The sequence below is a fragment of the Balaenoptera physalus genome, assembly GCF_965194825.1.
Source record: "Balaenoptera physalus genome assembly, chromosome: X".
In the NCBI taxonomy this organism is placed as follows: domain Eukaryota; kingdom Metazoa; phylum Chordata; class Mammalia; order Artiodactyla; family Balaenopteridae; genus Balaenoptera; species Balaenoptera physalus.
This window is the reverse complement of record NC_138903.1, coordinates 20,053,702-20,125,790: the sequence shown is the minus strand read 5'-3', so window position 1 is coordinate 20,125,790 and position 72,089 is coordinate 20,053,702.

Below are 72,089 nucleotides of genomic sequence, written 5' to 3'. Positions count from 1 at the left end.
CATAAGAAAAAAAAGATAAAACTATAAAATCAAAGGAGTTAAATAAATACAACCCCTATAATCTTATATGTGAATTTGAAACATACTATGAACTAAGGATTTAGTTTTCTTGTTCTAAAAATTACAAATTTCCTACCTCAATTCTCTGAAGAGAAGCATAGAAGTAATGATTACCCCTAGCAGCTAAGTTGTCATCTTTAAATATAAGGTCCTGTTAAAAAACCAGAGTTCCTTAGAGAAATGGGTGACTTCAGGTCTGAGGTAGGAAATGTACAAGATGAACTTTGGGGCATCTAGTGCCAGAAATCTAAAAAGCAATGTCTGTTATGGTCCTGTTAAAGGAACACAGGGAAATCCAACTGTCAAAACTGGAATAATTTAAATATCATAGGACTAATGAGTGCGACAGACACGTGAACATAAGAGGATTAATAATAGTACTAAAATCAATCTGGCTCCTTTGGAGTTTATTAAAGAATCAGCTTATTTTTCTGTAAATTGGTAAATAATGTGAATGAATGCAGCATTTAACCTGCCACTTGTGTTTGAACAGTATTTTAGAGTAACTGAATAGCTTGTAAGGGAACATTCTTTTTTAGAACTCCAACTAATGGATTCATAAGGGATGATAATATTAGAAAAATCACGATTGTGCAATTCCTAATAAAATGCTATATCCAGGCAGCAGTCATCTAAGGCTGCTAAACCTGTTATGTGAAAGGTAGATGAGGAAATTTAAAATTAATGAATGAGGCTGAAAGCACCTAAACGCCCTGATCCATCTTAGCATGACTAAAAGTGGGGCAGCCCTTCTTCATGTGCCACCTGAAGGGATGCAATGGGAAGTAATACAGCACTCCTGAAATATCCTTGGCCAAAAAGAAGGTGGAGGAAGGGGTCAAAATTTAATCATGCCTCTGCATCTAACTTAAGAGTTTGCACGAAATACAAAGGATGGAGAAACATGTTAAATGATACCAAGATGATACAATCAGCCAAATCCAGAACATAGTTAAATCTACAGGGAAGGGCTTCCCTGGTGGCGCAGTGTTTGGGAGTCCGCCTGCCAATGCAGGGGACACGGGTTCGAGCCCTGGTCTGGGAGGATCCCACATGCCACGGAGCAGGTAGGCCCGTGAGCCACAATTGCTGAGCCTGCGCGTCTGGAGCCTGTGCTCCGCAACAAGAGAGGCCGCGATGGTGAGAGGCCCGCGCACCGCGATGAAGAGTGGCCCCCGCTTGCCGCAACTGGAGAAAGCCCTTGCACAGAAACGAAGACCCAACACAGCCATGGATAAACAAATAAATAAATAAATAATTAAAAAAAAAATCTACAGGGAAAATGGCCTGCATTCTTTAGCAAATTCATTTCATGAAAATAAAAAAAGGAGTGCAGGAACTGTTATAAAACAAAAGAGGCTTAAGAGACAAAAACCAAATAAAATGTGTGGACCGTATTGAGATCCTCATGTGAACAAATCAACTGAAAAAGACAGGTTGGAGCCAATTATGGGAATTTGAATGTGGATCAAGTATTAGATGGCATAGTAATTACTGTTAATTTTAGTTGGGTTATAATTATACTGAGGATATGTTAAAAACATTCTTGCTAAAATGGATGAATTTTCCTGTATGTAAATTATATCTTAATAATTTTTAAAAACCTAAATTTAAAAAGTGTTGTCTATTAGGGAAACATACATCTGATGTTTTCAGCTTGCTTCACAATATTCAAGTAGAAGGGAAAATAGGGTGTATATATGAGACAAGATTGGCAAATAGTTTCTAAATATTGAAGCTGGATCATGGTACTTTTGCATATGTTTTTAAATTGTCAGAATAAAAAATAGTAGAAAAATAAGTTAAAAATAAGAAAAGAAGGCACATCTTATGAGTAGAATACCAACCCAGCACTTCTGAGCCTAATGCTCTTTATAGTATTGGGTTGGCCAAAACTTCGTTCGAATTTTTCTGTAAGATGTTACAGAAAAACCCGAACGAACTTTTGGCCAACCCAATAACTGTCTTTAAGAACTTGAATGAACAGCAGGCAGGCTTATTAAATGTATAATACAACATCCTGACTTGCAGGACCTTACAAATGGTTTGGGAAGATAAGAATCATCCTCACATAACTCATGCAAGGTAACATGCCAGGAACCCAGAGATTTAGATTTAGATCTGTTTCAGATGTAAGTTCTCTGGTTATCAGCACATGCCTAGGGACCCTGGGACTACAGGACATGAAAGACTGTAGGTGGCAAGGACATTTCCCACCCTGCTGAAATGCTGAGCAGTTTGGGTGAATAGAAGAATAGGCCCACCTACCTAAGGAGACAAAAGACCTGCATGCAGAAAATTATAAGACACTGATGAAAGAAATTAAAGATGATACAGATAGATGGAGAGATATACCATGTTCTTGGATTGGAAGAATCAACATTGTGAAAATGACTCTACTACCCAAAGCAATCTGCAGATTCAGTGCAATCCCTATCAAACTACCACTGGTATTTTTCACAGAATTAGAACAAAAAACTTCACAATTTGTATGGAAACACAAAAGACCCCGAATAGCCAAAGCAATCTTGGGAAAGAAAAACGGAGCTGGAGGAATCAGGCTCCCTGACTTCAGCCTATACGACAAAGCTACAGTAATGAAGACAGTATGGTACTGGCAGAAGAACAGAAATATAGATCAATGGAACAGGATAGAAAGCCCAGAGATAAACCCATGCACAGATGGTCACCTTATCTTTGATAAAGGAGGCAAGAATATACACTGGAGAAAAGACAGCCTCTTCAATAAGTGGTGCTGGGAAAACTGGACAGCCACATGTAAAAGAATGAAATTAGAGCACTTCCTAACACCATACACAAAAATAAACTCAAAATGGATTAAAGACCTAAATGTAAGGCCAGACACTCTAAAACTCCCAGAGGAAAACATAGGAAGAACACTCTATGACATAAATCACAGCAAGATCCTTTTTGACCCACCTCCTAGAGAAATGGAAATAAAAACAAAAATAAACAAATGGGACCTAATGAAACTTAAAAGCTTTTGCACAGCAAAGGAAACCATAAACAAGACGAAAAGACAACCCTCAGAATGGGAGAAAATATTTGCAAATGAAGCAACTGGCAAAGGATTAATCTGCAAAATATACAAGCAGCTCATGCAGCTCAATATCAAAAAAAAAAAAACAACCCAATCCAAAAATGGGCAGAAGACCTAAAAAGACATTTCTCCAAAGGATATACAGATTGCCAACAAACACACGAACGGATGCTCAACATCACTAATCATTAGAGAAATGCAAATCAAAACTGCAGTGAGGTATCACCTCACACCAGTCAGAATGGCCATCATCAAAAAATCTACAAACAATAAATGCTGGAGAGTGTGTGGAGAAAAGGGAACCCTCTTGCACTGTTGGTGGGAATGTAAATTGATACAGCCACTATGGAGAACAGTATGGAGGTTCCTTATAAAACTAAAAATAGAACTACCATATGACCCAGCAATCTCACTACTGGGCATATACCCTAAGAAAACCATAATTCAAAAAGAATCATGTACCACAGTGTTCACTGCAGCACTATTTACAATAGCCAGGACATGGAAACAACCCTAGTGTCCATTGACAGATGAATGGATAAAGAAGAAGTGGCACATATGTACAATGGAATATTACTCAGCCATAACAAGAAATGAAATTGAGTTATTTGTAGTGAGGTAGATGGACCTAGAGTCTGTCATACAGAGTGAAGTCAGAAAGAGAAAAAGAAATACCATATGCTAACACATATATATGGAATCTAAAAAAAAAAAATGGTTCTGAAGAACCTTGGGGCAGGACAGGAATAAAGACACAGACGTAGAACATGGACTTGAAGACATGAGGTGGGGGAAGGGTAAGCTGGGACGAAGTGAGAGAGTGGCATGGACATATATACACTACCAAACGTAAAATAGATAGCTAGTGGGAAGCAGCCGCATAGCACAGGGAGATCAGCTTGGTGCTTTGTGACCACCTAGAGGGGTGGGATGGGGAGGTTAGGAGGGAGATGCAAGAGGGAGGGGATATGGGGATATATGTATATGTATAGCTGATTCACTTTGTTATACAGCAGAAACTAACACAACATTGTAAAGCAGTTATACTCCAGTATAGATGTTATAAAATAAAAAAAGCCTAAACGTTTGAGAGAAACATTTACTTTGCCTTTTCTGTGCTGAGAGTGGACCTGCTTGTGTTAGTCTCCCTCCTCCATAGGGTCAGCAGAAATTTTACAACATAAGGGATACCTTTACCAACAGCCTGAGGGGCTGAGTAAGGATAGTACTCCAGTGTATGTCTTGGAACTGTTGGTTTGGCTTGGGGTGCTGGTGAAACTGATGGTGATGAGATATGTATGTGTTTGTTTGTTTTCTGCTCTTCTGGAATAAAAAATGAGTAGACACGATGTTTTATCATGTCTGGGAGAGAATAGGAGCAGTAGTGGTGCTGATGGTGAAAATATCAGCAGTGGCATTGGAAAGGAGAAGGCAGAAAACTTCGAGAAGTTTCAGAGTTAGCTGGACATAGGGGGAGGGGATGAGAAGAAGCTGGGCCCCTTCAGTGGATTGTAGTAGACACCTTTCCTAAAGGAATCAAACTAGACAGTTGATCTACTGAGGCAGTACCAGAATATGAAAATAAATTACCACACTGAGAAAAAAAGTCAACCAAACCCTGATGAGGGACTGGGGCTAGGTGGGCATAGAGACACTCAAAGTGAGTCACTCTTCTTAGTGGCGTAGAGAAACCAGTGAGAAGAGAGCAGAAAGAGGTTGGAAGAGCTTGATTCTTTGCCCGTGAAGGACTTTTAAATGGGGTGATGAGAGCTAAGCTCTGAGAAGCAGCTGTGTTCCTGGAATAGGGACCTATTTAGATATTAAATTAACAGAAGGAAAGGAGGACCAGTCTTTCCCTTGTCATATCTCCAAGATTTCATTTTATTGCAATGATATGTTTTACATTTTAAGTGTAAAAATGGCTCATGAAGTATAGCTTGAGCATCAGAGAAGTTTTTTTTAAAATTTATTTATTTTTTTATTTTTGGCTGTGTTGGGTCTTTGTTGCTGTGCACGGGCTTACTCTAGTTGTGGCGAGCGGGGGCTACTCTTCGTTGAGGTGCATGGGCTTCTCATTGCAGTGGCTTCTCTTGTTGCGGAGCACGGGCTCTAGGCATGCGGACTTCAGTAGTTGTGGCACGTGGGCTCAGTGTTTGTGGCACGCGAGCTCTAGAGCGCAGCCTCAGTAGTTGTGGTGCACGGGCTTAGTTTCTCTGTGGCATGTGGGATCTTCCTGGGCCAGGGCTCGAACCCGTGTCCCCTGCATTGGCAGGCAGATTCTTAACCACTGTGCCACCAGGGAAGCCCCATCAGAGGAGTTTAAAGCAAGAAGAAATCACTTCTTTGGGGAAAGAACAGAAAGGATTCATGGCTCACAAAGAATTAAAATTGAAACTCAAAGCACAGTATGGTAGTGTGATAGCTGGAACCAAGAGAATGGATAGTTTCTGTGAAATAGAGAGTGTATAAAAAGGTTGCGGGTAGAGGGTTGTATTTTGATGAATGTCCATTGAGGACAAGAAGGTGAATAGGAGAATAAGAGTGAGAGAGAGAAGGAGTGGTATAGGTCATCATATAGCATCATGGAAGCCCAAAATTAAAGAGATCCATGGATGGTTGGTAAATGATGCCTTATGCCACGAAAAGGTTAAGAGCAGTGAGCAGGGAGGGCTTCTCAGTGACTGGCCAGCCTTTGACTTTGGAGGAGCATGCCCATGGTTCTTTTATTTGGTCGATTATTGTTATTGTTCTGGCATCTCCGGCAGTGTTGGTTAATTGTCATTGGAAGACCAAAGCTAGAGTACTTACAAGTGGAGAGGGATAAGATGTTGAGTTGGATTTCTTTTTAGGTCTAGGAACAGAAACGTGAGCCTAAAGTGTGAGGCACCCTCAGAGAGCATGAGAGACCGACCATTGGACGAAAAGTGGCTCCTGGAAAAAGAATTAAACAGATAATGTGTATGTGTTCTCTTTTGCATCTCCTAAGTGCTCAGAATGGCACTTTAGTTTTAATCCACCAGAATAAGCATTTAAAAACTACTAGAACTTGTGTGCTGTATATGGACTGCCAGGTAAAATTTCCTGGTTAAAGAAAATGTTCTTCCTCTGAAGTTATCCTTCTTCTTACAGAGCCTGCCTGCAATGCAAAGACTGCAGAGAGCCAGGCTCTATGTCAGGCTCTAAAGGAGCACGTTGTTAACAGCAGAATGCCTTTGTGTGACAGAGTGAGGGAGGGATGCAGACTAAAAGGGTAGCTGGAGAATGTGCCAGATCTCTGGAGTTTTTCCATGATGCAATCATCCCCAGGCTGTAATCACCCTCACTGACCCCCACATCCCACTGTGTTTCTTCTCACTCACGCCACTTTTCGTCAGCACCTTCCTATTTAGCAGAGATCCCCATTTCTGATACTTTGTAGGGGCTAATTATCTTCCATTTATCTGCACAGCCCTGCATTTGCCATCTATTAGTCCAGAAACATAAATGCTGTAAATCCTTTTATATCTGGCTGCACCACCTAATTATTCCTCATTTGTTTTTATTCTCTCTCAATTTAGCATCATCTGCAAAGTTGGAAATCATGTTTTCATATCATAATTAGGGCTCTAAGAACCTCAGAGAAACTGCCTGGCAAATACGCATGCCTTTGCTTTTCATTTTAATGGTGAATTTAAAAGTGAGAAAATAAATTAGGGCTGAAGGAAATAATAGACTGAAGTGAAAGTTTCTGGAATACAGATGAGGAAATGTGGTAGAGTAACATGGGGAGGGAAACTTCCAGCATTAGGGTGCGAAAGCCAGCCTGCACAGTAAAACCATCAAGTAGATGAACAGTATTGCTTCTTTCCTTTGCTGATGAAAATCACCTTTAGTTGTTCCACTCTGTGGTTTGGGGTATGCCAAGGGATGCACAGTTTTGTTAATTGGATGAACACCTTTCCTTAAGTCTGCAAAAGATTTACTCTTTTATAGGATAGCAATCTGGATTAAATTTAATGAAGGTATGTGATTTGAACTGACATGGCCACTAGTGAGAGAGAACAGAAAGAATCCATAGATGATCTAAAGGTCCGGGGGAAGAAGGAATGGGAACACAGCAACCTGGTGAGGAAGTTCTTGAAATTATTACTGTCATTCCCACAAACTGTCACCTCCTTAGAGCAGCCTCCCCCATGAATCACTTACCTCTTCATCTTCAGAACTTTCTTCAAGGTTCATTTCTAGGATTTTCTGAAGTAGCTTCACCTGGCTCTAGGTCATCTAGAAATTTTTCCCTATGTGCATGTTCCCTTCTTTATCCTTTAAAAATTTCATCTGCATCCCTGTAGTGTAAGATTTGAATTTGTACCTTTGTAGCATTTTTGTATGTATTATTTATGCAAGCATGAGTATGTGTATTAGTTAGAAGTCTCAAGGGCAGGGATGATGTATCAGTCACAAGAAACAAGGTTATGGTTTAGTAACAAACATCCACCGAATAGCAACAGCTTAAAGGAGTGATGTTTATTTATCACTCATATTTCATGTCTATTGCAGGTCAGCACAGGGGGTGGGGGGATAGGTAGGCGGGACTCTGCTTATCTTTTCTCACTGATCCAGGTTGATGGAGGTTTCCAGATACTTGTTTCCGTAATTCCAGAGGGAGGGAAAAAAGAAACTGGAGAACCATGTTCTGGCTTTTAAAGTTTCTTTATAAGAGATACATGTCACTTCTGACATTACGCTGGCCAAAGAAACTCACACAGCCATGCCTGAGTTCAACAGGGTGGGAATGTGTAATTGTCCTATTTAGGGGTTCGGATTATTTGTGAACAGTAATACAGTGTATTCCAAATGGTGCTTTTTGTCTTTATTATATCTTTTCATAGAACTACTAAGAGTAGTTCTTTGCATACGATGACAACCAGCGTGTTAAAAAAATACAGGTAATTGGCTAAAGGAATAATTTGGATATTTTTTCTTTAAGGCATTACTACCTACTTGACCCAGAAGTCTGCCTTCCAATTCTTTCTGCCCACTAACATCACTCTATGAGATTGTCCTAAACTAAATTACATTTCTGTGCAACTGGTAATAGACATAGAGAAGCAAAGTAAAAAGTCTAAGTGTACATTTGACCAGAAGTGATGATGATTCAATGAACTTTGTTATCATTCTTCCCTCTTTTTGAAGAATCAAAGTAATTTTAATAAATTCAGACCATTGAATAAGTTGACCTTTGAACATTAATATAGTTATTATCTTCTTTAAATTTTTATTTTATATTGGAGTATAGTTGACTTACAGTGTTGCATTAGTTTCAGGCATACAGCAAAGTGATTCAGTTATACATATACATACATTTATTCTTTTTCAAATTCTTTTCCCATTTAGGTTATTACAGAATATTGAGCAGAGTTCCCTGTGCTGTACAGTAGGTCCTTGTTGGTTATTTTAAATATAGTAGTGTGTATATGTCAATCCCAACCTCCTAATTTATCCCTCCCCACCTTTCTCCTTTGGAAACCATAAGTTTGTTTTCTATGTCTGCCAGTCTGTTTCTATTTTGTAAATAAGTTCATTTGTATTATTTTTTTTAGATTCTGCATATAAGCGATATCATGTGATATTTGTCTTTCTCTGTCTGACTTAAAATAGTGATTATCTTGATTCTGTATTTTAAAACTATCAAATGTTTAGATTTTCTTACCTGTAACTCTATATCCCTGAATGTTTTGTGCCTTGCTCTAGAAGGCCGAGAAATTGAATTCAGCAGGCTCGCCAACATCCTACCAGAGCTGCTGTCATCAGGAATTATTTTCACCAAGGGAGAGCTTGTTAGGAGAGGGAAAAGGAATAATACTAAGAATTTAGTGGAATATCTTAGAAAGCCACAGACCAGGTAGAGTACTGAAGACAGTCTGAGGGGCAACATGAACAGGCCAGACCTGTTTTATTTTGTTTTATTTGGAAATGACTTTAATCAAAATTGGAAAGAATGGGAGATGGAGAGATTAAAAAGAAAGGAGTAGAACATCCTACGATTTTAGTTTGGCTTGTTTTAGGATTACTTTCCATTCTTTGACAGTGCTCCATTACTTAATCCTCTGAACATTATGAGCTCAATTTCAGAATCAAATGCACTTTTTTTTGCTTAAAATGTTTAAAAACTCTGGCAAGGAAAGCATGGAAATCTTATTTTGGAAGTGTCAAAACCATTCAAAATACTAAGCCCTCCAGCAAAAATGTCAAAAAAGGCCTCTCATTTACACCCCTTGTTCCCTACAAAATTTCCATCTCCAGCCTTGTCCTAGCCCCACTACCTCCGTGTCCTCAGAGGGGGCTTGAAAACACAAACTGCTTCTGAGAGTTCAGCTTCTGCCTTCATAACCAAGGGCACCTGCGAGGCTTGCGTCAGCCAGTACAAGCTCTGGGCACCACGCAGGCCCATGTGTCAGAACTGACATCTCCTGCGGTTTCTGCAGCCTTGGCTCTCAGCGGCCTGTGATCACAAACTATGGGACTGGCCATCCGAGATCAGCACTGCTGAGCTGGCTGCCGCCTCCTGTCTTTTGGAGGGAAGGCATGAGAAACACAGCTTGGTTTAAAAGTCCTTGCCATTAGGTGAAAAGCAAATGGATGCTTTCTGGAGAGGTGCCAGAGCTTTCATGATTAAAATCAAGAATACACCAGCAATCCCACTACTGGGCATATACCCTGAGAAAACCATAATTCAAAAAGAGTCATGTACCCCAGTGTTCATTGCAGCTCTATTTACAACAGCCAGGACATGGAAGCAACCTAAGTGTCCATCATCGGATGAACGGATAAAGAAGATGTGGCACATATATACAATGGAATATTACTCAGCCATAAAAACGAATGAAACTGAGTTATTTGTAGTGAGGTGGATGGACCTAGAGACTGTCATACAGAGTGAAGTAAGTCAGAAAGAGAAAAACAAATACCTTATGCTAGCAGATATATATGGACTCTAAAAAAAAATGGTCAGAAGAACCTAGGGACAGGACAGGAATAAAGACGCAGACCTACTAGAGAATGGACTTGAGGACACGGGGAGGGGGAAGGGTAAGCTGGGACAAAGTGAGAGAGTGGCATGGACATATATACACTACTAAACGTAAAATAGATAGCTAGTGGGAAGCAGCTGCATAGCACAGGGAGGTCAGCTCGGTGCTTTGTGACCACCTACAGGAGTGGGATAGGGAGGGGGGGAGGGAGGGAGACGCAAGAGGGAAGAGATATGGGAACATATGTATATGTATAACTGATTCACTTTGTTATAAAGCAGAAACTAACACACGATTGTAAAGCAATTATACTCCAATAAAGATGTTAAAAAAAGAAAAACCAAGAATACACACACACACACACACACACACACTTATTTTACTATTCCCACACCCCCCACATTTGTGTTTAATCATATTATGTTTTAGGCATTTTACTTACTGAGATGTGTGAGGTTATTGAAGACTTGAAAATAAGATCTAAACTTTTCAAAAATATTTTCTTTAGAAAGAACTTAGTAGTGATGCTCTAGAAGGTTAATCTAACTTACAAAAATAGTCAAATACTTGACCAGGTATATAGAATCACAGAGCTTTAAAGCTGAAAGCAACCTTGGCAGTCGTGTGGTCTGATCCACCCATTTTACAGATAGAAAATCAAGGCCCAAGGGGTGAGATGACTTGCTACAGTTCACACAAATTGGGAGTAGGAGGGTCAGTAGAGGAACTTAGAACCCCTGAGTTCTTGTCCTTGCTCTTTTCACAACAGTAAATATACCTACAAATATCTATTTACTTTGGAAATATCCTCGGATTCTCTGAAAAGCCATTCTTCTTTTAGGCTAATATTAAGAACTTTAGAAACAGAGAAGTTCGTAAGGACCATTATGCCAACCTCAGTGTGTATTCTTGAAGTTTACAACAGCATCAAGAAGTGAATAAGAAATATGTTGATTCATCATAAAAAAATAATGCCACAGATATTTTTCTACAGTTTTATTGATATGTATTTCCTATACCATACCATTCACCCATTTAAAGTGTACAATTAGGTGGGTTCTGGTATATTCACAGAGTTGTGCAATCATCACCACAATTTAATTTAAAAATTTTCATCACCGCCCCCGACAAGAAACCCCACACCCATGAGGAGCTATTCCCTAATCTATACTTCTCCAGCCCCTGGCAACCACTAATCTATTTTCTGTTTCTATGCATTTGCCTGTTCTGCCACAGATAATTGAATGATGTGTGTGTGTGTGTGTCTGTTTACAAAGACACTTCCCTCCAGGCCTTGAGCTAGAGCTGCTGTAGAACAAAAAGAGACTTTATCAAGGCCAATGTCATCCTAAACAGGCAGCGCCAGTGCCTGCCGACAGAGGGGAAGCCCGAAGCCTCAAGGACAGTTAAGCTGAAGGACTAAGTGCATGCAGAACCAAAGTTGTAACTGTAAGAGCTGGCTGGGAGACAAGACAGGCTGAACACAAGAGAAATTTATGTCGAAAAAGAAGTGGATCCCAATATCTACTGGGCCACCTGCAGGGGCCGGGGACCTAAAGGAGTATCAAATAAGAGAAAAAGGTAAAGGGTGATTGCACTGAGATCTAGAAAAACACGATCAAAGAAATATTATTAAACAGTTTCTTATATCCTCCTTCCCTTGTAGCATACCTTCCAGACTTATTTTATTTAAAACTAATTTTCATCATTACAAAAGCAGTATATGTGCCCTGTAGAAAATTAGAGAATACAGATAAGCAAAAATAAGAAAACAAAGATATTTTATTTCTATAACCTAGATGATCACTATTAACCTTTTATTGCATCTCTTTTCCATAATAGGTTCTACCTATATCTACTTATATCTATAGCTACTCTTTACCACAATTAGATCACAATGGACATGTGTGGCATTTTGCTTTCTTCTTTTAATGATCTCTGCCTGGACATGTCAATAAGTTGCTCTCCTATTATTAAATCAGACCTTGACACCCACACCCCCATGGAAGGAAAGTACCCAGATAAACAGCATTGTTGAAAAAAATAGTATTCAGGCCATCCACACTGGGAGTGAATTTTTGAAACACTTTTAAAATACTGTCATGTTTACCACCATGAAACAATAAGTATATCAAGGATAATATACATCCAATCCCATGCTTGGGAGACTGTGACTCTGGCTGGATCTCTCCCTTGCATCAGGCTGAAGGGTGGACTAAGGCAATCCTTTTGAACAAATTCGTTATCCCGAAACTGATGTTCTTCCTAAATAAAAAGAGTTAGGCTTTTGCTGCTGTTGTTGTCTTCTGGTGAGGTATTGGAGCCCCTGGGTTCTCTCACCATGTTTCTTGGGAGGAACAAAAAGGTGGACATGAATAGAAAAACTTCAGTGATTCTCCAACAATATACCAATAGAGGTGGTTTCTCTTTTGAACAAATTCTAATAAAGGATTGCAGTTTAAAAATTTTAGTGAGGTGACCATTTAACCTACAGAATCGTTCACCCTTTGATTCCCCCAAAGTAGTTTGCTTCATATTTTAAGTGGTTACAGGAGCGAAAATTTATTTGTCATTTTTTCTCAGAAACACAACTGTTAAATAAACTGAAGCATGCTGTAGAAGCTGTGGATTTTATGGAAAAAATGGGGTCATTTTAGGAAATAAGAGGAACATAGTAAGGGTACATTAGATTGTGGTATTCATCTCTTTTACCTGTGTAAATTTGATACATGACATTTTTTTGAGCCTCATTTTCCTCATCTGTATAAGGAATACACAGATGCACACCTCTCAGCCTTGTTGTGAGGAGTAAATGAGAAACTTCCGGAAAGAATATGACATAGTGACTTGACACTGGTAAATAATAATAGTACCTCACACTTCCATAATGCTTAATGTGTGCCAGGCACTCTTCTAAACATTTGATATACATTGACTCATTTAATACAACAGCCCTATAGGGCAGATATTATTATCACTGTACCATTTTACAGATAAGTAAACTGAGACCAAGAGAAGTCATATACCCAATGTGACACAACTGGTATATGGTGGAACTAAGATTTGAACCCAGGAGACATGGCTTCAGAATCAGTGCTCTTAATCCTTCCACTCCTTGTTGTAGTAGCTCTGGTTTACCTTTTTCTTTTCTTTATTTCTGTCATTTTTCTCCTGTCAAGCTATAGTCGTTTCTTTACCTGTTCAACAATTATTTATGGGACGTTTGCACTCTACCTGTGTGAGGTTATGTGAGGTCCCTGCCCTCATAAAAGTTACCATATCATTGATCTCATAAATATTTTCCTTTGATGACCTAAATTGGGTACTTTGACGTGAAGATATCATCATGGATGTGAGGGCATGCAACCTGTGTGGTCACACAAAGTCCCATACTCAGAATTGTCCCACCCATGGTTTATGCCTTGCTGTCATTGTTTTGAAATATTTAAGAATTTTATCCTCAACCTTGTGTTTTGTAAATGAACCCCAAGGAGACATGGGCAATACGTTTGTCTACTATGCCTTGCTCCCCTATTCACATATTTCCTTCAAGATTCCCCATGGACACAGAATTCCAGTGGACCTATGATGCATGGAGTTCAGTGAGACCCAAAACAAGCATAAGTGTGTTACATCTATGACTGAATAAGCAGGGGAGTAGGGGCTGCTGACAGCCTGGAGAGAGAACACTTCCTCTTCCAACAGAAACTTGCTTCTAACACACAGAAAGAAGATAAATTGTTACTTCTCCTTTTTCATTTCTAATTCTATTGATTTGAGTCTTCTCCCTTTTCTTCTTGATGAGTCTGGCTAATGGTTTATCAATTTTGTTTATCTTCTCAAAGAACCAGCTTTTAGTTTTATTGATCTTTGCAATTGTTTCCTTCATTTCTTTTTCATTTATTTCTGATCTGATCTTTATGATTTCTTTCCTTCTGCTAACTTTGGGTGTTTTTTTGTTCTTCTTTCTCTAATTGCTTTAGGTGTAAGGTTAGGTATAGAGCTACCATACGACCCAGCAATCCCACTACTGGGCATATACCCAGAGGAAACCATAATTCAAAAAGAGTCATGTACCACAGTGTTCATGGCAGCTCTATTTGCAATAGCCAGGACATGGAAGCAACCTAAATGTCCATTGACAGATGAATGGATAAAGAAGATGTGGCACATATATACAATGGAATATTACTCAGCCATAAAAAGAAATGAAATTGAGTTATTTGTAGTGAGGTGCGTGGACCTAGAGTCTGTCATACAGAGTGAAGTAAGTCAGAAAGAGAAAAACAAATACTGTATGCTAACACATATATATGGAATCTAAAAAAAAAAAAAAAGGTTCTGAAGAACCTAGGGGCAGGACAGGAAAAAAGATGCAGACGTAGAGAATGGACTTGAGGACACGGGGAGGGGGAAGGGTAAGCTGGGACGAAGTGAGAGAGTGGCATGGACATATATACACTACCAAATGTAAAACCCATAGCTAGTGGGAAGCAGCCACATAGCACAGGGAGATCAACTCGGTGCTTTGTGACCACCTAGAGGGGTGGGATAGGGAGGGTGGGAGGGAGACACAAGAGGGAGGAGATATGGGGATATATGTATATGTATAGCTGATTCACTTTGTTATAAAGCAGAAACTAACACACCATTGTAAAGCAGTTATACTCCAATGAAGATGTTTAAAAATAAATAAATGGGAATAGTAATAGTACCTACTTCACAGTGCTGTTGTGATAATTAAATGAACAAATGCCACATGAAAGCATATCTTAGCACGTGGTAAGTGCTCCATAGATTTCTGATTACTATAAGCAAGCTAAACCCATCAGGAATAGAGCAGTTTAATAAATTATTCTTTGTTTACCAGAATTCTCTCCCCATATAATTCACCTCTTCCAGAATAGCTGGTGAGTCCTTGCATGAACTAACTGCTCACATGACTACTACCAGTTGAATGCTAATAAAATATGCATTTGAAAAGGTATTATTTATTACTTTTTATAAATTTACTCTTCCCCCTCAAAACTGCTACAGATGGTTAAGATTTTTAAATTAGTCATATTTATCTAGGAATGGACTTATTTATCTAGGAATCTAAAAAAAAAAAAAAAGGTCATGAAGAACCTAGGGGCAGGACAGGAATAAAGACGCAGACCTACTACAGAATGGACTTGAGGACACAGGGAGGGGGAAGGGTAAGCTGGGACGAAGTGAGAGAGTGGCATGGACATATGTACACTACCAAATGTAAAACTGATAGCTAGTGGGAAGCAGCCGCATAGCACAGGGAGATCAGCTTGGTGCTTTGTGACCACCTAGAGGGGTGGGATAGGGAGGGTGGGAGGGAGGGAGACACAAGAGAGAAGAGTTATGGGGATATTTGTATATGTATAGCTGATTCACTTTGTTATAAAGCAGAAACTAGCACACCATTGTAAAGCAATTATACTCCAATAAAGATGTTAAAAAATTTTTTTAAATTTTAAAAAAGAAGGTAAGGATGTTCTAGGAAACACATAGAATCAAAGAACCTTATCATATCCTTTTTTATTCATTGACTTTCCTGTATCAGCCAACCAGTGACACTGAGATGATGACGTAGAAGGAAAGGGAAAGACAGGGACGACCCCTAGTTCCTGCCCCTTTTCCTTTTAGTCCTCCTTCCTTACTCATCAGTAAGCTGAAGGTACACAATACTGGTAAGCGTGCTCCTGTCAAGAAGTGAAGCAAAAACAATTGGGTTGGTTTTGTGCCGCATTTACACTCTTCTGGTAAAAGCTTGTATAAGCTATGAAAATGAATTGTGTAATTTCTGGGATTCTGTAAACAAGTTAAGTGCTCCTCTATTTGCATTTAAAAGTGGCATTGCACCATATAACGATGAACAGTTAAGTGCATGCTAATGATTAAAATTTTTAATTTTGCTTAACTTAGAATAACATTAAGTAGCTAATTAAACACACCGTGCGAAGTTGAGAGTGAGAGACCATAGAGGAAAGGAACAACTTTCTATTTTAATACCTTTCATGGCATTTTTTTCCTGCTTTGTGAATAAGATCTCCCACACTTTCATTTTCCCTGGGCCCCATATCTCCTCGCCCCCGCATCTCCCTCCCTCCCACCCTCCCCATCCCACCCCCCTCAGGCGGTCACAAAGCACCGAGCTGATCTCCCTGTGCTATGTGGCTGCTTCCCACTAGCTATCTATTTCACATATGGTAGTGTATATATGTCCATGCCACTCTCTCACTTCCTCCCAGCTTACCCTTCCCCCTCCCCGTGTCCTCAAGTCCATTCTCTACGTCTGTGTCTTTATTCCTGTCCTCCCCCGAGGTTCATCAGAAGCACTTTTTTTTTTAGATTCCATATACATGTGTTTGCATACAGTATTTGTTTTTCTCTTTCTGACTTACTTCACTCTGTATGACAGAGTCTAGGTCCACCCACCTCACTACAAATAACTCAATTTCATTTCTTTTTATGGCTGAGTAATATTCCATTGTATATATATGCCACATCTTTTTTATCCATTCATCTGTCGATGGACACTTAGGTTGCTACCATGTCCTGGCTATTGTAAATAGAGCTGCAATGAACATTGTGGTACATGACTCTTTTTGAATTACGGTTTTCTCAGGGTATATGCCCAGTAGTGGGATTGCTGGGTCGTATGGTAGTTCTATTTTTAGTTTTTCAAGGAACCTCCATACTGTTCACCATAGTGGCTGTATCAATTTACATTCCCACCAACAGTGCAAGAGAGTTCCATTTCTCGATACCCTGTCCAGCATTTATGGTTTGTAGATTTTTTGATGATGGCCATTCTGACCGGTGTGAGGTGATACCTCATTGTAGTTTTGATTTGCATTTCTCTAATGATTAGTGATGTTGTGCATCCTTTCATGTGTTTGTTGGTAATCTGTATATCTTCTTTGGAGAAATGTCTATTTAGGTCTTCTGCCCATTTTTGGATTGGGTTGTTTGTTTTTTTGATTTTGAGCTGCATGAGCTGCTAATAAATTTTGGAGACTAATCCTTTGTCAGTTGCTTCATTTGCAAATCTTTTCTCCCATTCTGAGGGTTGTCTTTTCGTCTTGTTTACGGTTTCCTTTGCTGTGCAAAAGCTTTTAAGTTTCATTAGGTCCCATTAGTGTATTTTTGTTTTTATTTCCATTACTTTAGGAGGTGGGTCAAAAAGGATCTTGCTGTGATTTATGTCTTAGAGTGTTCTGCCTATGTTTTCCTCTAAGAGTTTTATAGTGTCTGGCCTTACATTTAGGTCTTTAATCCATTTTGAGTTTATTTTTGTGTATGGTGTTAGGAAGTGCTCTAATTTCATTCTTTTACATGTGGCTGTCCAGATTTCCCAGCACCACTTATTGAAGAGGCTGTCTTTTCTCCATTGTATAATCTTGCCTCCTTTATCAAAGATAAGGTGACCATCTGTGCATGGGTTTATCTCTGGGCTTTCTATCCTGTTCCATGGATCTATATTTCTGTTCTTGTGCCAGTACCATATTGTCTTGATTACTGTAGCTTTGTAATATAGTCTAAAGTCAGGGTGCCTGATTCTTCCAGCTCCATTTTGCTTTCTCAAGATTGCTTTGGCTATTCAGGTTCTTTTGTGTTTCCATACAGATTGTGAAATTTTTTGTTCTAGTTCTTTGAAAAATGCCATTGGTAGTTTGATAGGGCTTGCACTGAATCTGTAAATTGCTTTGGGTAGTATAGTCATTTTCACAATGTTGATTCTTCCAATCCAAGAACATGGTATATCTCTTCATCTGTTGGTATCATCTTTAATTTCTTTCTTCAGTGTCTCATAGTTTTCTGCATACAGGTCTTTTTATGTCCTAAGGTAGGTTTATTCCTAGGTATTTTATTTTCTTTGTTGCAGTGGTATATGGGAGTGTTTCTTAATTTCTCTTTCAGATTTTTCATCATTAGTGTATAGGAATTGAAGAGATTTCTGTGCATTAATTTTGTATCCTGCTACTTTACCAAATTCATTGATTAGCTCTAGTAGTTTTCATGTATCATCTTTAGGATTCTCTGTGTATAGTATCATGTATCTACAAACAGTGAAATTTTTACTTTTTCTTTTCCGATTTGGAATCCTTTTATTTCTTCTTCTTCTCTGATTGCTGTGGCTAAAACTTGCAAAATTATGTTGAATAATAGTGGTGAAAGTGGGCAACCTTCTCTTGTTCCTGAGCTTAGTGAAAATGGTTTCAGTTTTTCACAATTGTGAATGATGTTGGCTGTGTGTTTGTCATATATGGCCTTTATTATGTTGAGGAAAGTTCCCTCTATGCCTACTTTCTGGAGGATTTTTATCATAAATGGGTGTTGAATTTTGTCAAAAGCCTTTTCTGATTCTGGTGAGATGGTCGTATGGTTTTTCTCCTTCAATTTGTTAGTATGGTGTATCACATTGATTGATTTGCATATACTGAAGAATCCTTGCATTCCTGGGATAAATAAACACCACTTGATCATGGTGTATGATCCTTTTAATGTGCTATTGGATTCTGTTTGCTCGTATTTTGTTGATGATTTTTGCATCTATGTTCATCAGTGATATTGGCCTGTAGTTTTCTTTTTTTGTGACATCTTTGTCTGGTTTTGGTACCAGGCTGATGGTGGCCTTGTAGAATTAGTCTGGGAGTGTTCCTCCCTCTGCTGTATTTTGGAGGAGTTTGAGAAGGATAGGTGTTAGCTCTTCTCTAAATGTTAGATAGAATTCGCCTGTGAAGCCATCTGGTCCTGAGCTTTTGTTTGTTGGAAGATTTTTAATCACAGTTTCAATTTCAGTGCTTGTAATTGGTCTGTTTATATTCTCTATTTCTTCCTGGTTCAGTCTCAGAAGGTTGTGCTTTTCTAAGAACTTGTCCATTTCTTCCAGGTTGTCCATTTTATTGGCGTATAGTTGCTTGTAGTAATCTCTCATGATCCTTCATATTTCTGCAGTGCCAGTTGTTACTTCTCCTTTTTCATTTCTAATTCTGTTGATTTGAATATTTTCCCTTTTTTTCTTGATGAGTCTGGCTAATGGTTTATCAATTTTGTTTATCTTCTCAAAGAACCAGCTTTTAATTTTATTGATCTTTGCTATTGTTTCCTTCATTTTTTCATTTATTTCTGATCTGATCTTTATGATTTCTGTCCTTCTGCTAACTTTGGGTTTCTTTGTTCTTCTTTCTCTCATTGTTTTAGATGTAAGGTTAGGTGGTTTATTTGAGATTTTTCTTGTTTCTTGAGGTAGGATTGCTCTAAACTTCCCTCTTAGAACTGCTTTTGCTGCAACCCATAGGTTTTGGGTCGTTGTGTTTTCATTGTCATTTATTTCTAGGTATTTTTTGATATCCTCTTTGATTTCTTCAGTGATCTCTTGGTTGTTCAGTAGTGTATTGTTCGGCCTCCATGTGTTCGTATTTTTTACAGTTTTTTTCCCTGTAATTGATATCTAGTCTGATAGTGTTGTGGTTGGAAAGATACTTGATATGATTCCAATTTTCTTAAATTTACCAAGGCTTGATTTGTGACCCAAGATATGATCTATCCTGGAGAATGTTCCATGAGCACTTGAGAAGAAAGTGTATTCTGTTGTTTTTGGACGGAATGTCTTTTAAACATCAATGAAGTCCATCTTGTTTAATGTATCATTTAAAACTTGTGTTTCCTTATTTATTTTCATTTTGGATGATCTGTCCACTGGTGAAAGTGGGGTGTTAAAGTCCCCTACTATGATTGTGTTACTGTTGATTTCCCCTTTTATGGCTGTTAGCATTTGCCTTATGTATTGAGGTGCTCCTATGTTGGGTGCATAAATATTTACAATTGTTATACCTTCTTCTAGGATTGATCCCTTGATCATTATGTACTGTCCTTCTTTGTCTCTTGTAACAGTCTTTATTTTAAAGTCCATTTTTTCTGATATGAGGATTGCTACTCCAGCTTTCTTTTGATTTCCATTTGCATGGAATATCTATTTCCATCCCTTCACTTTCAGTCTATATGTGTCCCTATGTCTGAAGTGGGTCTCTTGTAGACAGCATATGTACGGGTCTTCTTTTTGTATCCATTCAGCCAGCCTCTGTCTTTTGGTTTGACCATTTAATCCAGTTACATTTAAGGTAATTACCGATATGTATGTTCCTATTACCATTTTCTTAACTGTTTTGGGTTTGTTATTGTAGGTATCTTCCTTCTCTTGTGTTTCCTGCCTAGAGAAGTTCCTTTAGCATTTGTTGTAAAGCTGTTTTGGTGGTGCTGAATTCTCTTAGTTTTTGCTTGTCTGTAAAGATTTTAATTTCTCCATCGAATCTGAATGAGATCCTTGCTGGGTAGAGTAATCTTTGTTCTAATTTTTTCCCTTTCATCCCTTTAAATATGTCCTGCCACTCCCTTCTGGCTTGCAGAGTTTCTGCTGAAAGATCAGCTATTAACCTTATGGGGATTCCCTTGTATGTTATTTGTTGTTTTTCCCTTAATGCTTTTAATATTTTTTCTTTGTATTTAATGTTTGATAGTTTGATTAATATGTGTCTTGGTGTGTTTCTCCTTGGATTTATCCTGTATGGGACTCTCTGCTGTTCCTGGACTTGATTGACTATTTCCTTTCCTATATTAGGGAAGTTTTCAACTATAATCTCTTGAAATATTTTCTCAGTCCCTTTCTTTTTCTCTTCTTCTTCTGGGACCCCTGTAATTTGAATGTTCGTGCATTTAATGTTGTTCCAGAGGCCTCTGAGACTGTCTTCAAGTCTTTTCATTCTTTTTCTTTATTCTCCTCTGCGGTAGTTATTTCCACTATTTTATCTTCCAGGTCACTTATGCGTTCTTCTCCCTCAGTTATTCTGCTATTGATTCCTTCTAGAGAATTTTTAATTTCATTTATTGTGTTGTTCATCATTTTTTGTTTGTTCTTTAGTTCTTCTCGGTCCTTGTTAAACGTTTCTTGTATTTTCTCCATTCGATTTCCAAGATTTTGGATCATCTTTACTGTCATTACTCTGAATTCTTTTTCAGGTAGACTGCCTATTTCCTCTTCATTTGTTTGGTCTGGTGGGTTTTTACCTTGCTCCTTCATCTGCTGCATATTTCTCTGTCTTCTCATTTTGCTTAACTTACTGTGTTTGTGGTCTCCTTTTCACAGGCTGCAGGTCCATAGTTCCCGTTGTTTTTGACGTCTGCCCCCGGTGGGTAAGGTTGGTTCAGTGGGCTGTGTAGGCTTCCTGGTAGAGGGGACTGTTGCCTGTGTTCTGGTGGATGAGGCTGGATCTTGTCTTTGTGGTGTGCAGGACCACATGCGGTGGTGTGTTTTGGGGTGTCTGTGAACTTAGTATGATTTTAGGCAGCCTCTCTGCTAATGGGTGGAGTTGTGGTCCTGTCTTGCTAGTTGTATGGCATGGGGTATCCAGCACTGGAGCTTGCTGGTCATTGAGTGGAGCTGGGTCTTAACATTGAGACGGAGATCTCTGGGTGAGTTCTTGCCGATTGATATTACGTGAGACCGGAAGGCCTCTGGTGGTCCAGTGTTGTGAACTCAGCCCTCCCACCTCAGAGGCTTGGGCCAGACACCTGGCTGGAGCACCAAGACACTGTCAGCCACATGGCTTTTGGGAAGCCTGAGGTCTTCTGCCAGTGCTCAGTAGGTGTTCTGTAGGAGTTGTTCCACACGTAGATGTATTTTTGATGTATTTGTGGGGGGGAAGGTGATCTCCACGTCTTACTCCTCTGCCATCTTTAAGGTCCTCCTCAAGATATTTTAGACATGCCCATCTTTTGGGGCTACCAACGTAGGTGAAAGTAAAGGTGGAGTCTGACTATCTGAAATCGGGCAGGGCGTGGACATGGCGGGGCCAGGGTTGCTCAAGGCACGGGGCTATTATGTTTTAAGGGAGCACATGGAACCTTCACTGTAGCAGCCTGTGGGCTCGAAGCTTTTCTCTGAGCTCCTTCCCTTGGGCAGAGTGTGGTCAAGCCGCACTGCAGGAAGCCCTGTGGACAAAAGGTAAGCACTCAGATATCAACATAATTACTCCGGAGGCCAAACATCGTGCTGTTTGTTTTTCTGCCTTGTCTAGCCCTCTCCTCCCCTTGTTGTCATATTCATGCTTGAAGGAACAGCTGTTATTCATGCTATATGTTGCTATAAAAAGCCAAGCCTTTTGACCTCCTTACTCACCAAACAAAACTCATTTCAGGCTAGTGCTGGCTCCGTGGGTATTATGTGCATTCGATCAACTGGCCATTGCTGCAGCGTGACCGATGAGCAGTCTCCAGAGGTCAGCAGCTATGGGCCTTGCCCTGTGTTAACAGGGAAGAGACAGTGCCCATGAGGAAGAAGCATTTTGTTATGACTGTAGCCTGACTTCCAACCTCATTCCCTTCCAATTCCCCCTGGCTCTGAACATGGAAGACGCTTTCCTTCCAAAGACAGCTTTATAGAGAGTGAACTCTCTCTAATTTATTTAGCTTTTCTTGTGCCAATATCCTAATAGTTAGACAGCAACTCACAGTAAGTGGTTGATTACATTCAAGCAAATACACAGCTGAGCAATTAAGTGCATTCACTTGCACCTTAGCAGACCTGAGGTGGTAGGATTATCTGATAGAAATAATTATGGCTGCTCTCTCCTGCCTTGCTGTGGTTTGGGAAAAATTGGCTCTTGAAATTGGCTTTGGGTCAAGTGGGCTATTGCCTGGCTGTTTCTGACTGGGAACTATTGAGGTGTATGGGTTTTTTTTTAATTGGGTTTACACTAAATGCCATGCAGGTCTTTTGCAAAATGGAGTCTTTCCAGCTAAGAACAGAGATCCCCATGCCCCATATAGACTGGGTAAGTTAGGAGATTTTGTATCTATTTTGTGTATTTTCATTTTCAAAGGATTGTTTGCAAGCATTTCCTTGGGAAACATCACAGTCTAATGGGCAGAACAGTTGAGAAACAGGAAAATAGCATATCCCAACTCTTCTACTAATTGGGTGGGTGACCTTAACACGCCATTAATGTCATTGTGCCTCACTTTTCCTTAGATTATTACCTCCCTCAGAGGGTTGTTGTGAGGTGCAAATTAACAGTGTGTAAGAAAATGATGTCTGGACTGTTAAGCATTTTGGAACTTATGTAAATACAAACCTGTTTGTTTTGTGTCTTGCTCTGTTTGATGGGTGCAACCAGTTCAACAGGAATGAATTGTTCACCTAAAGAATGTTGTTCTAGAGGAGATTAGCCAGGGCCAGATACTGTAATAATAAGTATAACTTACATAACAGGAAAATGAGGGTGTGGGAGGGGAGATTAACATTTGTTAAATGCCTTAGTGTCAGTCACATGCATTGTACCTCATTGAATCTTCACAGTGACTCAACACATTATTTGTGTCATGATCACCTTCCCATGCCTATTGCAGGAAGAGACAGAAAATCAGGGTACTTCGATCATTTTTTTGATGTGAGGAAACAGAATTGGACGAGGTAAAAAAAAAAAGTGAAGAACTGCGTTAGTATCAAGGAAATAAATAGTAGAAGTGTGTGAAATCAGTGATATAGCTAACATTTCAGAAAGCAGCACAGTGTAAGCAGGAGCAATGGGGCCAAGGCTGAAGAGAAACAAACTGGCAACAAACCATGCATGGAATAAACATAAAAGATAACTAGAAAAGTGGTAATAAAACCTTTAATAACAAGGTATATTAATTATACCTAGAGGTTTTCTATTAGCTCTTATATTACTATGGATATACTCAGGTATATAAACTGAATGCAAATTAATGTATTAGTTTTGATCTAAATAAACTATACACATATGTATTAAGTGTTATATCCTCCTATCTCTCAGTTATCCACACACAGTCCTGCTGTGTCTAATTTATTTGTGTAGGATTGATTTATGCCACTTATTCGAAGTGAAATTGTAGAGCCTGTAGGAAGCGGAGTTTTGTAGGAATTGAATTGCTGCTCCCAAGTACAATGTAGTCCGTTTGCCCCACAAGGCAGGCTTGTTGTAGACCAACACGAGAGGGAGAGCAACAAGAGAGTATTTCATTAGTAATCCAGATTCCTTTCTCTTTGTAAACGTTTCTCTTATAAACCTAAGCCATCTTGTCTATGATATAATGTTTATATTAATAGATAAACTAATAAGTTTTTCTTGATCGTTAATAAACTAATGTAAATCATCTAGCACATTACAGGTGCTCAAAACAGATGGCCACATGATTGCTGTTGCCATTATTATTTTTATGATCCTTCCTTTTTCCTTTTTTCAAATGGATAATCATGAAATTAAATGCATTCTTTATCAGGTTATGTAGTGTGCAAGTACTTCCTTTAGTTTTCCCTCATTGGTAACTAGGTCAATAAATTAATGCAGGTCAAAACTCTAGAACTCAAACTGACCCAGACTTCAACATTTGCATGGTTCACTTCTTTCTTTTTTGTTTTTGTTTTTGTTTTGTTTTGTTTTTTAATTTTTATTGGAGTATAGTTGATTTACAATGTTGTGTTAGTTTCAGGTGTACAGCAAAGTGAATCAGTTATACATATACATATATCCACTCTTTTTCAGATTCTTTTCCCATATAGGTCATTACAGAGCATTGAGTAGAGTTCCCTGTGCCATACAGTAGGTCCTTATTAGTTATCTATTTTATATATAGTAATGTGTATATGCCAATCCCAATCTCCCAGTTTATCCCTCCCCCCTTTTCGCCCTGCTAACCGTAAGTTTGTTTTCTACATCTGTGACTCTATTTCTGTTCTGTAAATAAGTTCATTTGCATCATTTTTTTAGATTCCACATGTAAGTGATATCATATGATATTTGTCTTTCTCTGTCTGACTTACTTTACTTAGTATGATAATCTCTAGTTCCATCCATGTTGCTGCAAATGGCATTATTCTGTTCTTCTTTATGGCTAATATTCTGTTGTATATAAGTACCACATCTTTATCCATTCATCTGTCAGTGGACATTTAGGTTGCTTCCATGTCTTGGCTATTATAAATAGTACTGCTATGAACATTGGGGTGCATGTATTTTTTCAGATTATGATTTTCTCTGGATATATGCCCAGGAGTGGGATTGCTGGATCATATGGTAGCTCTATTTTTAGTTTTTTAAGGAACCTCCATACTGTTCTCCATAATGGTTGTACCAATTTACATTCCCACCAACAGTGTAGGAGGGTTCCCTTTTCTCCACACCCTGTCCAGCATTTGTTTGTAGACTTTTTGATGTGCATGGTTCATTTCTAATGGACAATTCCACTTTAAGGCATTGTGCTCCAGTGCTTAGATCTCACAGCAGAAAAGTGCTTTGGACCCTAGTTATGAGAACCCCTCTCCCTGCCACTCCCCAAAACTGAATTGCAATCAGACCCAAATTACCAATGCCATTGTTTTACTCTTCAGAGATAGACACTGATTACATATAGGGGCCAAGATACTAGATGAGGGGACTGACACATACAGCATCAGATATGAATCTTGCCCTTGGAAAACTTACCATTGAGTAAGGGCAAAACAATGTAAACCTGTAAATATTGTGTATGGTAGGAACTTGCCTGTCTTAAGAGAAGTACAAAAGGAGTGGAGTTTATTTTCACAGGGGAAATGGATAACTGCTAGCTGGGGAATCATGGAGGTGGCAACTGAGCTTGGAGCTGAGGGGCAACATACTGCAATTAGTCCAGTGGTCCGAATTATTATCATGCGTGTCCCCTGCTGCCCTCACCCCCTGATATTTTAACCTTAATTTTAGGTACAACATTCCTTATACACACATATGCTGACAGAGTAAATAACAAAGTTACTGTGTGTGCCTCAGTATCCCCATATATCTGATATGTCCCTTAAGGACATTAGTTCCTGTGGAACAGTCCCCATAGGAGGTATTCAGATACCCATTGGGTCACCTACAAAATATCAACAGTCATTAAGAACAAGATTTTAGGGGGTAACTTATTATTGTTTCACTGTAATGTGTCAACACAGGCACCGTCTGAGCTTAACTAGTCCTCCAACTTTCTTTCTCTTATGCCATTTTATGTCTTCATGTTCTACAGACAGCCCCGTTTATAACAGTGTGATTGGGTGGAGTGGAGGATGAGTGGGAGTGTGAACAAACCTAAGGGGATCCATGAATCTGGTAGTACTTGTGCCTCATGAGTCCTGGCAAGGAAGCAAACCACCAAATTAGAAGTGACTGTGGGTTGTGTATTGAGATTTGGAGTATGTTTAGTGTTATGAGGCCACAGCTGTACAGAGTTTCCAGAATGACACTTGTGTGTTCATGAGTGACATGGAAGTACAAGTGGCTAAAGGGTAAGCCTACATAGAACCTTAAACAATCTCAAGATATTTGCTGGGAGTGAAGTGATCTGTGCCCTCAAGGGTGACATGGACATAGCAGGAATTGGCACCAGGTCCAAAAGAGTATTGTGAACGAGATCAAAGTGTAGGTACAGGGACTTCCCTGGTGGTCCAGTGGTTAAGACTCCGTGCTCCCAAGGCAGGGGGCCCGGGTTCGATCCCTGTTCAGGGAACTAGATCGCACATGCTGCAACTAAGACCTGGCACAGCTAAATAAATAAATCAATCTTTTTTTTTTTAATTGTAGGTACATAACAGTAGGTGTGCCACAGATCATTTGTTAAAATTCTTTTTGTGCCCCGTATTTTGTATTGAAAGTTTTGGGCTACTCCAGCCTGCTATCTTTCTCCATGATGTTAGTTCATATACTTCCAGTGGTTGCCTTGACATAGCAAGCACTTCTAACGGTTTATAAAATAAATTTTATCACAACAGGAAGGAAAAAAATTGTTCCTTCTTTCCTGCAGTTGCAGAAATGCAGACGGCATTTTGCATTATAAAAGTATCCTATAAGTGTTATTTGTGACTCAGGAGTCTCAAAAAAAGACACTCAGACTTTAGAGAATGTTGCTGTGTCCTATGAAGGTTCTTGTTAGCTTATAAAAAATTTGTAATTCCAGTTATCTTCTTTACAAATCTGATGCCTTGCCATTAATATTTAAATTGGATTCTCTGTTTTATAAAAAGTATAAGAGCATGCGAAGTTTTTTCTTTAGAACAGGAGGGAATCTATGGCAGCACACAAAGAGATAAAAAAAAATTACTGCCACAGGTTGGGTTCCCTAGGAAGCAGACAGAATTTAGGATGCAGGATGCTTCTTAAGGAGTGTCCTTGGGACCAATCCCTTCGGAAGGAAGGGGGTGGGGGACGGAAGCAGAATTGGGTGGATGGAAAGGATGAGTTATGATGCTAGCCTGACAGTCACCTCAGCCAACCCCAGGAAAGTACCTTCTGAGTTGTCCTGAGTTAGCCAGGCCTTTCTACTCCCACATAAGCAGTCTTTGGATACGGGCCACCATGCAGTAGTGTGCTGGAGCTAGCTCACCCCAGCTCCCATGAGCTGATTGTGTGCGTTCCCATCTCTGCATTCAGTGAAGTCAGTCACATCAGTAGCTTGAAATCAGCAATGGAGGGAGTATTTATGTCATGAAAATAAAAAATCAATTAGCAAAGGTTACAAATCAGAGTTTGTTTGCTTGTTTTATTGGAGAGACCGTTGTTAAACATTTACCAGAACACCATTGCTACCACAAGAAGGAGTTTGGTCTTGAGTGAGTCATGTCTCTGAAACTGAGGCAATCCTGAAGGGGCTGAGGGTGGAAGGCTGTATTCTGACAGCACTTCCAGCAGCTGGGGCTGCATGGTGTCCACCACAACTATGATTCTGTTGATTTTCTGTTGAAACAAAGAGTTTAAAGAGTCTTTGATTCATTTAAGTTAACAAATGATGTCTCACAAGCTGGAGAAGTAAACTGAACAGGGAACAGATGACTAAGTATGGTGAACCCACACTGAGCTCAGTTATGAGCAGACAAAGGAAAGCAAGTTAACCTTCTTTGGGGACTTCATGACGATTGTGGATACTTCTGGATTATGCCTCTATGTTGTTGGGAACTATGTCACTAAGTTTTTATATCTTGGGAATTGCCCTAAAAATCTCAATTTTTAAAATAGCCTCCTATCAGTATTCTAGTTCCTGGGAGCACTTGGCTTCCAGGTGAACACAGAGTTCTCTTAAGAGTGTTTTATAGGTTTTATTTGCCCTCTTAGAGGTTACCTAATGCCCAATAATAGTAATAGGTTTTTTTTTTAATTTAAGTAAATATCATGTGCTAGGCACTGGTTCTATATATTTTATACATCAACTCCTTTATTGTTGTAACAGACCCATGAAGTAGGTACCATCAATATCATCCCCATTATGCATAGAAAGTCAAGTCACACAGCTAATGAATGATGGAGCCAGAGTTTGAGTCCAGAAGTCTTTTCTTCAGAGATCACGCTTTTAACTACTATGCTCTACTATTGGGTTGGCCCAAAAGTTCATTCGGGTTTTTCCATAACATCTTATCAAACGAACTTTTGGGCCAACCCAATATATCTCAACATAAATTTACTTCATAAAGTTTACTTCATAAACTACATCTCTTCATTTTTTGTCTGTCACCGGAACCCAGCAATGTGCCCCTGCCTAAAATTATACAGTAAGATAATGGAAGGAGTATGACTGAAACTCAGAATCTAGTTGTCACATAACTAAGCTATCTTACCTCCTGTGCCATTAAAAGAAGTTCATCTAAAAAGAGAGTGTTATCATGTGAGATGTTACCCTTCAGTTATTTTGCTCTTCTCATTGAAAAATTCTGTCTATCTACTGTCAAATGCTGTTGACTCTTAAGTTGTCTTCTCTTGAGAGAGAAGGTGGAGTGTAGACAGCAGTGTTTCTCCAACTTCAATATGAAAATTAGTCAACCGGGGAGCTTAACTAAAATGTAAACCCTGATTCTGTTGACTAGGGTGGGACCAGTTGTTAGGCTTTTCTACCAGGTGCCCTGTTGATGCTGGTGCTGTGGTTCTCCAGACCACCTGTTGAGTAGCAAGGACGTAGGGTAGACGAGCTCCCCCTAGAGGCTAATGTGATGCTTGTTAGAAAAAAGGAAGATTGCACAAAAACAGAATGGGAGAAAATTAGTTTGGAGGAAGTACAAGTGAAGAAACATTTAGTGCGTTTTGTTTTATTTCAAGTAAAGGGTGATGCAACATGACCACTAAAACACGTGAGCTGAGAGATGTGGGCACATTGCACCCAGAGTTATGTATTCGGTTCTGGCTAATAAGCAGAAGTGTAAATGTTCCATCTCCAACCCTAAGGTTCTACAATTATAATGGTTATGACAGGCGTCGTGTTTTTCACATGTTCTAAACAGAAAAACTTACCAACTTACTATCAACTTTCCATTATCTGTACATAACTAACCTACTTTGTGGTTGATCCTCTAGAAACTCATTTATCCTTCATTATGTTTTAGGTTGCTTTCCTCCACTCTCAGTTTGCGTGTGTCCTGAGATCATTAATTACTTTAATGGCATCTTAAAGAAACACAGTAAAGAATACTTCAAAGGCAAATTATATTATTATTTAATTAGCACCTCTTTGGAATTTACATTTGGGGCATGGATATAGTGGAGTGTGTGTGTGTGCATAATTTCTGCAAGAAAAAAATATAGGTGTGTAATGTTATGCCCTTTAACAATTCTGAGCCATTAACCAGCACCTTAAAATCTCTCTTTATTGGATTGAATGAACAAAGATATATGTTTGATTTATTAAAATCTTTGAATAAATTTAACTCATCTCTGTAGAAAAATATTCTGTCCTTAAGAATGAAAATTTTCAAAGCTGCTGTTGTGACAAGTTAGATCATTTGGAAAATGAGGGATTGAATGGGTAAAGAAGCCAAATTTTAGAGACACGCCCAAATTTGACAGCTCACCTGTATCGGGCTGTCATTCAAAATGTTAACTGAGAAAAGCAATTAACACTTCACCTGTATGGGCTAACATGTTTATTCATTAGTAAGGTTAAAAACCCATTTTGTATTTTATGGAAGATTTATGCAAATAATAGAAAGCAATTAAGATGTTTCTTGCCCAGATGTCGCTATCAATTACAAGACAGATTCCTATAGATTGAAGATGAGCATGGGGCTTACTTAGAGGGAAGTTAAAAAATATAATCAAGTGTACATATGACAGAAAAGTACTCATTTGAGAATGAAAACAAAAATGAAACCTATTTCACAATTTGCACACTTAATATCTGGAAACCTAAACTCTGATGTGGCTGAAAGATCTGCAGAAAACTATTTACCACTGTGAGATAAGGTAAAGCATGTCAGAATGAGTTGGGAGGGAGAAGAGCTAGAGAAACAGGCAGACAAGCCAGGAGGCTGACAGCATGAACCTCCAACTGAATTTGAATGAGGCCTGGGTAAAGAGAGACTTCGAGAAACGCTGGAACTGAACCACTGAAGAGCAAAGAAAGGAAAGGAAAGCGTGTAAGGGAAATCTTCAGGTACCCATGGCACAAGTGATTTCAAGAACTCTTGAATCGGGGCAGATAAGTCCCTGTTTCTACAACCCAGCTTCCAGACAAGCTGGAGACGGTTATCTGACAACCGCCTGAAGTGCCCAAGGGGATTGAGAGGAGACTTGGGGAAGGAGGGCCTACAACCAGGCTGGGGCCAAGTCATGTCTGTGATTACAAACAAACAAAAAAGCTACTCCTCAAAGTTGGGCTTTTTGTTTCTTTTTAATGTTCAGAAATACAGGATGAAATCATGCAAGCGTGTCTGCCTCCCTTTTCCAGGAAAGTTACTTATTCATGAAAATGTTTTTCTCATTTTCACTTCTAATTGATAATGTCATTGACGCTTTTCCTCAGTACTTATATTTTTCATATTAGTGTGTCTGAGGTACCATCTGGTTTGCCATTGGGAAGACTACAGAATGAATCTGTTTTGCTTTTTCTGGGGAAGACCAAAGGTGATCTTCTAGCTCATGAAATGCACTTCATGGGAAGCACAGATCGCTTATGTTTAGGTCTCTGGTTCTCATCCCATGCTATACCTTAGAATCACCTGGGGAGTATTTTACTGGTGCCTTGGTCCCCTCCTTGATAAATTTTCCTTCTATTACTGTGGGGTGGTGCCGGAGCTTTGGCACTTTTGGAAAACTCTGCAAATGACTTTCATGCACAGCCAGGGTTGAGAACCAGTGGTGTAGATATGGAGGGCACAATATCAAATAATAGCGTAATATAGTATTTGCAAGGAAGAAAAAATAAAATTTAGAAATAAACTATTCATACCGTACCATGCCGATACTAGTGACAGCAATGGAAAACTTCAAAGAAAATGGTAATAATCACAAGAAGTGCTGGTGCTCAGACCGAGTGCTTATTAAGAGAAACAAGAATTTCACTATTTTTCATAGGTCTCACTTTGATAATTTTTAAAGATTCATCTTTTCAATATGATCAACTGACTAAGAAAAAGGAAACTAAGATAATCTCTTATTAACTAGCGTATTTCATTAGCAGTGGGGAAGAAAGAGATGAATGATTGTTTCCTGTCTAACAAATTGTATTTCCTATCAATATGAAGTGTAATTTTATGAGACCAGTCCTGCAGAACTTCTTAAATTTTCACAAGCATTATGCTAGTAATTCATATAATTTGCCACCAGGTGCATAATGATGCTTGGATTATGGCCTCAGCATATAAAGCAGGGGCCAAGAAATTACTCCTGTAAAGGGCCAGACAGTAAATATTTGAGGCTTTGTGAGCCATACAGTCTGTTGCGACTACTCAACTCTGCCATTGCAGCCATAGACAATCTGTAAACAAACTGAGGTGACTGTCCCAATAACACGTCATTTACAAAAGCAGGTGATAGGCCACATTTGTCCCATTGGCCACAGTTTGCCACCCCCTAGTATAAATAGGCAAACTCTTCTTTATTGGTATGCTAAATTCACGCATCAGTCTGTTTTTCTATCCAAAAATGTAACTATCAAAATCTAATATATGAGGCTTAAATATCATGACAAGCCCTAGAACAACATTAAGGAAATACAAAACTCTAGGAGCAACTTTTCTCATTAACTTTTAACCACTTTCATTGCTGCTTAATTTTGTTTCTAGTCTCTTTCCAGGTTAAAGTAGAAGTCACATTTCTCAGTCATCCTAGAATATTTTAAAAGCCGGAAGCCTATTTGCTGTATAGATACTGACAGCAATGGTTTTCAGTTCTTAAGGTTTAGGGCTTTAGAATTCTTGGCCTGTCCTTTTTTCTGTTTCCCTGACTTGAACTGCCTGCTTACAGTTATCACAGAGAAGATACTACATTTCCTTATTGCTCCCAGTAGCTTTTGGAGCGCGTCCTTTGACTCCCATTTATTTTTCCTGCCCTGTGGCAAAACCATCAGGAGAGAAAAAAAATTGCATTGTGGAACCATGACTTTGCATAAAAATCCTATCACCCATCTTCCAACCGATGTTTTCCCTGGAACCTAACTTTATAACCTACCTGAGTAGAGGCCCAGTGCCCTCACCACTCGAAACTCATTGTCACAGCAGGCAGATGGAGTACAGAAATCCCAGACAAGTTTGATTGGAGGTGCCCCTGTATATGTGTATATGATCCGTATTTAATTCATTGAATGGAGATCATGGAGGTGAACGGGTGGCAGTTTGGGGAGGAACTGGTGCCAAAATGGTCTATCAGCCCAAGAGTAGATATGATGCCAGGGCAGGTCTGGGTGGAAAGGGCCTGAAAGGGTGGCCCCTCTCCCTGGTTTCCTGAGTAGACATAAAAAACAGGTAAATGCTTCCTAAGTCCTTCCTTCCAAAGGGCATGGATGTAAGAAAGAGCAAGAGAGCGAGAGCAAGAGAGAGAGAGAGAAGGAGAGAGAGAACCAGCCAGTTAGCTAGACAGCCATGGGACCTGACAGTCAGATGTAGAAAACTCAGATTAAGAATCAGAGCCCACACCATTGCGAAGCAAATATACTCCAATAAAGATGTTTAAAAAAAAAAAAAAAAGAATCAGAGCCCAGAAGAGCAACAGACATCTCTGCAGATGAAGCAGAAATAAAGGGCGGTGCCCAAAGTCAGAGGAAATGAGTTATATGCCAGCAAAAGATAACGACAGAAGATGGCTGCAGACAAAACGCCCACTCCCCTTAATGCCTGAAAGCCACGTAAACATTCCCCCCTTCTGTTTCCAGAACTTAGCTGCCATTTCACGGAGAGAGGACAGAAGAGGAAAAATTCTAAATTGGTTTTAAAAGTATTGAAATGACTCAGTTACTCTGAATATCTAATATTAAGTTTTTGCCACTAGCTGTAATAGAGGTTCAAGATAAAAAATAACTTTAATTTTAGTAAATTATATGAGAATGTCACAATTTGCACACTTAATATCTGGAACTATAAAATTTGTTCCTGCTACCTATGCCTGAGGAGATTGCAAGGAGTAGAGTTGGAAAGATCAGCTTTCAAAATAAAGAAAATTGACTCATAGGTCCGGGTGATATGTGTAGAGCCCAATATGGGGATCCTGGCCTGAACACAACCGTTCTCCACTTTTCAGCCCTCATCCTTTCCAGAAGGATTTCTTGGTACATCTCATATAGTGAAGAAGGCTTTGGTACAGTCCTCACCACCCAAGAAATTTAGCAAGAGTTATAAAGACAGACAAAGGTGGGTGTGTACAGCTGAAAAGAAGTAGCTTGGAAAGGAATATGCTCAGGACAGTGATGAATCCTGGTAAGGCTGCCTAGCTTGCTGACAGTGGCACAGGCCTGGCTTGTGCTAAAGGGACTCTTTTTAAAAAAATTTTTATTGAAATATACTTGATTTACAATGTTGTGTTAGTTTCAGGTGTACAGCAAAGTGATTCAGTGATATATAGATATAGATATAGTTATAGATTCTTTTCTACATTCTCTTCCACTATAGGTTATCACAAGATATTGAAGATAGTTCCCTGTGCTGTACAGTAGGCCCTTGTTGGTTATCCATTTTATAGACAGTAGTGTGTATATGTTCATCCCAAACTCCTAATTTCTCCCTACCCCCCTCTCCCTCTAAAGGGACTCTTGATCACCCTAAAACTAAATCAGGAGCCACAAGTGTATAGCGAGAATATCTAGGGCACCACATTCCTAAATCAGTCCCACAGCAAAGACCACTCCTTGGAAAACCCATTAGAAACCAGCTCAGCACTTACACATGGCCAAAGAGATGAGCCCAGATGATGCCAGCCAATCAGAGGACCTCAGAGACTACTTTGTTTCCTCAATAGAGGCCACAGAGACTTTTCAGTTTTCAGCTAAAAGAAAAAAAAGTACCCCAGATTTCCTCCTGCAAGCCTCATTCCCCAGACCATAAGCCCTGTGCTGGATGAGGTTCCCTGCTAGGCAGGAAAATTTTCACGCAGGGCTCACTCTTTGGGCCGAGAGTCTTGACTTTCTTTTGAACAACAGTTGTTGAGTTTGGGTTTTTTTTGCAGGTGTACAATGTAATGATCCAATATTTAGATAGACTGTAAAATGACCACCACGGTAAGTCCGGTTAACATCTATCGCCATGCATAGTTATATTTTTTTTCCTTGTGATGGGAACTTTCAAGATCCAATCTCCTAGCTACTTTCAAATATGAAATACAGTATTATTAACTGTAGTCACCAAGTTGTATATTATATCCCCATGGCTTATTCATTTTAAAACTGGAAATTTATACCTTTTGACTCCCTTCCCCCATTTCCCATTTCGCTCTCCTCCCACCCTCACCTCTGGAAACCACCAAACTGTTCTCTGTGTCTCTGAGTTCAGTTTTGTTTTGTTTGTTTGTTTGTTTGTTAGATTCCTTATGTGGAGTCTAAATCATATGGTATTTATCTTTTTTCACCTGACTTATTTCACTTAGCAAGATTTCATCATTTTTTATGGCTGAATAATATTCCATCATATATATAGACCACATTTTCTTTATCCATTCATCTATTGATGGACACTTAGGTTGTTTTCATATCTTGGCTCTTGTAAATAATGCTTCAATGAACATGGGGGTGCATATACCTTTTCAAATTAGTGTTTTCGTTTTCTTCAAATAAATACCTAGAAGTAGATTTGCTGGATTGTATGGTGGTTCTATTTTTAATTTTTTGAGGAACCTCCATACTTGTTTGCATAGTGGTTGTATCAATTTACATGTCCATCAACAGTGCGTAAGGGTTCCCTTTTCTCCACACCCTCACCAGGACTTATTTTATTTATTTTATTTTTGGCTGCGTTGGGTCTTCATTGCTGCATGTGGGCTTTTCTCTGGTTGTGGCGAATGGGGGCTACTCTTCGTTGCGGTGTGCAGGCTTCTCATCATGGTGGCTTCTCTTGTTGTGGATCATGGGCTCTAGGTGCACAGGCTTCAGTAGTTGTGGCACACGGGCTCAGTAGCTGTGGCTCGCGGACTCTAGAGTGCAGGCTCAGTAGTTGTGGCACATGGGCTTCGTTGCTCCACAGCATGTGAGATCTTCCCGGACCAGGGCTTAAACCCATGTCCCCTGCATTGGCAGGCAGATTCTTCACCACTGTGCCACCGGGGAAGCCCAGGACTTATTATTTCTTTTCTTTTTTATAATAGCTATTTTAACAGGTGTGAGGTGATATCTCAGCGTGGTTTTGATTTGCATTTCCCTGATGACTAGTGATGTTGAGCACCTTTTCAGGTACCTGTTGGCATTATGTATGTCTTCTTTGGAAAAATATCTATTCAAATTCTCTACCCATTTTTCAATCAGATTTTTTTCCCTGAGTTGTATGAGTTCTTTACATATTTTGGATATTAACCCCTTATCGACATATAGGATTTGCAAATATTTTGTCTCATTCTGTAGGTTGCCTTTTCATTTTGTTGATGGTTTCCTTTGCCATGCAGAAGCTTTTCAGTTTTTTGTAGTCCCACCTGTTTACTTTTGCTTTTCCTGCCTTTGCTTTTGGTGTCAGATCCAAAAAAATCATCTCCAAGACCAATGAGAAGGAGCTTACTGCCTACATTTACTTCTAGTTTTATAGTTTCAGATATTGCATTCAAGTCTTTAACCCATTTTGAGTTGATTTTTATGAATGGTGTAAGATAGTGATCATATTTCATTCTTTTGCATATGGCTGTCCAGTTTTCCCAGCACCATTTATTGAAGAGACTCTCCTTTGCCCATCATATATTCTTAGGTCCTTTGTCATAAATTAATTGACCAAATATATGTGGGTTTATTTCTGGGCTCTATATTCTGTTCCACTGATCCATATGTCTGTTTTTATGCCAATACCAAACCGTTTTGATTATTATAGCTTTGTGATATAGTTTGAAATCAAGGAGCATGATGCTTCCAGCTTTGTTCTTCTTTCTCAAGAGTTCTTAGGCTATTCAGGGTCTTTTGTGGTTCCATATGCATTTTAGGGTTGTTTGTCCTATTTCTGTGAAAAGTGGCATTGGAATTTTGATCAGGATTGCATTGAACCTACAGATTGCTGTGAGTATTATGGACATTTTAACAATATTAATTCTTCCAATACATGAGCATGAGATATCTTTCCATTTATTTGTGTCTTCTTCAATTTCTTTCATTAACGTCTTATAGTTTTCAGTGTACATATCTTTCACCTCCTTGGTTAAATTTATTCCTAAGTATTTTATTCTTTTTGATGCATTTGCAAATGGGATTGTTTTCTTAATTTCTCTTTCTGATAGTTCATTATTAGTGTATAGAAACCAACAGATTTTTGCATATTGACTTTGTATTCTGCAACTTTACTGAATTTACTTATTAGTTCTAGCAGTTTTTTGGTGGAGTCTTTAGGGTTTTCTGTATACAGTATCATGTCATCTGCAAGTAGTGACAGTTTTACTTCTTCCTTTCCAATTTGGATGCCTTTTATTTCTTTTTCTTGCCTAATTGCTCTGACTAAGACTTGCATTACTATGTTAAATAAAAGTGGCAATTTGCTCTGGCTAGGATTTCCACTACTATGTTGAATAATAGTGGTAAGAGAAGAGTGGAATCTTTGTCTTGTTCCTGATCTTAGAGGAAATGCTTTCTGCTTTTCACTGTTTAGTATAATGTTAGCTATTGGCTTGTCATATATGGCCTTTATTATGCTGAGATACATTCCCTCTATACTTGCTTTGTCAGGAGTTTTTATCATAAATGGATGTTGAATTTTGTAAAATGCTTTTTCTGCATCTGTTGAGATAATCATATGATTTTTATCCTTTGTTTTGTTAATGTGGTGTATCACATTAGTTGATTTGCAGATGTTGAACCATCCTTGCATCCCTGGAATAACTCCCACTTGGTCACGGTGTATGATCCTTTTGATGCAGTGTTGAATTTGATTCGCTAATATTTTGTTGAGGATTTTTGCACTTATGTTCATTAGGGATATTGGCCTGTAATTTTATTTTCCTGTGCCATTCTTGTCTGGTTTTGATATAAGGGTAATTCTGGCCTCAGAAAAATGACATCAGAAGTGTTCCCTCCTCATCAATTTTTTGGAACAGTTTAAGGATTGTTATTAATTCTTCCTTGAATGTTTGGTAGAATGATTGGGTGTTTTTGTCAGTCCTGTACTATTATCTACATAAAATATTTTAATGGATACTTTTTTATATTTAGCCTCATCCTAAGAAATATCTATTGTCACGGTTTTGACCTGCTAGTTATATTTTTCTACTATCCCTTAAAATAAATACTCAGTAATTTAAATGTTTTTCTATGCACTACCTGGAATCATCACACATTGGGAAACATAAAATTATGGCACAAGTTGCAGTTTAGGGTGTTTTCAAACAGAAAACTGATGCCTACCTCTATTCCCTACCATTTTTGGGGGGAGTTCCCTTCATCTTTCCCTATTTTCCAATTCACAATGATAGAAACCTAATAAGGGGAAACTGTGTGGAATTTGTAGATATATGGAACCATGCTAATCCCTGATTTATGACAAATTTCAAATTGTTGACTGTGATAGTTAATTTCATGTGTTAACTTGGCTGGGCCACAGTGCCCAGATATGAGGTCAAACATTCTGAATGTTTCTGTGAATGTAGTTTTGATGAGATTAATATTTAAAACATTGGACTTCGAGTAAAGCAAATTGTTCTTCTTAGTGTAGGTGGGCCTCATCCAGTCAGATGAAGGCATGAATAGAACAAAAGACTGAGCTCCCCCAAGCAACAGAACATTCTGCAGCAGACAGCCTTCAGACTTAAACTGAAACATTGGCTCCTCCTGTGTCTCCAGCCTGCCAGCCTCTGCCATCAGATTTTGTACTTGCCAAACTTACACAACTACATGAGCCAGTTCCTTTTAAAAAAATTACACACACACACACATACATACATACATACACACACATCCTATTGGTTCTGTTTCTCTGGAGAACCCTGATGAATGCAGTTGACTTGTGGGGAAAAGTTTAATAATTTTACATTATACCAATCAGTTAATAAACAAGCATTGCTTGAGGGCCTACTTGTGCTTTGGATGATATCAAAAAGTACATAAGATATAATACAGCCCCTGTCCTCTTTCTCTCACAGTGACAGGCCTAATTATTACGGTGAGGTGAAGAGGATAATTTGGGAAACATAGGAAAATACTGCAACTGAAGGCATTTTCCTATAAGTTATATGAGTTTGATCTGGAAATGGATCCCTCTGAATTAGAAGAGTTCAGGATGAGGCAGGTTGCATGACATCAATAAAACTTGCTAGGATTCTGTGAACCATGCTTGTCTTTGAATATTCTACATTACTTTAGGACTACAAAATGCATGGCTGCTGAAAAAGGAGCACTAGGTAAGGAAATAGTCAAAAGAAAACTCTGGAAGGAATAAAATTCTACAGTAAAAGCTCTGGGTTTTATTCTCTGATCAAGAGAAATGCAGGTGGTTTAGAGCTGGAGTCTCTCTGTGTCTCTCTCATTCATACCCTCACACATACAAAAGTGACAAAGAAAAGAAAAGCACACAATACCGGGGTTCAGCTCAGATCCACAGATGCTAGGACAGTGGCTACAATACCAGTGCTTTATACAAAAGTCTCAGTTACCGCATTCAACCCAGGCCACAGAGTAGATGGGGGTTGTGCAGTCTCCAGTGGGATGAGCAGAAAAACCTCTCTTGAAAGGCACAGTGAGTCCCAGCTTTAAACACTGTGGCATAGCTGTGGACTTCCCAGAGAAAAAGGCAGCCAACAAATCTACCCCACAAAGAGTAATTAGGATTTCTGAGACAGAGCTCAGAGCTGCCTCTGAGGCAGAGAGAGCTAAGCACAAACAGCACCAAATACCATAACCCCCTCACACAAAAGTAAAGGCATTCTCTTCATGTGGCAGGGTGGGGCTTCCAAGCCCGCACTGGCCTTTCACCATCGTGATAAGAAACACACGAGTTGCTGATGTAAAGGTCAGCAGTGTGCAGAGCTTGTTTCTACCCTAGTGAGGAGAGTTTTCCCCCACTGAAGGCATCTGATTGGTTGCTGATGAGTCACAGATGCTGAAGTACACAGGCAGATGCATCTGATTGGCTGTCACCCTGTTTCAGCATTGCCGGCCCCCAGGTCTGTGATGGATGATACAGAAGGAGCAAAAGCTATCATTTGGATCAATTAATATGATGAGATGGGGTGAGGGGAGCTACCTTCTCCCACATAGCTAACGTAATAGCTATTCCTGCTGCTTCATTTCCTCAGCGCTTGTTAGAAGATGCTTTTTAAAAAGTAGTTCAGTAGATGGGAAACTTTTGAATGCTGCATAAGTGTCAACTGTCCTTATTGTTTTTTTCCTTCTGCTTACATCAATGAGATGACGGTTACAAGCAGCAGGACAAATACAGAAACGGTCATGACGAAAAGCTCAAGGAGTACTCTGGCCAACAGAAAGGCCGGGGGAATAGGAGACAGAGCCTCGGGAGCCCAATTCTAATCTTAGCCTGGTTTTGACGCTTGTCTCAGAAGCCTCCAAGAGTCATCTACACGATAGATATTCTTTCTCTTTTTCTCTCATCTCAGTGCTATTTATTTCGACAGGTACTTGAAGCTTGGGCTCTCAGACCACACAGTGGAGTCTCTCAGACATAGACTGCATCCCAAATATTTAATTGCTAGATCATAAAAAAGATCATTACCATGTGCACGGGGCTTTACATGCAATATTCATTTTGTATTCATGGCAACAGTGCAAGTACATGCCATTATCCCTATTTGCAAGATGAAGAGACTGAAAATCAGAATGTTAAGTAACATGTACAAAGGTTTTGAAAAAGTGAGGGAGCTAGAGGGGACCCCAGAACCTGCCTACTGATGGTGGCAACACAAGGAAGTGATAACGCCCGTGGCCAGAGTCCAGGACTTTTGAGTCCTCACTTATGGATCATTGAATCTGGACTTACTTATCAAACACTTACTGAGCTTTCTGTGTGCCAGGCCTTGCATGTGCTAGAGCTATAAAAATAACCGACCTGTGGATGCTGGCTTCAAGATGCTTCCAGTGCGCTGAGGAAATGGGTCAATATCGTATGGTAGGATAAAGACAAGGCTATGCCCATGGTAACGTGGGAGCCCAGAGCGGGAGCAGCTCGCCACCTTGAACTGTGGAGTTCAAGGTTTTCAAACCATTTAACCTTTGTGGTTCCCTATCTTCATTGGACACGTTTTGCCCAGGCAGAGATCCTTAACATAGTGTCCAGAGACAGTGATCAGAGATACTTTGAAGCTTCTGTAAATGTCTATAAATTTGGTATCCATATGTGCGTTTTTAGATGAGAAAGGACCAGGTTCTGAAAGTGTTCCTTGACCCGCAAAAAGCTAAAATCTCTGATGAAGCCTCTTTAATCTCTTCTACCTCTAACAGTCTAACTATCTCACTGTGTCAAGGCAAGAGAGGTAGAAATGAAATAATGAAATATTAATAACACTTCCTAGAAAATATAACTTAAACAAAAGTGGTGCATAGTTGCAGTGACAATTGTTAATAATCTAGATGTCCTTTTAGAAGCTTTTAAATCAAAGATCTCATGGCTACTGAGAGATCATAAATCCAAAGAATTTCAGTAATTTCTGATTTCTAATGCCTGTGCCATTGAGAAGGTTTGCTATAGAATTACCAAAAGAAAAGAGAAGAGAGAAGAGAAAAGAAAGAAAGAATGGAAGGAAGGAAGGAGGAAAAGGAGAGAGAAGAAAGAGAGAGAGACAAGAAAGAAAGGAAGGAAAGAAGGAAGGAAGGGAGGAAGAAAAAAAGCTGAAGGTCACACCTGGGATTTCAGAATCACTTTGTTTTCTGCAAAAGATATTAAAGGCTTTTTATTTACTTTGGAGAAGATAGTTAAGCCTATGAAACTATCAGGGGCCAATAAACCATTGAATCCAGATGAATTACCTCGTGAAAGTTAAAGAATGCGTTGAGGGAGGTTAAAGAACATCTGACTGAGAGTCCTTTTATAAGTCTTCATCCCAGCCAGCCCTGTTCTCTCTTAGGCAGTCATCCAGGTATCACAGCTGGAGCCTCCTTACTCTGACCAACAGGCTCAGCCAAGCCAGCCTGGGCACTTGGAGGCGGAAAGCGAAATGTTCTCAAGTCAGGGACAAATTAAATATCCCAGATCATGAGTTTGGAAGCTCCACGTTTTTTGACTTTGTGTCCCGCCCTGACCTTGGATCAAAGCTCGAGAATCTTGGCTTCAGACTGTTCTTTAATTAATAATTGCTGGTTTTGTCATTTGATGTATAGGGCTCTGCTTTGGTTCCTGCCTGTTTTCCCAGCAGGATTCTAGAATCCTTCGTTGATTCACCCCTTTCCTCCTTGAGATTGCGGTCTGTAAGAGAGGTGCACGCTACCACTCTTCCATCTGCAGTCACTGCCATAAGACCACAGGCTGACAAACATCCTTCTGAAACTAGCCCCTACTCCTTCTTCCTCACTTTAACCCCAGGCTCCTCTAACCTCACAATGTGACTACTCTTAGCCATACCCTGACTGTTTTATTTACCACATGCTTTATTTAGTACATAGGTCTTAGTCATTTGCTGTGCAGCCCTTCCCTATGCTACCTGATCCCTCTTTCTGCCCAACAGGAGGTCACATATGGTGTCTGGGCTGTAACACTGAGACCGCAATACAACACCAAACGGTGCAATGATAGAACAATACACTATGAGAAACGACTAGAATTTATCACATTAATGAAAGGTCAAAAGCAAATTCAGGAAGTTTAGAGATCAGATAATCCATCTTAATCCATAAAGAGATGTGGAACAGTGTTCAGGGAAAGGATTATACAGCATTAGGAATGCATAATGGTTAACAAATCATTACTGATTTATAAAAAGAAGTCCCAACTTAATAAGCATGTGTTATTTTAATAAGTACAATGCAAGAAGCAAGATAAAAGCAAATTAAGGGACCTCATTTATTTCCCCTAAAAGCTTAATGCCATTCCACCCAAAAGATTAATATGTGATGACAATCATGTACACATTTACATGGCATTAAATAAATGGCTTGAGAGCAATTACAGGGTTGAAAACCAAGAATGATGGACAAAAATCACTGTCAGATGATGCAAGCTGAGGAACTAGATGCTGAAAAGACCATTATCTGTTGGCAATTATTCATCTACCGACTGGATAATAACAGAATATGTAACTTTCCTAGTAGCTAAATATTTACGGTTGTTGGGGGTGGAGAAGAGGTGGCTTTTACCTAGAAGTTTGGTAAGAGCAACATTTGAAAGTTGACACCCTCTATTTAATCTCTTTAGAATGAAAACTAGAAGGAAGCATGGGCCCTCGGCAAGGGTATGCTTTACTGGGATCCCTAAGGAGGGATGGGTTTGCCCATGAAGAATTAATAGCATTCATTAAAGAAAGCGCACATGAGACAGCACTGAATATTCAGAAGCAGACTGGGAGAATGAAAAACCGGGTTCTGGAACCAAGTCTGCCATTTACCACCTATGTGATGTTGGGCTACCTCAGGCCTCAGTTTCCCCATCTGTAGAAGGAGGTACTTGGTCACTGTGCTCTGTAAAAGTTGCCCACCTCTGCGAGCTTATTGTTATGTAGTCTGTGACAGGCACGTGAATCCTATTTAGTGATTGGCGCTCACCCTGGGGTTGCTACTGCTTCCACCATCAGAGCAAAATTGAAATAGTTATTTCCTTATCTTTCCTCTTCTCAATTCTGCACCCATTTCCTCCATGTTAGTAACGACACTCCCAGTCTGGCACCACTGCACTGTCTACTGGGAGAATAATTCACACTGAGGAGCTACTGGATACATGAGTCACCCTTCCCACTTCTCCAAAGAAGATCGGGAGAAAAGGTAATGCACAACACCAAGAAGTAAGTAGTCAATGCCAGGAATTCAAGCATCAAAGTCAGATGGTTGGGAGGTATTTTTGAGAGGGAAAGTTCCAGAAGGCCAGTCCACTACCATAAATCCCTTTGCCCCTTTTTCTTCTACCTTCAGCTGCAGAGCCTGAATCAAGATGTCTTCCACTGGTTCAGCGTTGACCAACATTTATATAGTCATAATAAGGTAGACAGCAATCATCATATACATATATATGTGTATATGTAACAGTGAGAGAACTGGGGAAAGCAGAGAGCTGTAAGAGTTGAAGCTTCATTTACTATGTAAAAAAGTCAGTAGATGACGTTTAAATTTCATCTATTAATGATAAATTTCAGCATTCATGAATTAATTTCACAGAAATTTATTAAGTACCTGTTATGTACCTGGCACCGTGGCTACCAGTGAATGACACTGACAAAAATTTCTGCCCTCATGAAACTTACACATGGGTATAGTAAGGAGATTAACCAAGAGAAATAAATAAAATGCAGCGTGTATTAGGCGGGGATAAGTGCAGGAAATAAAGATATGAAGCATTGCTTCAGTAAGTTGCAATTTTAGCTAGAAAAAGTCTTCATTGAGATAGTGAATTTTAAGTGAAGACCTCAAGGAAGTGAGGTAGTGAGTCTTGTATGTAGTACTGGGAAGATCATTCTTTCTAGGTACAGGAACAGTTAGTGCAAAGGTTCTTAGGTGGGAGCATTGTGTGTATTCAGGAAAGCAGTTTGCCTGGTACATTTGATGAACACCATGCCTCGTGTGTTTGAGGAACAGCAAGGAAGCCACTACACTGTAAAAGAGTGACTCAAGGGAAGAGATAAGTATTGGGGTCAAAGAATTAAGGGCCCATGTGATGTAGAAATATTAAGGTAAATAACAAATGAAACTCCTAAGAGTTGAATATGGTTGCATCTAGGGAACAAAATAGATGGGAAAGAGAGTTTTTTGTTATAAGCCTTTTAGCACTAGAATTACGTGCTTAAATGTCTTTGATTAAAAATAGAAATGAAAAAAAAATAGAAATGATTTGTCCAGTGTACTAAATTATGTGCAGACCACAGTGTGGCAGAAAATGTGCTATAGGAGTTTAAGCTACAAATGATCCCCAAACCTGGGGCTTGTGGGAATTCTTCTCAGAGCAAATAGAACTTTCACTGGGCCTTGAAGGATGGCTGTCATCTGGGTATCTGGAAAGGAAATTAAGAATGTCGCCATGGGACTCCAAAGGACCTAGGAGATCATGTAGCCCAGCTTAGTCATCTACCTGGCTCTGAAGACAGAGAAATTTAGAAGGGAATAAAAGAACTTGCAAGGTCGCCCAGCTGGTTATTGGCACAGCTGGGACCGCAATCTCTGTCCTCTCTTCCTTCACGATAAATTCTCTGTCGCATTCTCCACAAAGGCTGTCTTCAAACCTTCTCTACTCTCCTCGGATCTTTAACTCATCACCTGCCCCTCTCACCCTCTGCAGCTGATCTAGTCCCTTACTTCACAGGAAACTTAGACATCAGATCGGAATTACCTTACCTTCTGGCCATCAGGCCTATATTCCCTCTAGCCCTTTCCTCCTCCTATCCTTTTGTAATGGAAGATGTGTCTGAGTTCTGATACCATCCTTCCCTGCGGGGCTTCTGGGAAATTACTTCCGTGACTGCTCTTCCTCAATTTCCTTTATGGACCACTCTTCTTTAGTACATTTCTAATTGTTGACCTTTTCAGGGCTGTACGTGGGCCTCTTCTTTCGTCCTCTTCTTATTTCCCATGGGCAAGTTCTCCCCTAAACACAGCTTTATCGTTTTATGCTGATAACTCCTAAGCCCTTAGCTCCAGTTCTTTTTATTACCTTCAGACTTGTGTGACCTGCGAGATACCAGACATTGGCACTTGGGTGATCCGTAGGCACTTCAAATGAGTCTAATGAAATTATCCTCAACTCTCTTCCACACCTGCTGCTCTTCCTTTGCCCCCTATTGCAGTGAATGGCACTACTGTCTATCTAATGGCTAAAGTCAGAAACCTAGAAATCATCTGAGGTTTTGACCTCACCCTTCTGTCCAACCAGCAAGCTCAAACCATTCCACTTCCCAAACATCTCTCACTGCCACCACCACTCCCATTGCCGTTAAACTAATTCAAACTTCCATCTCGTCTCACCTGTATCACAATTGCAACCTCCTAACAGATCTCTCAACCTCATTGTTTGACCTCCTCTTTATCAGTCAGGGGGATGTTAGGGAAACAGAAGTTGCTCTATTTATGCCAGGTGTAAAGGGTTTAATGTAGGAAACGGTGCTCCATAAGTATTGGAAGAACTGGGAGAGCAAAGGATAAGGAAGCTGATGTTAAAGATCAGGGAAGCTGACACCTAAAGACAGCCTGCAGCACATAAGCTCACCAGGAACATGCTGTGAATGTCACATTTTCCCTTGGGTCTTATTGCAACTCCTTTAAGAAAATAATGGCTTTGCCTTCTTTTCTGCCTTCAAAATCTTGCATGACTGCCTCTCATTAATAAACTGTAATGTGAAACAATAAGTCAAAGAGTACTCTGGGAAATGTAGTAATGGAGAAGAGAATTTGAGAAGAGGTTGTAGTGATACTGAGTTGTCAACAGATTATCTTACCCTTCAATCCTATTCTCTAAAATGCAGTCAGATCTTTCTATTAAAATATGTGATCATATCACTCCTGCTTAAAACTCCTCAATAGTTTCTCATTCCTTTTAGGATTAAAAAAAAAAAAGAAATGCCTTAATATTGTTCACAAGACCTTTATATGATCTTGCCCCAGCTTACTTCTCTTAACTCATTTCTATGTCTTAGCTACCTTTAAAACCTCACAATTTAGTTTTATTCTCTTTTTTTAAAAAAAATTTTTAACATCTTTATTGGAGTATAATTGCTTTACAATGGTGTGTTAGTTTCTGCTTTATAACAAAGTGAATCAGTTATACATATACTTATATCCCCATATCTCTTCCCTCTTGCGTCTCCCTCCCACCCTCCCTATCCCACCCCTCTAGGCAGTCACAAAGCACCGAGCTGATCTCCCTGTGCTATGCGGCTGCTTCCCACTAGCTATCGATTTTACATTTGGTAGTGTATATATGTCCATGCCACTCTCTCACTTTGTCCCAGCTTACCCTTCCCCCTCCCCGTGTCCTCAAGTCCATTCTCTAGTAGGTCTGTGTCTTTATTCCTGACCTGCCCCTAGGTTCTTCATGACCTTTTTTTTTTTTTTTTAGATTCCATATATATGTGTTAGCATACTGTATTTGTTTTTCTCTTTCTGACTTACTTCACTCTGTATGACAGTCTCTAGGTCCATCCATCTCACTACAAATAACTCAATTTCGTTTCTTTTTATGACTGAGTAATATTCCATTGTATATATGTGCCACATCTGAATGAGCATTTGAATGGGAAACCCTAAGTGAAAAAAGATATTATGTTCTGAGTAGAGGAGATCAAGTTTGGCCAGAGAGGGACAATGTTTTGAATAACATTTAAAAGTAAGAAATTTGGATTTGATGTGGTAGGAATAGGTTCCTGAATAAAGGGATGACTTGAGTGAAAAAAATAATACCTTAAGAAATTTGGTCTTGGGATACTGCAAAGTGAGGGTAGGAATCTAAAGAGACAATGCACCTAGGACTTTAACACAGTAATAATGATGCAAAGTAAGAGGAGGGACAGACAGTGGTGGTAACCAAGGGGATGGAAGGCAAATGAGAAACCTCCTCATAAACCTTTTGATGGCAGAATTGATTGGCCTTGGTAGGAGCATATACGAAGAGGAGGGACTAGGTAGGGTGTTTTTTTAATGGGAAAGGATGCTAATATGACTGATTTTTGTAAATCTGAATTGGGGAGGAAAAATGATAGATGCATTAGATTTGAGGGGTTGCTGGAAACAGATCCAATTAGTCAGCTAAATAATGCCCCAAAGTTAGCAGCTGATTATGCTAAAATTATCCAGTTTGTCTGAATTATCCATATAGTTGTACCGCTTCACACCTTCATTTTGTCCCCTTTAAAACAGCCTTATTTTACTCATTGCCGATTCCAAAGCATCTTGTTAAGCAGAAAACATTACCCAAGGGCAGCAGAGTTTAAGTTCGATGCTTTCTCTCTCCTTTTATGGAATGTGCACTCTTGACTACTGGTGCTGTCAAAAGCTAAAGAGAAAGTCACCTGGATTTGTGTCACAGGACTTCGTTTTTTGAACTCTCTTTTCCATCCTGCAAAGAGATTCCACAATATCATTTGAAATAGAATCAACAGTTCAAAATAAAAGGTGCCAGCTTAGGAAAAAAGGGTTCTTCATTGACAGAGATGTTATCTATATTTTAAAAGTCAGTAAGTGCTAATTAAATTTACAGCAACATTAAGAAGGGATAAAAATAAATCTATATATAGAACAGAAACGGACTCACAGACATAGAATAAAACTTATGGCTACCAAAGGGGAGAGGGAGGGAAGGGAGAGGGAGTATGGGATTAACAGATACAAACTACTGTCCATAAAATGGATAAGCAACAAGGATTTGCTGTATAGCACAGGGAATTACATTCAATATCTTGTAATAACCTATTATATAATGGAATATAATCAGGAAAAAATAACTGAATCAGTATGCTGTACACATGAAACTAATGCAATATTATAAATCAACTATACTTCAATTAAAAAAATGGATGTTCTGAAGGGATAAAATTCTCAATATTTGTTTGTGAGATGGGATTAGTTTTATATATATATATATATATATATATATATATATATTTATTTATATTTAAAAAAATAATTCTCATTCAGCGCTTCAAAGGGACACACATTATTTTCTTGGCCAGTGTCCTACACTCTATGAGTATTGATACTTTGCTCTCCTGAGAGAATAAGCATCTATCTGCCTGAACTTCTGGGAAAGTCAGAGAAGGGGAAGAGGAGAAGGAGTCAATTCTTTCTCACAGATTGTTTCTGTGTGGCTTCTTGGACTCATCGAAAGGAGGTAAAGCCAGGATGTGCTTGGGCCTCCAGTGAGTCATGAACAGGGCTTCTTCAACCAATGGAACAGTCTTTACTCTCTCTGCATGGCTTGGCGAGGAGCCAGAGGAGATGCCCTTTTACCACGGTGGTTATATCTTAGTTTAAGTCAAATGTTTGTTCTAACTTAGAGAGTCACCTTATGGGGGCAGGTAGATATATAACCCTAAAGACACCTTCTTTCTTCCTAGGTAACAGTGAGGCCACTAATAATTGAAAATACCAAAAACAAAAAATCATTCACATTGTTCATCAGGGAGGGAATAATAATGTTAAATTATGATAGCTAAAAGCCTCTTGTTGTTATTATTTCAGCCTCACTATTAGGTCGCTATACGACCCATATGCATGACTTTTAACCATACTGAGCTTTGGGTTGCCATGTCATCTACACTCCCTGTAGAAAAATGACTTGGGACTTAGAGCTATGTGATGAATTAAGTAGTATAAATCCACAGGTTTGTACTATTTCTTTATGGAATATAGACGATAAATTCCCCTTATAGGCAGCAGTAGAGTTGGGATTGTTGATGCAGCCTAGGGGCTTGCTGGTCCCAGCAGGAAGCACATTGACATTGGCAGAAATATATATATCTTAAAAATTGTGCATGTCCCTGAAATACAGTTGAAGCATTACCAAATTTCTCGAGCCTATTCTTATATAAGCATAACATTCTTTTAAAGAAACAAAAATATACTCTCTTTCGTCAGTAGAGCAACCATAGACTTGTTTATTGCAATTCAGTTATAAATTCCCAGTCGGTGTAACTGAACTAATGTCACTTTCGAAAATAAATGCTTTAAAACATCACGCTAATACCAATGCATAACCATCACTCCGTATTTCCACTCTTTTGTGAAATTGTTTATGTATTTCCTGCTTTCTTCCAAGAATTTAATACAGAACCTAACATGCTTGGTAGGCAAGTCGGATGAGGTATAGAAGAAGGCAGCATGCTAGAGTGGCTTGTGCCTGGTCTAGGCATCTCAAAACCTGGATTCAAGTTCTGACTCCGCCAATTCATAGCGTGTAGCAGGTACTCTCAGGGCCCTGCTTGTGTCTCCTCACTCTGGTGCTTGGCTTTGCCCTCTCTACCTCACAGGCATGTTGCAAGGATGACAAGGATGAGAATGTAAGGTACACATCTTGTCTGTATCTGAGTACCTATAGAAGGTATATATGCGGCTGAGCCTGGACTTCCACCTATCAGCACCCGCACCTCTTTGTTTACGAGCGTTCTCATCTGCTGGAGCTCCCCTTGCTGCCGGTGAAGCAGGCTGGATGTGCTGGGTGAGGTATTACTGCCTCCTGGGAGCAACCCTCAAACAATGAGGATATAAAAACTCCATCTCCCTCAGCCTAAGTGGGATAACGCTGAGACACCTGGTCTACGCTAGCTCCAGAGTTTCCCCAGCGGAATTAAGTTCCAATCTTCCACAGTGGTGGTTGCCTTGATAAAGCACCTTATATTGGCTTCCCCCCACTTCCGTGTCTCCTTTCCCTACTTTCTCCTTTCCTTCTGGGGGAACCCAAAATACACATGGTTGTTGGCCTTAGGAAGGTCAGCAAACTACTCAGTATCTCACGTGATAAATGACAGAATTTGACAAATCTTCTTTCTAGTTATAAAATTCTATTATTTTAATGTTTCCCTCACTTCTCATTTGAGCTTGGAGAGAGGTATCTGAAATTTATAACTGGCACTAGTGACCGATTTGTGGTTTTCTTAATGCCTTTCCAAACTGTAGAAACTTAGGCAATGAAAATGCTCGAAATCAATAGTAATGAGAAGTCACATATTACATTCCTTCCCAGCATATAGTTCCAGTTTTGAGTCTCCACAGTGTTTGATAGCACAGTTAGACCTTAACAAAAACAGTGCATTATTCCCCATATACCTTGAAAAGCCCTTAAAAACCTATTTTCAGAAAACAGGACAAATATATACCCTATATGGCTACTCACATATAGACAATATGTGTACCTTATATTTTCATCCTTTAACTAATGTCATCCTTGCAACATACCTGTGAGATAGAGAAGGCAAAGCTGAGTGGCAGAAATTGCCAAATGAGAAAACCGAAGCTTAAAAATGTTCAGTGACCATTCAAGAACTCAATACTTTCATGTCTAGGATCTGTGCATTTTCTGCCACATTCATTTCTTCCTGTTATCAACAGTTCTATTATATATTGAAAGTGTCTGTATTCTCCTTGGTGGAGTTTCTTTTCAGGAGTCCTGTTTTCTGGACTGTGGTAATAAGAACGTTGAAAATATGTTTTGTGGGAAAGGTCACTTCCCACTTGGGAGGTGTGCTGGAAATGGATGCCCCATTAGAGATTCCTTTTGCACTCCGTGGGCTATTATATTAAATGTCTTCTTATCTGCATTATCTCATAGCGTTACTGTTTAAGCATAGTATGCCTAATATTGGGCAACATACCCAGAGAATGTAATAAATGGAGAGATTTCAACCATGCAAAAGAGAATGCTGTTTACCTCCCTTATGTCCCCTGCCCACTAGTGGATTTCTGAAATGTTCCATCCCTTCAGCTTAACAGTTTGATTCTTGCTAAAATAAAAATAGCCTTGATATGTGTCACAGAGGAAGCTGTTTCCAGTCATTTTCACTATGAATTATTTTAGGCCCTTTTCTAAAAGCAGAGCTGATAGAGGAAAGGGAAGCATTCACAGACTGATCATCTTAAATGGAAAAAAATAAAAAGGTAGAGGAACAATGGGGACAGTGATAGAGACAGAAGAGAGTGTGGAACACTGTCGTGCCACATCTGACTTCACTGTCTGCCTGAGTCCTAGACAGAGAGTCACAGAACAAATTCACTGGCCACATTGTCATAGGCAAGTCATTGGCTCTTCTTAATCAAAGTTTTCCAAAAAAAAAAAAAAAGTTTTCCTATTTATAAATGATGGATTAGGACCACATGATCTCCAAGTTCTTTTCAGTTCTAGGATCCTATTATTCATTGATTCTCTTATTACATACTGCCATGGACATGGTAACAAAGGTGCATGATAAAATACCAGGTGGTTTCTATTTTCCTAGATATTAGCTAGGAAACGAAAAAGTGGTAACGAGATTTTGTGTTTGAGCACGTAATTCACCAAAAATGTCTTCAAAATGAGAAATGAGGAAAGGCCAACTAGAGAGATAGCAGTTTGCATTACTCACGGGCAGACTTGTACACATGCTTATAATGGACCCATAGCAAAGTGGCAAGGTTCAGAAAACTGAAAGGGTATATCTACTGTGCTGTGCCTGATTTCTTATCTGCTCTAACCTGGAGGCAACTGAAGGGCTGTATGAGCTACCTAATCAGAAGGAAACAAGGCGTGGCTCTTCTAGCACTCAGCACTCCCTCTCCACTTCCTATTTTTCAATGTGCCAGGTACTGTGATCACTGCTTGGGTTTTCACAGAGCCTGAAACAAGGATTTGAGTGCTAGTAATTTATTTGGAAGGTTCAGGGAATGTTGCTAGGGAAATAGAGACATGGCACCAGGAAGGGAAAGCAGCTGATAAAAGGTGTGTTAAAAAACCAGCCACCACTGTGGGCAACTGAGGCTGAATCCTGCAGAGATACTCTAAGCAACTGTATAAAATATATGACTCAGATTTATCCCTCCTAGGGATCAAGGGAGCTGGGATATTTATGGCACAACTGCCATCAGTCACTGACTGTACGCACTCCCAGGAGGTGTTGATTCCCCAGCACTTCTGGCCTAAACACTGATGTCCAGAGAAAGCAAAGCCCTCCAGTGAAAAACGCAGGTTAGAAGTTAGGCCACCCAACACTGAAGGGGTAAAGAAAGGTAAGAGGATCTGGATAGGGTAACAATGATATCACTACACAAAAATCATCTCAATAAATCCTGACAACAGGCCTTTGAGGTAGATGCTATTTCTATCTCTATTTTTTTTTTAACATCTTTATTGGAGTATAATTGCTTTACAATGGTGTGTTAGTTTCTGATTTTTAACAAAGTGAATCAGGTATCCATAAACATATATCCCCATATCTCCTCCCTCTTGCATCTCCCTCCCACCCTCCCTATCCCACCCCTCTATGTGGTCACAAAGCACCGAACTGATCTCCCTGTGCTATGCAGCTGCTTCCCACTAGCTATCTATTTTACATTTGGTAGCGTATATATGTCCATGCCACTCTCTCACTTTGTCCCAGCTTACCCTTCCCCCTCCCCGTGTCCTCAAGTCCATTCTCTATGTCTGCAACTTTATTCCTGTCCTGCCGCTAGGTTCTTCAGAACCATTTTTTTTCCTTATATTCCATATATATGTGTTAGCATACGGTATTTGTTTTTCTCTTTCTGATTTAGTTTACTCTGTATGACAGTCTCTAGGTCCATCCACCTAGTGCGGGTGGACCTACTACAAATAACTCAATTTCATTTCCTTTTATGGCTGAGTAATATTCCATTGTATATATGTGCCACATCTTCTTTATCCATTCATCTGTTGATGGACACTTAGATTGCTTCCATGTCCTGGCTATTGTAAATAGAGCTGCCATGAACATTGTGGTACATGATTCTTTCTGAATTATGGTTTTCTCAGGGTATATGCCCAGTAGTGGGATTACTGGGTCATATGGTAGTTGTTTTTTTTAGTTTTTTAAGGAACCTCCATACTGTTCTCCATAGTGGCTGTATCAATTTACATTCCCACCAACAGTGCAAGAGGGTTCCCTTTTCTCCACACCCTCTCCAGCATTTATTATTTGTAGATTTTTTTGATGATGGCCATTCTGACTGGTGTGAGGTGATACCTCACTGTACTTTTGATTTGCATTTCTCTAATGATTAGTGATGTTGAGCATCCTTCCATGTGTTTGTTGGCAGTATGTATATCTTCTTTGGAGAAATGTCTATTTAGGTCTTCCCCAGTTTTTGGATTGGGTGGTTTGTTTTTTTTGATATTGAGCTGCATGAGCTGCTTGTATATTTTGCAGATTAATCCTTTGTCAGTTGCTTTGTTTGAAAATATTTTCTCTCATTCTGAGGGTTGTCTTTTTGTCTCGTTCATGGTTTCCTTTTTTGTGCAAAAGCTTTTAAGTTTCATTAGGTCCCATTAGTTTATTTTTGTTTTTATTTCCATTTCTCTAGGAGGTGGGTCAAAAAGGATCTTGCTGTGATTTATGTCATAGAGTGTTCTCCCTATGTTTTCCTCTAGGAGTTTGATAGTGTCTGGTCTTACATTTAGGTCTTTAATCCATTTTGAGTTTATTTTTGTGTATGGTGTTAGGGAGTGCTCTAATTTCATTCTTTTACATGTAGCTGTCCAGTTTTCCCAGAACCACTTACTGAAGAGACTGTCTTTTCTCCATTGTATATTCTTGCCTCCTTTATCAAAGAGAAGGTGACCATATGTGCATATGGGTTAAACCCATATGGGTTTATCTCTGGGCTTTCTAACCTGTTCCATTGGTCTATATTTCTGTTCTTGTGCCAGTACCATACTGTCTTCATTACTGTAGATTTGTAGTATAGGCTGAAGTCAGGGAGACTGATTCCTCCAGCTCCATATTGCTTTCTCAAGATTGCTTTGGCTATTCAGGGTCTTTTGTGTTTCCATGCAAATTGTGAAATTTTTGTTCTAGTTCTTTGAAAAATGCCATTGGTAGTTTGATAGGGATTGCATTGAATCTATAGATTGCTTTGGGTAGTATAGTCATTTTCACAATGTTGATTCTTCCAATCCAAGAACATGGTATATCTCTCCATCTGTTGGTATCATCTTTAATTTCTTTCTTCAGTGTCTTATAGTTTTCTGCATACAGGTCTTTCATCTCCTTAGGTAGGTTTATTCCTTGGTATTTTATTCTTTTTGTTGCAATGGTAAATGGGACTCTTTCCTTAATTTCCCTTTCAGATGTTTCATCATTAGTGTATAGGAATGCAAGAGATTTCTGTGCAGTAATTTTGTATCCTGCTACTTTACTAAATTCATTGATTAGCTCTAGTAGTTTTCTGGTAGCATCTTTAGGATTCTCTATGTGTAGTATCATGTCATCTGCAAACAGTGACAGCTTTACTTCTTCTTTTCCAACTTGGATTTCTTTGATTTCTTTTTCTTCTCTGATTGCTGTGGCTAAAACTTCCCAAACTATGTTGAATAATAGTGGTGAGAGTGGACAACCCTGTCTTGTTCCTGATCTCAGAAGAAATGGTTTCAGTTTTTCACTATTGAGAATGATGTTGGCTGTGGGTTTGTCATTTATATCCTTTATTATGTTGAGGTAAGTTCCCTCTATGCCTACTTTCTGGAGGGTTTTTATCAAAAATGGGTGTTGAATTTTGTCAAAAGCCTTTTCTGCATCTATTGAGATGATCATATGGTTTTTCTCCTTCAATTTGTTAATGTGGTTTATCACATTGATTGATTTGCATATATTGAAGAATCCTTGCATTCCTGGGAAAAACCCCACTTGATCATGGTGTATGATCCTTTTAATGTGCTGTTGGATTCTGTTTGCTAGTATTTTGTTGAGGATTTTTGCATCTATGTTCATCAGTGATATTGGCCTGTAGTGGGGTTTTTTGTGACATCTTTGTCTGGTTTTGGTATCAGGGTGATGGTGGCCTCGTAGAATGAGTTTGGGAGTGTTCCTCCCTCTGCTATACTTTGGAAGAGTTTGAGAAAGATGGGTGTTAGCTCTTCTCTAAATGATTGATAAAATTCTCCTGTGAAGCCATCTGGTCCTGGGCTTTTGTTTGCTGGAAGATTTTTAATCACAGTTTCAATCGCAGTGCTTGTGATTGGTCTGTTTATATTTTCTATTTCTTCCGGGTTCAGTCTTGGAAGGTTATACCTTTCTAAGAATTTGTCCATTTCTTCCAGGTTGTCCATTTTATTGGCATAGAGTTGCTTGTAGTAATCTCTCATGATCCTTTGTATTTCTGCAGTGTCAGTTGTTACTTCTCCTTTTTCATTTCTAATTCTATTGATTTGTCTTCTCCCTTTTTTTCTTGATGAGTCTGGCTAATAGTTTATCAGTTTTGTTTATCTTCTCAAAGAACCAGCTTTTAGTTTTATTGATCTTTGCTATTATTTCCTTCATTTCTTTTTCATTTATTTCTGATCTGATCTTTATGATTTCTTTCCTTCTGCTAACTTTGGGGTGTTTTTGTTCTTCTTTCTCTAATTGATTTAAGTGTAAGGTTAGTTTGTTTATTTGAGATGTTTCTTGTTTCTTGAGGTGGGATTGTATTGCTATAAACTTCCCTCTTAGAAGTGCTTCTGCTGCATCCTGTAGGTTTTGGGTCTTCGTGTTTTCATTGTCATTAGTTTCTAGGTTGTTTTTTTTTTTTAACATCTTTATTGCAGTATAATTGCTTTACAATGGTATATTATTTTCTGCTTTATAACAAAGTGAATCAATTATACATATACTTATATCCCCATATCTCTTCCCTCTTGCGTCTCCCTCCCTCCCACCCTCCCTATCCCACCCCTCTAGGTGGTCACAAAGCACCGAGCTGATCTCTCTGTGCTATGCGGCTGCTTCCCACTAGCTATCGATTTTACATTTGGTAGTGTATATATGTCCATGCCACTCTCTCACTTTGTCCCAGCTTACCCTTCTCCCTCCCTGTGTCCTCAAGTCCATTCTCTAGTAGGTCTGCCTCTTTATTCCCGTCTTGCCCCTAGCTTCTTCATGACCTTTTTTTTAGATTCCATATATATGTGTTAGCATACTGTATTTGTTTTTCTCTTTCTGACTTACTTCACTCTGTATGACAGACTCTAGGTCCATCCACCTCACTACAAATAACTGAATGTCATTTCTTTTTATGGGTGAGTAATATTCCATTGTATATATGTGCCACATCTTCTTTATCCATTCATCTGTCGATGGACACTTAGGTTGCTTCCATGTCTTGGCTATTGTAAATAGAGCTGCAGTGCACATTGTGGTACATGACTCTTTTTGAATTATGGTTTTCTCAGGGTATATGCCCAGTAGTGGGATTGCTGGGTCGTATGGTAGTTCTATTTTTAGTTTTTTAAGGAACCTCCATACTGTTCTCCATAGTGGCTGTATGAATTTACATTCCCACCAACAGTGCAAGAGGGTTCCCTTTTCTCCACACAGCTCAGTATCAAAAAAACAAACAATCCAATTCAAAAATGGGCAGGAGACCTAAATAGACATTTCTCCAAAGAAGATATACAGATTGCCAACAAACACATGAAAGAATGCTCAACATCATTAATCATTAGAGAAATGCAAATCAAAACTTCAGTGAGATATCTCACACCGGTCAGAGTATTTCTAGGTATTTTTTCATTTCCTCTTTGATTTCTTCAGTGATTTCTTTTCCTGTAATTGATATCTAGTCTCATAGCATTGTGGTTGGAAAAGATACTTGATACGATTTCAGTTTTCTTAAATGTAGCAAGGCTTGATTTGTGACCCAAGATATGATCTATCCTGGAGAATGTTCCATGAGCCCTTGAGAAGAAAGTGTATTCTGTTGTTTTTGGATGGAATGTCCTATAAATATCAATTAAGTCCATCTTGTTTAATGTGTCGTTTAAAGCTAGTATTTCCTTATTTATTTTCATTTTGGATGATCTGCCCATTGGTGAAAGTGGGGTGTTAAAATCCCCTACTATGATTGTGTTACTGTCAATTTCCCCTTTTATGGCTGTTAGTATTTGCCTTACGTATTGAGTACTCCTATGATGGCTGAATAAATATTTACAATTGTTATATCTTCTTGTTGGATTGATCCCTTGATCATTATGTAGTGTCCTTCTTTGTCTCTTGTAATAGTCTTTATTTTAAAGTCCATTTTGTCTGATATGAGAATTGTTACTCCAGCTTTCTTTTGATTTCCATTTACATGGAATATCTTTTTCCATCCCCTCACTTTCAGTCTGTATGTGTCCGTAGGTCTGAAGTGGGTATCTTGTAGACAGCATATATACGGGTCTTCTTTTTGTATCCATTCAGACAGTCTATGTCTTTTGGTTGGAGCACTTAATCCATTTACATTTAAGGTAGTTATCGATATGTGTATTCCATTTACCATTTTCTTAATTGTTTTGGGTTTGTTATTGTAGGTGTTTACCTTCTCTTGTGTTTCCTGCCTAGGGACATTCCTTTAGCATTTGTTGTAAAGCTGGTTGGGTGGTGCTGAATTCTCTTACCTTTTGCTTGTCTGTAAAGGTTTTAATTTCTCCGTCGAATCTGAATGAGATCCTTGCTGGGTAGAGTAATCTTGGTTGTAAGTTTTTCTCTTTCATCCCTTTAAATATGTCCTGCCACTCCCTTCTGGCTTGCAGAGTTTCTGCTGAAAGATCAGCTGTCAACCTTATGGGGATTCCCTTGTATGTTATTCGTTGCTTTCCCCTTGCTGCTTTTAATACTTTTTCTTTGTATTTAACTTTTGATAGTTTGATTAATATGTGTCTTGGCCTGTTTCTCCCTGGATTTATCCTGTATGGGACTCTCTGTGCTTCCTGGACTTGATTGACTATCTCCTTTCCCATATTAGGGAAGTTTTCAACTATAATCTCTTCAAATATTTTCTCAGTCCCTTTCTTTTTCTCTTCTTCTTCTGGGACCCCTATAATTCGAATTTTGGTGTGTTTAATGTTGTCCCAGAGGTCTCTGAGACTGTGCTCAATTCTTTTCATTCTTTTTTCTGTATTCTGCTCTGTGGTAGTTATTTCCAGTCTTTTATCTTCCAGGTCACTTATCCGTTCTTCTGCCTCAGTTATTCTGCTATAGATTCCTTCCAAAGAATTTTTAATTTCATTTATTGTGTTGTTCATCATTGTTTGTTTTGTCTTTAGTTATTCTAGGTCCTTGTTAAACGTTTCTTGTATTTTCTCCATTCTGTTTCCAAGATTTTGTGCCATCTTTACAATCATTACTCTGAATTCTTTTTCAGGTAGGCTGCCTATTTCCGCTTCATTCGTTTGGTCTGGTGGGTGTTTACCTTGCTCCTTCATCTGCTGTGTATTTCTCTGTCTTCTCATTTTGCTTAACTTACTGTGTTTGAGGTCTCCTTTTCACAGGCTGCAGGTTCGTAGTTCCTGTTGTTTTTGGTGTCTGCCCCCAGTGTGTAAGGTTGGTTCAGTGGGTTTTGTAGGCTTCCTGGTGGAGGGGACTGGTGCCTGTATTCTGGTGTATGAGGCTGGATCTTGTCTTTCTGGTGGACAGGACCATGTCCAGTGGTGTGTTTTGGGGTGTCTGTGGCCTTATTATGATTTTAGGCAGCCTCTCTGCTAATGGGTGGGGTTGTGTTCCTGTCTTGCTAGTTGTTTGTCACGGGGTGTCCAGCAATGTAGCTTGCTGGTCGTTGAGTGGAACTGGGTCTTAGCATTGAGATGGAGATCTCTGAGAGAGCTTTCACTGTTTGATATTACATGGGGCCAGCAGGTCTCTGATGGACCAATGTCCTGAACTCGGCTCTCCACCTCAGAGGCTCATGCCTGATACCTGACCAGAGTACCAAGACCCTGTCAGCCACATGGCTCAGAAGATAAGGGAGAAAAAGAAAGAAAGAAAGAAAGAAATATGAAATAAAATAAAATAAATTTATTAAAATAAAATATATATTATTAAAAATAAGAAAATAAAAAAGGAATTAAAAAAAAGAAACAAAGAAGAGAGCAACCAAACCAAAAACCAAATCCACCAGTGATAACAAGTGCTAAAAACTATACTAAAAAAAAAAAAAAGGACAGACATAACAGAACCCTAGGACAAATGGTAAAAGCAAAGCTGTACAGACAAAATCACACAAAGCAGCATATACAAACACACTCACAAAAGGGGAAAAAGGAAATATATATATATATATATATATATATATAAAAAAGGAAGAGAGCAATCAAATCAATAAACAAATCTACCAATGATAATAAGCTCTAAACACTAAACTACGATAAATGTAAAACTAGAAACAAATTAGTTGCAGAAAGCTAACCCCAATTCTACAGGTGCTCTCAAAGTCTGCCACCTCAATTTCGGGATGATTCGTTGTCTATTCAGGTATTCCAGAGATGCAGGGTACATCAAGTTAATTGTGGAGATTTAATCCACTGCTCCTGAGGCTGCTGGGAGAAATTTCCCTTTCTCTTCTTTGTTCGCACAGCTCCTGGGGTTCAGCTTTGGATTTGGACCCGCCTCTGAGTGTAGGTCACCTGAGGGCATCTGTTCCTGCCCAGACGGGACAGGGTTAAAGGAGCAGCTGCTTCGGGGGCTCTGGCTCGCTCAGGCCGGGGGGAGGGGGAGTGTGGATGCGGGGCGAGCCTGCGGCGGCAGAGGCCAGCGTGACGTTGCAGCAGCCTGAGGGGCACCGTGCGTTCTCCCGGGGAAGTTGTCCCTGGATTACGGGACCCTGGCAGTGGCGGGCTGCACAGGCTCCCGGGAGGGGTGGTGTGGAGAGTGACCTGTGCTTGCACACAGGCTTCTTGGTGGCTGCAGCAGTAGCCTTAGCGTCTCATGCCCGTGTCTGGGGTCCGCGCTGATAGCCATGGCTCACGACAGTCTCTAGAGCTCGCTTAGGCGGTGCTCTGAATCCCCTCTCCTCACACACCCTGAAGCAATTGTCTCTTGCCTCTTAGGCAGTTCCAGACTTTTTCCCAGACTCCCTCCCGGCTAGCTGTGGCACACTAGCCCCCTTCATGCTGTGTTCACGCCGCCAACCCCAGTCCTCTCCCTGGGGTCTGACCTCTGAAGCCTGAGCCTCAGTTCCCAGCCCCCGCCCGCCCCAGCGGGTGAGCAGACGAGCCTCTCGGGCTGGTGAGTGCTGGTCGGCACCGATCCTCTGTGCAGGAATCTCTCCGCTTTGCCCTCTGCACCCCTGTGGCTGCGCTCTCCTCCATGGCTCCGAAGCTTCCCGCCTCCGCCACCCACAGTCTCCGCCCGCAAAGGGGCTTCCTAGTGTGTGGAAACTCTTCCTCCTTCACAGTTCCCTCCCAGTGATACAGGTCCCATCCCTATTCTTTTGTCTCTGTTTTTCCTTTTTTCTTTTGCCCTACCCAGGTACGTGAGGTGTTTCTTGCCTTTTGGGAAGTCTGAGGTTTTCTGCCAGCATTCAGTAGGTGTTCTGTAGGAGCTGTTCCTCATGTAGATGTATTTTTGATGTATTTGTGGGGAGGAAGGTGATCTCCGTGTCTTACTCCTCCAGCATCTTGAAACTATCTCTCTCTATCTCTATTATACAGGTGAGAAAACAGAACATCAGAGACAGTAAATGTCTTATAAGGGGCAGAGTTTAGACTGAAGTCAAGTGACTTGTGACAAAATAGACCATATTGTTAAACACTGCATTTCTACATGGTGCAACAGAAAGAGAGATGCATCATCCATGGCAAGACTTGACCTAAATGCCCTTCCTTCTGTGAAGTACTCCCTGATTCTGTCATCATTTTTTCTGTATGTTGCCATAGACCTTTCTTTATGGCTCTACAGGAACAGTTACCACACCTTAATGTAATTGTTTTTATTTACCCTTCTTACTAAATGAGAGTTTCTTGGGTTGTAGAGAAATTGGTCTCTTCATTTTTGTATCCTCTCCCCCCAGCAAAGAGTTGACACATAGGAGACCCCCCCTCAATTAATGTCAATAAAATGCTAATGCCTGGGTTTTTTGATAGAGGCTTAAAGTGACAGTTATTTACCCATTAAAGGCAGCCAATATTGAGTTCCTACTACGTGCTAAGCAAGAAATAGTACAGGAATGGAAGTAGGAAAATAAATGCTGCTTGAAGGCACAGATATATGTGTAAGCTTGTTATCTCTTTTTCAAATATTTCTACCCAGTCAACCCAGGTTTAATTAAATTTTTATAACTCTTATGGATGTTGAGAAAAAGCGGTCTCTCTTTTTAATCTCATTTTACTCATGTGTGATAAACAGCAAGGAACACATAAATGATGAAATCTGTTTAATTTGTTTTATACAGGCTAGGGCTGTGTATGAATACCTGGTTCTAAGATTCTACATTTTGTAACGCTATTTATTTCTCATGTCAAAATGAACCTGTTTCAAAAATACGCCCAAATCTTATTTACAGTTTGTTGCCAATGCTTCCTTCAGCTGCTGTTATACCTCATTGGGTACAGGCCAGGTGGGCAGTAATTTTCTACATGTTTCCACTGCACAGCAAGAAGCAGTTAATTTCCAGGCACATATTGCTTTAATTTCTGTTAGTCCAATCATTTTTCAGTACAGTACCAGGGTCCTCCTGCCAGGGGCTGTAATTTTATAAGAGTAGAACTCTTGAAAATGTGTGGGAGAGATTAGTGGGCATTCCTGAAATGCTTTCTTTCTCACTTTGTACTGTGGAAAAAGCCTCAGGAGGAAGCTTTAAGAGGCAGTTTCATTTGGAGACAGTGGTCAATTTTGGATGAACTCTGGAGAAAAACTCAGATTTTCCTTGGAGTTTAGTCATTGGAATTGGGAAGGGGTACCATGTTCCTGAAATGATGTTGTGCCCCACCCGGAAGCAGTTCTCTCCTGTGCTTTTTTTTTTTTAAGGAATATTGATTCTGAAGGTGAGTTGGGATTAAAAATGAAAAGAGCAAGTTTATTCTGTGCCAGTCAGGACCTCTAATACAGATGAGAGGAGAAGCAGGGAGTCAGTAATGGTCCTCGGAAAAGAAAAAAGCCAAATGCATGTACAGAGGACAGAGTGCCCGGTGCTGGTCCAGAACCCTAAGGGCTTTATGTAGTTGGCTGCACAGGCACAGTGTCATATGCCAGCAGAAGGCTGCTGTGTAATGACACCCGCTGAAATTGTAAACGAGATGTCAGATTCCATAGCATACTGCTCCAGTGTGGCATATAGGAAAGAACACATCCCAAATACAGAATGACCCAGAGTCTAAGTTACCAAGTGACAAACACATATCTCATTTGTCTCATCCTTTTTGGCAGGGAGATTGCCAGGGAGACTGGGAGAGGGACTATGAAGAAAATTTCCGTGTCACAAGTACTCATTCAATAATATAATATGTAGTGCCTACTATGTGATATTCCAGTGTTTTTCATTGTTTAAAACTCACAATCAAACCTATTAGTGGGTCATGGAATCAATTTTATGGGTAGCAACTGGATTTTTAATGACATAAAGTAAGAAAGAAATAGAGTGAAAGAAAATAAAATACAGCAGATTGTAAGGATATGATTTCATGAAACTTGTTTCAGTTGTGTGCATGTGTGTCTGTCACACATGTGAATATATGTTTATATGTGTATAGCCATTTAGAAGTAGATGTATATGCAAATTTATTATATGTATGAGATGAATAGTCTGACATGATATAAATGCATTGTTCTTATTATAGCTTATCAAAATATTAATAGTTTGAAAGCCATTGGGCTAGATCCTAGGAAAGATACAAATAAATATGAACCACATATAACCCCTGCCCTTCAAAATCTTAAAATCTAGTTAGAAATAAGATACATGGAGGAAAAGGAAACAACTCTTTGTTTTATTCGCCACTCACCACAATCAAGGTGCATAGGTGTCCCATCTAGTTCTCATGACAGTCTCAGACACAGAGTTGTTGCTGTCATCATCTTACAGGAGAAGAAATGAAATAAGTTGACCAAGGCAATGCAACCCAACCCAAATAGGTAGGGTCTTTATTCATAGCCTGGTCTACTGGTTGACACTATAATTTCCTCTATATCCTCTCACCTTCCTGAAAAGGTAGCAAATATGTGTGATAGGGGTAATGTAAACAGGAAGAAACAAGGAATTTTAGAGAAGGGAGAAGTTACTATTGGCTTTCAAGGGAGGAAGGGGAGAGTTTCATGGAGGAGATAGGAGATAGATTTTAACCTGAAGTTAGGAGGAGAAGAAACGCAGTAGGACTGAATTCCAAACAGCGGCTAGGGTCTGAGCAAAGTGTTAGAGTAGAGGATGAGCATGGAGTGTTTAGGGCTCATGGAAGTAAACTGGTCTGGCTGGAGGAGAAGATATGTGTTTGGAAAATAAAGAGAGAAAAGGCTGGTTGCAAATTGGCCCTGAGAGAGGTTGATCATGTACCATGTATCAGGCACTGTGCTGAGAGATTTTTATACGTTATGTTATACTATTATATTTAATACTCAAGACAACTCTGGGTGGTGGATATTGTGATGCCCGTTCTAAAGAGGAGTAAAGGACACTAAAAAGGGGGTTCTGTATGTTGTTCAAGATGTTATTATGGTGCTAGATTCAAAGACATACGTGTCTGAGTCTAAGGCCTATGCTATAGGCACTCTGCCATACATTGGAAATGATTCACAGATAAAGCAATGAATTTGCTTTTGCTTGCACCCTATGACTGAACCATCAACACATCCCATCCAGTGTTCTTTGAAAACATATGCCGAATCCGACCACTTCTCACTACCTCCTGTCCAAGTGTCTCCCTTCAGTCTACTCTCAAACTAGAAGTGATCCTATTAAAACATAAGTAGATGAAGCAATCCTTCTGCTCAAAACCTTGCAGTGGTTTCCCATGTTAGAGCAAAGGCCAAAGCCTACAGCTGTACACAAGCTGCCCCCCCACCCCCACCAACCATATGACCTCCTCTCCTACTTTTCTTCTCTTATTCACCTCCAGTTACATGGACTCCCCCCACTTCCCCAAATATTCCAGGTTTTCTTCCTACCTTGAAGACTTAGCAGTTACTGTTCTTCTACCTGGTTTGCCCTTCCCCAATATGTACGCAGGGCTCACTTTTTTTTTTATAAATTTATTTATTTAATTTATTCATTACTTCCGGCTGTGTTGGGTCTTTGTTGCTGCTCATGGGCTTTCTCTAGTAGTGGCAAGCAGGGGCTACTCTTCGTTGTGGTGTGCAGGCTTCTCATTGCGGTGGCTTCTCTTGTTGCGTAGCGTGGGCTCTAGGCGCATGGGCTCAGTAGTTGTGGCATGCAGGCTCTAGAGCGCAGGCTCAGTAGTTGTGGCGCACGGGCTTAGTTGCTCTGCAGCATGTGGGATCTTCCCAGACCAGGGCTTGAACACTTGTCCCCTGCATTGGCAGGTGGATTCTTAACCACTACGCCACCAGAGAGGCCCAGGGCTCACTCTTTAATTACCTTCAGATCCTTACTCAAACATTCCTTTCTCAATGAGACCTTCCCAGACCACTTATCGAAAACTACAATGACCCCCACCTAGTGACCTTTGCTATTTCTTGCTGCTTCTTTGTTTTTCTCCTTAGTGCACATCGTTCATCAACACATTATGTATTGTATTTGACTTTCTTATGTGTTAATTGTCTGTCCCCATCACTGGAATGTAAGCTCTGTGAAGGCTGGGATTTTCTGGCCTCTTTTGTTCACTACTACATCCACAGTACCTAGAACAGCACCTAATATATTTTAGGCCCACAACAAATATTCACTGAGTGAATGAATAAAACCCAGACAATCTGATTCCAGAGACAACGCTCTTAACCCTTATGTTGAACAGCCTCTCGGAAGTTCAGTAATGTTTCAGAAACAGATAAGTTTTGAATATATTTACCCAATATTAATTCTTTGTCAAGTCGAATCAGGGTTCAACTATTTCTAGATGTTAAACATTCAATGCAGAAAAACCATGCCATCTATGATATAGTGTACTTTTTGTTTGGTAGTAAAATTTCCTTTTGGAGTTATTAATAAATTCACCATTATCTGGTTTATCTTATTATCACTGCAAATTTCTCAAGGCAATTTTATTTCTCTATATGCAGTAAATGCACTGCTATGGAATATATGCATAATAGGTGAGGTAAGCATATAGTATTTTAATTAGAACTTACAATTCACTTTTTTTCATCATGTAGAACATACGATGCACTTTTCATTTATTTCATGATGTATTGTCTTTGACACTGAGTATTCTGTAGAGTTTCTCATTAATTCCTTGTTAACATCCTTTTGTATTTAAAGAAATAGACTGGTTGAAGTTGATTTGGACTTTCTATCATAATTTTGACATGAGTGTACTTCCAGATATATAAGAATAGTTTGCTCAGTTCCTATCTTTAAAAATATCTATTCTTTAGGTATCTAAAATTTTAAAACACCCTATCTCATTAAATTTTCTAGAATTCTTCTCTGTGTGTTAAAAACTCTACTCTCTTAGTCCTCTTCCATATAGTGGGTTTTTCTTTAATTTTCCAGTACCCTGCTCAAGTTAGACATCTTAAACTAACGTTGAAGGCTATCTGTATTTATTAAATCTTAAAATGTGCAGAAAAATGCAGAGTCTACAGTCGGCCTTAAACCTGTGCTCCACTTTCCACATGCCAACAGAGAATGTGAATAACATTAATCTGTGTCCTCATCAGTACTTGGTGCTAATAAGCACCTTTTTTTAGAAAATAAGTTTTATTTGATGAACGTGTTTATTAAAAATTAGCTCAGGGCAAATTTGTTAATCTAAGCCCTTACACTTGGAAGCAACAAACTTTTTCAAACATTTAATCAGTCTGTTAGTAAAAGAGTTCAAATACCTCCTTCTCAGTTCTTCCATATTTATAATGGTTGATTTAATTGTATTTGATCATTCCAAGTTTCTTGATAAATGTTGAAAAGACTCATGTTCTGGCTTAGGTTAAAGCAGTGTTCCCCAAAGAATTTCACAGAACACTAATTCTACAAGTGTTAATTGGTGGTGTTCAGGGGATGAAAAACTGTTTGCATGGTCAAATGAACTCTGGAAATGCTCGATGAGACCAGGAACAAAGTTTAACAAGTTTCTTATTGTGGGACGTCTTACAACCTTTAATACTGTGAATTGGGGATCCCAAGAGGAGGGATATAATTTTCAGGGGTTTCAAACTGCTTTCATCATGGAAAATATTTTTCAGTCAGCTACCTAGCTGTAGTCGTGTTCCATGGGACACAATATGGGAAACATTGGGTTAAAACTCCAGCAGGAGTAGGATGATTAATAACAAGAAGAATATCTGAGTAGAGCTTAAAGTGCCTGTTGTTCGGAGACATTGAAATTTCTGTTGTGTGTGTCACTGATAATATTCTCAACTTGCAATTTTAAATATTTGACTCTCTGTGGGAGGGAAGGGTGACCTAGCCATGATAAAATGAGAGAGAGAACACAGAGAAATTACAAAGCATTCTTCCATTCTGATTACTCTTTTTAAAAAAAATCTTCTGATGTCTGTGCATTTTGTCTCTGTGAGATAAAGGCTCTGAATTCTGATGAGGTAAATCCCAAAGGTGATATATTTTTAATCATATCTTCAGGTAGGAAATGCCCAATCCAATTCTTAAACTTAGTTACCAGAATGATCATATGTCGTGGTATGCCCAGTACCATCTAGATTTGCACCTGTTATTTCTGTGTTATTATTAATAACACCTCCTTTTAGTCCTAAAATATAGTACCATTTTGAATGACAAATTATACAGTGACCATCCCAATTACCCATTTGTGGCAGGTTATCTTTTTCCAAAGGGGTTGCAGCAGTATCTCCTAATCCACATGCCACTCTCTCATCAAGAGATGGAGTCTAATTTCTCTCCCTTGGAATCTGGAAGGGCCTGTGATACATCTCTAACCAGTAGAATACAATAGAAGAGGCACTGCTTGTCTTCCCAGGTGAAAACATAAGCAATTCTGCTGCAACATCACTCAGTGGAAAATCCACACTGGAGGCTAGTTACCGTGTAAACAGTATGACTTTCTGCCATGCTGTGAGGAAGCCCAAACAAGCACATGTAGAGAGATCACATGGAGAAGCCCGGAGACTACATAGAAGGAGAGATAGCCAGCCAGCCCCCAGATGCTCCAGCTCTAGACATCATTGGACTGCAACTGCATGAGAGATCCTGAGCCAGAAGTGCCCAGCCATGCACTTCCTGGAATCCTGATCCACAGAAACCATGAGAGATAACACAGTGTTGCTGTTTTAAGCCACTAAGTTTTGGGGTGGTGTGTGACACAACAAAAGGTAAATGGAACACTGTGGAATTTAGATCAGACAAAATGAACTTGGAGTGCTAGGGGTCCGCTTACCTTGTCTTGAATTTGAAACTAGGCAGCAGATAATGAATTAGCTATCTAAAATTCAAGTATAATCTTGAGGCTTTATATAAATGGTACATCTAAGTACTTATACTTTCCATCTGAATATAAACTTGCAAAATAATGTAATTTGGTAAAAAAATGAAGTACCAAGGGTACATTTTTTGCTTTTCTTTCAGATCTAATTTTACCTCTTAATTGTTTTTGTTGAATATGTATAGAAAATAGTATATAAAAGATACCTATTTAGTTTAAAGCCTAACAAAATGAATATTTGTGCACTTATTTGCCACCCAACTACAAAAACTGAACATAACTAGAACATTTGAAGTCTCCCCCCATCAAGTTTCTCTTCCTGAATTGCCTCCTTTCCTCTTTCCCAAAGGTAAGCGCTGTACCAAAATTTGAATTTTTCATTCGTTTACTTATCTGTGTAGTTTTTCAGCTCACATACATTTTCTGAAACAATATATTATTTATTTTCCCAGGTTGTGAACATGGAAGCATGTTCAGTATGGGGGTTTTTTGCCACTTAGTTCTTCTGCTGAAATGTACGTTTTTTGTTTTTTTTCAAATGTATGTTTTTGTGATGTATCCATGAGAATGTGTGTAGCTATAGTTCTCTCCTTCCCCTGCCCTTTTTTGATTACGTGCAAATTTTATTTTATTTTTTTAATTAACTTTTATTGGAGTATAGTTGATTTACAATGTTGTGTTAGTTTCAGGTCTACAGCAAAGTGAATCAGTTATACATGTACATATATCCACTCTTTTTTAGATTCTTTTCCCATATAGGCCATTACAGAGTATTGAGTAGAGCTCTCTGTGCTATACAGTCAGTCCATATTAGTTATCTATTTTATATATAGTAGTGTGTATATGTCAATCCCAATCTCCCAATTTAGCCATCCCCCCTTTCCCCTCCTGGTAACCATAGGTTTGTTTTCTACATCTGTGACTCTTTCTGTTTTGGAGATAGGTTCATTTGTACCCATTTTTTACATTGCAAATATAAACGATGTCATATGATATTTGTCTTTCCCTGTCTTACTTCACTCAGTATGACAATCTCTAGGTCCATCCATGTTGCTGCAAATGGCATTCTTTCGTTCTTTTTATGGCTGAGTAATATTCCATTGCATATATGTACCACATCTTCTTTATCCATTCCTCTGTTGATGGACATTTAGGTTGCTTCCATGTCCTGGCTGTTGTAAATAGTGCTGCAATGAACATTGGGGTGCATGTATCTTTTCGAGTTAGAGTTTTCTCCGGATATATGCCCAGGAGCGGGATTGCTGGATCATATGGTAGCTCTATTTTTAGTTTTTTAAGGAACCTCCATACTGTTCTCCATAGTGGCTGTACCAGTTTACATTCCCACCAACAGTGCAGGAGGGTTCCCTTTTCTCCACACCCTCTCCAGCATTTATTATTTGTAGATTTTTTGATGATGGCCATTCTGACTGGTGTGAGGTGATACCTCATTGTAGTTTTAATTTGCATTTCTCTAATAATTAGTGATGTTGAGCATCTTTTCATGTGCTTTTTAACCATCTGTGTGTCTTCTTTGGAGAAATGTCTATTTAGATCTTCTGTCCATTTTTTGATTGGGTTGTTTGTTTTTTTGATATTGAGTTGCATGTGCTGTTTGTATATTTTGGAGATTAATCCCTTGTCAGTTGCTTCATTTGCAAATATTTTCTCCCATTCTGAGGGTTGCCTTTTCCTTTTATTTATGGTTTCCTTTGCTGTGCAAAAGGTTTTAAGTTTCATTAGGTCTCATTTGTTTATTTTTGTTTTTATTTTCATTACTCTAGGAGGTAGATCAAAAAAGATCTCGCTGCGATTTATGTCAGAGGGTGTTCTGCCCATGTTTTCCTCTAAGAGTTTTATAGTATCTGGCCTTACATTTAGGTCTTTAATCCATTTTGAGTTTATTTTTGTGTATGGTGTTAGCGAGTGTTCTAATTTCATTCTTTTACATGTAGGCATTAGTCCAGTTTTCCCAGCACCACTTATTGAAGAGGCTGTCTTCTCTCCATTATATATTCTTGCCTCCTTTGTCATAGATTAGTTTACCATAGATGTGTAGGTTTATGTCTGGGCTTTCTGTCCTGTTCCACTGATCTGTATTTCTGTTTTTGTGCCAGTACTGTACTGTTTTGATTACTGTAGCTTTGTAGTATAGCCTGAAGTCAGGGAGCCTGATTCCTCCAGCTCCATTTTTCTTTCATAAGATTGCTTTGGCTATTCATGGTCTTTTGTGTTTCCATACAAATTGTAAAATTTTTTGTTCTAATTCTGTGAAAAATGCCATTGGTAATTTGATAGAGATTGCACTGAATCTGTAGATTGTTTTGGGTAGTATAGTCATTTTCACAATATTGATTCTTCCAATCCAAGAACGTGGTATATCTCTCCATCTATTTGTGTCATCTTTTATGTTTTTCATCAGTTATCTTATAGTTTTCTGAGTACAGGTCTTTTGCCTCCTTAGGTAGGTTAGCTCCTTTCCCTTTTATACAGCTCTTAATCCAGTTAATTAAGTTAATGGAAAACAAATGCTGCATGTTCACTTGCCTCAGAATTTTCCACAGAATAAAGTGAACAAAGAGCCAAAGCAAAAAAATCTGAAACTGATTTAAAAGCATTTACAATCCATAAGTAAAGAAAACTTAACAAATGTGTTCATCTCTCAGTTCTGAAGGACTCAGTTCCAAAAACTTGGATCTCTGACATGAGTTCCTACGTGTCTAGATGAGAAAGCAGCCCAATATTTGCATGATCTTAACCTTGCAATAATAAAAATTTCTTAACGTGCCATCATTCTCTCCTCCCTATGATCATCATAGTAGCATAGGTTGCCCACATGCACACCCATCGTACTTCTTTCTCTTGGGTTCAATGTTATTTGGGTGCCATGTGACTGATTCTGGTAAGTAGAAAATGGGCAGATGTGATGTGTCCCTCTCCAGGGCCTCACCATACATAACTCTCCATGAAAATTCTCCAAGATGGCTATAAAATGAAAGGAGCCTGGGTCCCAGAGTTATGCTAGGAAGAGATCTTTCAAGGAGCGTCAATTGCCTAACTGATACTGGGCTGTGAAATAACTGAGAAACAAACCTTTTTCTAGAAAGTCACTTAGATTTTAGAGGGTTTTTTTTTTTTTTTTTTAACCAAAGCAGCATAACCACACCTATTCTGATCATTACCATCATCAGTAAATGTCATAGAATGCAGTGTCAGGAACTGGATGACATTACTTTGAAGTTTGTTTTTTTTCCCTTTCTTTTTAATTGTATTTTCACAGGGGACCAGCAGTTTTTGTGAGGTTGGAAGAGAGTATGGGATAAAACTCTATAGAAAGAATAGCAACTACCATTAATTAAGCCTTTACTACTTACCTGGCAATGTGCCAAATAATTTATAAGGTATATTGACTGGGTTGCTCATAGCAACCCTATAAAAGCCTATTTAGTCATTATCATCTATCTATGAGGAACTCGAGGTCTATCTATGACAGGAAACTTTTTTTTTTTAATATTGGGAAATATATTTGTAATTATCATTTATTGGAGATTTAATTATAGAATAAACCAGATATTTACATTATATTTTTTTAAATTAAAAACATAAATCTCTCTTTTGTTAATTATAAGAGTTATAAACATTCATTTTGGAAAAGTCCTTGAAAATAGAGGACTATAAAAAAGAAAATAATTTTGAGTTACAGTGGCACCACCCTGAAGAGTGATAAACATTCATTTTGGAAAAGTCCTTGAAAATAGAGGACTATAAAAAAGAAAATAATTATGAGGTACAGTGGCACCACCCTGAGATAACTACATAAAATTTGGTGCATTTTTCCATAGTATGACAGTAAACTTAATTAAAATTCTAGAGCAAGTGGCATGACTTGAACTCAGGCCCTTCTTTCTCCAAATTTCATCCTATGAACAATGGTGCTTGGCACAACTTTAAAACTTCAACTTTAAGACTGAACTTTTAAACTTCAGTTTAGTACAAATTAATTCTAACTGGAGCCTGTGGTTGGAAAGATTCCAGTGCTTCCCTGCTGTATTCTCCACATTTTTATAAATCTTACTCTGCCACAGGGAGTGGGCTTACTGAGGCAGTGTGAGTTGGGAAATACCCTCACTATGGCTATTTGCCTGTGGATGCCTCATTACTGTCACTGCCAGGAAAGCAAACTCTAAAGAGAAAAGAGGGAGAAAAGTCTGAGAACAGGCTCTGCGACGTACATTAGATAGCTCTTGGAATCAATCAGTGTTGCCGGCAACCCAAAAATATGTTGAGTTGCTGTGTGAATTTAAAAGCCCAGCACCATTTTACAAGTGAGGATTTGAAATGCCTGAAAATAAGTGCCAAGGCATCATGGCTATTTAGGTATTCCAAATTGCACGTAGGGCTTGATGTGTGATTGTCACTTAATAGAATTTGCAGATGACACTTTTATTAGACATTGATGAACCTCAAAAGATGG